A 69975-nucleotide genomic window follows, 5' to 3' on the forward strand; every position below is an offset into this window, starting at 1 on the left:
TTCTTAACCTTTCCGCGCCTCAGTTTCCCCATCTGTAAAATGGGACAGATGGCAGGTCTAGGGTGGCACCTGGGATTCTGCCTCTTTAGCAAGCTGCCAGGTGGGGCCAGTGCTCCTGGCCCAGGCACCTCACCTTGAATAATAGAGGCACGGATCCCCAAGGATAGGTAGGGGTGGGGTGCATCTCCCAGCTCTGCCTGCCTCTGGTCCCTTCGGGTATTTTGCATTTGATCTGACTCCTCTACCCCCCACCCTGCACCTCTAGCCACTTGGTTCCTGCAGGTGCAGCCCAGCTCCTGTTCTTCTCTATGCAGCTGAAACCAGGTGGGGCTTTTTGAAAGTGAAATTTACCAGGTTTTGTAGGGAAAACCAAACCAGCCTGAAAAACAGGCAGGTTTAGAAATGGAAAGGTTTCAGGCCACTATGTTTTTATTTTGAGGCCATCAAGGTCGGGCCCCAGGCCTCTGGTTGCACAGCTCATTACCCTGTGGACACCTTGCTCTGCCTCGAACATGCTGGGGAACCCCACCCAAAAGCCCCCCTTCCAGTCCCCGGGCTTCCCCCTCCCACTCTCCCCTCTCTGACGCCCCTTCTCTTCCAGGCCAGGGCCAGTTCCCCAGGGGCAGCAGGAACTGATGGGCCATCCAGGGTCTGGGCCCATGGCCAGCAGGGATCGGGGGTGCCCCAGTATCCAGGGGGTCAGCCTTCTTGGGGCTGTCTTATTGCTAAAGGGGAAGGGCCTGTGTGAATTGGCAATGGTGCTGGGCAACAGGGGGCCTGGGGCCAATGGGGAGATGGCAGAGGGGGAGTAAAGAGCAAGGCCAGAGGCGAGGGCCGGGCCAGGGGCATGGGACCGGGCCAGCTTCCGGGGACCACAGTGTTACACAGGTGAAGCTCAGGGCCCCAGAAGCCACCTCTCTCTAGTTTATGGGAAGGTGGGGTTGTCTCCCAAACTGGAGCACCAGCTCCCAGAGGGTATTCGGGGGCCAGGTCAGCTCTCTGACACACAGTTGGTGCTCGACGCCCTCGTGGAGTGGTCGGAGTGGTCGGGAATCAGCTGACCCCGAATCAGCTCCTGCCCGGCCACGAGATGCTACGCTGGGCAGGTCCTTCTCCTCTCTGAGATTAGTTTCCGGGGTAGTAGGGTCTCACAGGACTGTTGGCTTCAACAACTAATGTTGTTACTTCTACAACACGTGTGCACGGCCCTGGCCCCATTTTCTGGGCGCTTGTAAAGCCATGCATGACATCATAGGCAAAAAAAATTCCCCACTGTCTCTGCCAGAGAAGGCTGGCCACAGCGGCCTGGGGGCATCGCGGTGGATGGTGGGGGATGGCGCTCAGAAGTGCCCCCACCTGGACTCGGCCTCTGCCCCTTTCCCCACACCGCACACCCGAGCGAGGCCCCCAGGTCCTCTACTCTCCCAGGGTATCCTGGCTGAGGTCCCAGCGCCCCCTGGTGGCAGCCGTGGATTTACAAGGTTTACTGTGAAAATTCTTTCTTGAGCACCTATTATTGACAGGTGTGGTTTTGTACGGTTGCTTTATTTTTCTCTCTCCCTTCATGTATACATAAAGAATACAGAATCAAATATAAAGTCCATATTCAAATGTTACCAGCTATGTCAATATTCTCCTTTACAGCCCCACTCAGATTCAGAATCCAATCCAGACATCGCATTTAGCCACTATGTCTCATGAGTCTCCCTATTCTGGAACATTCCACAGCTCTTCTTTCTCTTTCATGCAGAGTCCAGACCAGTTGTTTTGTAGAAAGTCCCTCAGTTTGGGTTTATTCGACGTGTCCTCATGATTTGATTCAGATTATGGACTTTCAGTAGAAAGACCACAGATTCGTGATATGGTGTCCTTCTCAGCACAATAGGTTATTTCTATTTTACAGATGGGCAGCCTGTGGCCCAGAGAGGGGAAGAGAACTGGGGACACAGTGAAGCGCAAATATCCTCTCGGCACTTAGTTGCTGTGTGACCTCGGGTGGGTGACTGAACCTCTCTGAGCTGCAGTTTCCTCATCTGTAATATGGGGTAGTGATCTGGCCCCAGAGGGCTGGCAGTGACATAAAGGAGGAGATGTGTGACTGGGGTGGGTGGGGGGTGATACCCAGTACCATGGCTTCCCTATTCTTCTCTGCACCCCCCCTCACCCTCTCCTTTAGCACTAAGACCCATCTCCCAGCTCTGCCTGCCTCTGGTCCCTTCCGGTATTTTGCATTTGATCTGACTCCTCTACCCCCCACCCTGCACCTCTAGCCACTTGGTTCCTGCAGGTGCAGCCCAGCTCCTGTTCTTCTCTATGCAGCTGAAACCAGGTGGGGCTTTCTGAAAGTGAAATTTACCAGGTTTTGTAGGGAAAACCAAACCAGCCTGAAAAACAGGCAGGTTTAGAAATGGAAAGGTTTCGGGCTTTGACTGACTCAGGACGTGGTGGCAGGAAGTGAAGTGTGAGAATTCAGGCTCCCTTCAGCGGAGCCCGCCCCCAAGACCCTGGAGAGAGAGCAGGGCCTGGACATACAGCGCCCCCAGAGTCCATAATTATCAATGAGATGAGTGGGCAGTCAGAAGGGGAAAACCCAGGCTAGGGACCCAGAATTTCCCCCACACTTTGCAGGCCTGAACCTTCGCACCCCCACCCCGCTCCACCTGTAGGTGTCCAAGCACACTTGGTGAAATGCTGTGGGTCAGGCAGGTCCCTGTCCCTAGAGAGGCTCCCAGGAGCTCCCTGGTTTACGTGAAAAGAATGAGATCCTGCTGGAGGGAGGAGGCAGGGTGTGGGTGGGTGAAGAGGGTGTCCTCAAGGCCTGGGGCTCTGGATTAAGTGAGAAAGGCACATAAGTGCCATGGGACTGGTGGTGCAAATGTCAAGTTATGTTTATTTCTCATTTATATGGTGACATTTCAGACGTGCAAAAAAAGAAAAAAAAGAATGTAATCAAGACTCCATATATCCACCTCCCAGCCACACTGGCCTCCTTCTGCTCTCTGACCATAACAGAAGTATTCATTCATTAGTGTTCACTGTTCCCTTGGCTAGAGAGGAGAGGAGAGAAGCCCCTTAAACCAGCCAGGCCTCTCCCCTGTGGGGAAAGGGTGCGGAGATGGCTTCTGTTTTCTCCCCAAACCAAGAAAGCCCAGGGCAGGGATTTGGCTCCCTGGGTGCCTGGGTGGCTCAGTTAAGTGTCTGCCTTGTGCTTGGGTCATGATCCCAGGGTCCTGGGATCGAGTCCCATATTGGGCTCCCTGCTCAGTGGGGTGTCTGCTTCTCCCTCTCCCTCTGCCCGTCCCCCTTGCTCATGCTCTCTCTCTCAAATAAATAAATAAATAAATAAATAAATAATCTTAAAAAAAAAATTAATTAGGGCGCCTGGGTAGCTCAGTTGGTTAAGCAACTGCCTTCGGCTCAGGTCATGATCCTGGAGTCCCTGGATCAAGTCCAGCATCGGGCTCCCTGCTCGGCAGGGAGTCTGCTTCTCCCTCTGACCCTCCCCCTTCTCATGTGCTCTCTCTCTCAAATAAATAAATAAAATCTTAAAAAATAATAAATTAATTTTAAAAAATTTCCTTTAAGAGGGTGCCTGGGGTGGCTTAGTTGGTTGAGCATCTGACTCTTGGTTTTGGCTCAGGTCATGATCTCAGGGTCTTGGGATCAAGCCCCACAACAGGCTTCACACTGTGTGGAGTCTGCTTGGGATTCTCTCCTTCTCCTGCTCCCTCTGCCCCTCCCCCCACTTGCATGCTCTTTCTCTCACTCTCTAAAATAAAATAAATAAAGTCTTAAAAAAAAAAGGCTCCCTTTAGAAATTGAAAAGGCAAGCCATAGAAGGGGAGAAGATATTTGCAGTGCATTTATTCACCAAAGGGTTTGTATCCAGAATATATAAAGAGTTCCCACACATCAATAAGAAAAGTCAGACAATCCAATTTAAAAAAAAAAATACACAAAAGTCCTGACTGAGCATCTTATACAATATCCAAATGGCTAATAAACATGTGAAAAGATACCCAACATCATTACTCCCCAGAGAAATGCAAAATAAAGGATACAATGAAATACTACTGCACACGCAGCACCATGGCTGAAATTTTTAAAACTGACACTACCAAATGTTGACAAGGATGGGGAGCAACTGGAACATTTATACACTGCAGTAAAGGGTCAGTACAGTTTAGAAAACAATGGAGATTCTATCAAAGCTGAGCATGCACGTACTTTATGACCCAGCAATTCCACCTCTGTGTGGAGTCCAACAGAAATGTGTATATTTGTGCACCAAAATATATGTATAGGGCTGTTCCTAGTGGCATTATTCATAATGATCAGAAGTGGAAACAACCCTAAGGTCCATCAAGAGTAGAATAGATAAATCAATTGTGCATATTCACGTGATGCAGCATTACGCAGCAATGAACTTGAATGAATGGTTGCCATTTGCAACAATGTGGGTGATTCTCACAATATAATGTTGAGTTAAAGAAGAGAGTTGCAAGAGTATAGAGATGGTTCTACCTATGTAAAGCTCAAAAGCTGACAAGACAATTCTATGGTGGAGAAGTCGGGTTAGTGGGTGCCTTTTGTATGTAGAGCGTGAGAAGGCGCTGGCGGGGGGTGCTGGGTGCTGGCAATGTCTTGTTTCTTGATCTAGGTGCTGGCTGGGAGACATGTTCCCACTGGAAAAATTCAGTGGGTATGCACTTGTGATGTGTGCACTTTTCTATAGAGCATGTTAGACCACAACAAACAAATTTACTAGAAATTTGTATTGCTGGGTCCATGCCAGAGGCCAGGTAGGAGGCAACTGAATTAATTAATCCAGGGGAGAGAGGATGGGGACTGGGACCAGGTGGAGGAGGTGAGGGGGGCGGACATTGGTCCAAAGAGGCCAAGAGAGTTTGCTGATGGGTTGGATGAGAGTGTGAGGGGAGAGAGTCAGGGCAGAGCCCCGGTTTTGGGCTGAGTTATGGAAGGCTGGAGTTGCCATCACCCTCCCCCCGCAGGTGGAGCAGGTTTGAGGCAGGTGTGAAATCAGGTGTTTCTGTCCTGATTCTCTTCTAAAACTTGAGGCTCTGTCTCAAGCCTGATGCTGACAATGAGTGGAGACCAGGCCTCCTGAGACCCAAGGGGTAGGAGAGATGCGTGTCTGGGATCAGCCTGGTCTCACCAATTTATCCCACCCTTCAGGATGGAGTTCGGAGGGACACCTGCAAGGAAGGGCCCAACCACTCCTACAACAAGACTGCTGGGAGGTGCTGTTACCGCTGCCCCGTGGGTGAGTGCGGGTGCTGGGGAGGGACAAGGGGGGATTTTTGTCCTCAAATTATAAAACTCCGGGGTGATTGGTGAGTGGGCAAGATGGAAGCCCACATTGTCATCGTCATGTTGGCTATAGATTTCTGAAGGTTTTGGTTTTAGTTACTGGCTGGCCCCTTATGAACACTTACCATACATACACTGGTCTGAGACCTTCAGATACATTGCGTGAGCTCATCAGTATCCTTTATTAATCCTATTTTGTAGATGAGGCTGTCAGGGTGCTGTAAGGTTAGGTAACTGGCCCAAGGTCACAGGGCTGGGAAATGATGGAGCTGGCCAGGTCTGGAGTCCAGGGTCCTGTGATCCCAAAGCCTGGGCTCTCGACACCCCTGACTGCCCCTCGTTTCTGAGTCTGGAAGCCCTTTGCGGTCCTCATCTTTTCCAGCCCAGAACATGTGTTTATCTCTGGGCCACCTGAACTATAGATCTCTCTGGAACCAGGCTCCCTGCTCCAAGCCCATTCCTGGAAGGCTCACCCAGCCCCAGCACCATGATTGGCTCTGAGTAGATTATCAGCCTGCCCATCCTCACTTGGCCGGTGCTGCTCAGGCCCGAAGAACGGGGTGGTGGGGCACTGTCATCCTCGTGGTTGTTATCAGAATTTCCAAGGCACATCCAGGGCCCTTCTCTGGGTGGGGCACGAGATAGAGCTGGACTGTGGTCTCTGACCTCTGGCGCAGACTTGAGCAGGAAAGACGCTAATTCTGGCCGTGGAGGGTGTGAGGACTACCTCGTGCTTGGAGGCCACTGGAAGTGGGGGGGTGGTGACGTTCAGGATAGGTAGGGGGCCCACCTACCCATCCTCTCAGCCTCCAGCATTGCTCTCTGGAGGGTGGTGCCGGGACATGATGCGCAAAGTCACCAAGGGTAAGTGGCCGGAGCTGAGTGGGAGCCCCGGGCTGTCCCTAGACTTGCAGCCTTTCTGCTCTACCATGAGGGCAGACCGAGCCCAAGCTCAGGCCCCCAAGGACCCAGAACAACATTTTGGGGAAGAATTTGATATTTTCTATTTCCAAAAATGATTCAAAGTTGTCATGGTAGGGAAAAAAGTAGAACTTTATTGGATTTTCTCGCCTTTATTTTATGGTTTAGTGTGGGTTTTGCGTATCAGGTGGGTGTCTGTGCTTTCTTCAATGCCTGGGACTCCAGTGCCTGACTGGCCAGCACTGGGCGTGCGGTGCGGGGGGTTGGGGACACATCCACAACTGACATTTGTTTCCAGACCATTCTGGAGGCTAGAAAGTCCAAGATGAAGTTTCCAGCAGGGTTCGGTTTCTGGTGAGAAGTCTCCTCTTCTTGGCTTGCAGACAGCCCCTTGTCGTGGCTGAAGGAGAGAGAGGGGTGGGGGAGAAGGAAAGAGAGAGAGAGCAAGAAAAGAGATATATTTTTCTTTTTCTCTTCTAAGGGCCACCAGTCCTATCGGATCAGGGCTCCACCCTCATGACCTCATTTATGCTTAATTACCTCCTAAAGACCCTATCTCCAAATAAAGCCACATTGGGGGTGAGGGCTTCAGCATATGGATTTGAGGGGGACGCAGTTAGGCCACAGCACCGTCCCCCTCCCACCTGGCCCCATCCACCCACTGCTCCCAACCACCTATCCTGTGCTCTTCCACCCATCCATCCAACAACTGTTTATTGCTCCATCTTATCGTGAGGTCACTTGTCACCTTTCCCAGCCTTTTCCCCTTGGCCTTTCTTCCGTGCTTTCAAGTCTCTGGGCCTTTGACATGGCTGTCTGCCCTGGGATGCCCTCCCCCACCGCCACCACCTCCGGCAGTGCTGGTACCCCTTCCTCCAGGAAGCCTTCCCTCACCGGCCCAGTGCTGGGGGGCGGCTTGCACACCGCTTCTCCCCAGGACAACCGCAGTCAGGGCCCTGGAGTGGTGGGGCCCTCAGGGCTCTGTGACTTTCCATAGGACCCATAATCCCAGCTGCAGGAAGAAAGACAGCCACTTCCTTCCCCCGCCCTCCAACTCCTTCACCCCTGCCTGGCTGGGTCCCCACACAGTGAAGTGGGTGGACGCAGAGTGACGTGTGCGTCCCCAGCGCCCTCCACTTAGATGCTGTGACTTGGGAAGAGAAGGGCTGCCGTCCCCCCACCTTCTTGCTCCATGGCCCAGTGACTGGGGGTGGCTGAGCGCCTCTTGCTGGTGTGGTGGGTGGGGCATTTTGCTGGAGTTTTATTGACCCCGTGCTTCCGTGCTTCCGGCAAGCAAGAGGAAAAAAGAAAAACCCACAAAAACTCCTTTCTCGGTCTCTGGGGGAAATTTCTGACATTTTGCCCGCCCTCTGCAATCAGCGCTCAGCTCAGCTGTGTGGCAGTGTTGGCCCGGGGTGGGTTCCTAGAGGAAGGAAACTGGGAGACCTTTGAGATTGAGACGTTTAGACATCACTGAATCTCTCCTCTCACCCAGCCTGTAATGCCCTTGGTAACGTCCTTGACAGCTCCTCCCCAGCCCTCTGCTTACACACCCTCAGTGACAGGGAGCTCACTCACTGCTTCATAACAAGGACAACAATTATCGCTGATGGAGCATGCTCTATGTCAGCCACAGTGCTAACCCTTCACCTACATTATCTCATTGAACCCTGATAGGAAACCCAGAGAGGAAACTTGGAGTTGGCAAGGTTCAGAGATTTTCCCACGGTCACGTGCTAGTAAGTAGCCAGCAAGGGCCACACTGGAGCCCCCACTGGCTCACTCAGAACATCTGAGTCTGGCTAATTCAGAAACCTGAGCCCTTCCCCCTTACCTGGTGCTGATCCACAAGGCAGAGCATGTCAGTGAAGAGCCCATGTGGGGGCTACAGACCTTTTCCTATTCTGCCCCTTACTTCCTGGATCACCCTCCCCTTAGTGCCCAGACTCACTCCCCAGAGTGGGAGGAGGGGAGCCTGCAGATGTGTGAGGGCTGCCTTGGTGCGGGAGGACCCTGTGAAGCCAGGCCCCAGGTTAGGCAGAGAGCATGGCTTGCTTGGGGCCTGCTGAGTGGACCTCATCTTGTCCCAGGAGCTGAGGGATTCTCCACGGGCTATGAGCAGGAAGGAGGAGGAGGAGGAGGCTTCCTTGGCCCTCCGGCCCTTGGCCAAGCTTGGTGGGGGGCCCACAGTTCCTTTCCCAGTCTGTTCTCCCTTGGTCACCAAGAGGGACACATGGCCAACATTTTTCAGTTCTAATTCCAGAGCCTAAGAAGAAAGCATCCAATGGTGCAGAGGCCCAGATGTCCACCTCTGCTCTGGCTCCCCCCGGCCCTGGACCACTGCTGGAGGGAGGGGTGACTGAGGGAGCAATTCTCCAAGAAGGCCAGCCTGTGGGCTGGGAAGCCCTTCAAAAACGTGTCTGCTGCCCCAGGCTGTTCGAATTTGGGGTGGTGCTGCTGGGAGCCATGGGGACACACTCCAAGGGCACCTCACCTGACTGGAGCATGCAGGGGTCTTCCTTGACGAGATGGCATCTAAAGGAGTCCTGGGGATGAGCAGGAGTTGGCCAGGCCAAGGTGGGGAGGGGGCATGCTCTGAGCAGAGGCACAGAACGTGCATAGCCCTGGGGGGAGCAGGATGGGCCGCTGGAGAATCGGGTGGGTTCCATTTGGGAGAAGCCCAAGCCCAGGGTGTGCATGGGGAGCAGGGCAGAGCAGGCTGGAGGGGCTGGCGGCCCGACTAAGTGCAGAGCAGTTCTCAGCGTGGGAGTTTCTTTGGCCAAAGCAGCTGGGGCTGGGTTGCCTGACGCTGTGCCAGAGGTGAGAGGCGGCGCGGGAATGTTCGCACAAACTTTGAGAACATCTGGAGTCAGCAAAGCGCCCTGAGACTGAGGGGGTGGGGCCGGAGACAGAGCAGGGCAGAGGGCCCCATTCTAGCACCACTTCTGCAGACCCCGAGCCTTTCTCAACCATTTTTGTTTCTGATTTTGAAAGTGATTCCATGCAGAAGATCTGCGTGGAAAATGGACAAAGAAGAAAACAGGAATGAATCAACGCTCATAACTCTTTGGCTCTGTCTGCTTCCAGCCCCCGTGGCCTTTCTGTTCTTGGCACAAGCCACATTTGTTCTGCCCTCAGGGCCTTTGCACAGGAGGTTCCCTCTGCCTGGAGTGCTCGTCCCACAGCCCTCTGCGCAGCTGCCACCTTCGGGCCTCGGGGACTCGGCCTCCCCGATCCCCCTCCCTGGAGCTCTCCCTCCTCCCCCTCTGCCTTCTCTCTTGGCTCCTGCTTTATTTTCTTCAAAGTTTGTATGCACACTGGAAACCGGCTTGCTCATTTCTTTCTTGTACTTGCTTGCCTCTCTTCCCCCAGGCCCGAGGATCAGCTCCTCCGGAGCAGGGACCTCACCCTCTCCAATCTCTAAGTCAGAGCCTGGCACAAAAGTGGTGGTCAATAAATGTGAGTTGAGTGAAAATATAATCCCACCACCAAATGAGTCACTTGAGTCCTTGAATGGATTTCCTGCATCATGGGCTTTCTAGAGTTCACCCCAAACAGCCCCTGGTGCTGAGAGGTGATTTTAAAGGGATCCAGAGAGGGGAACTGGATGGGGTCAGAAGATCAGGAAAATTCCACCAGTGGATGGGATTTCAGCCTGACCTGGTTGGATACAGAGGGTTCCCAGTGGGTAAAAAGGGAGATGGATAGGGAACACAGCCTGGGCGAAGAACATTTGTATTCATTCCCTAGAGCTGCCATCAATGAAGTACCACAAACTGAGCGGCGGACACAACAGAAATGGGTTGTCTCATAGTTCTGGAGGCTGGAAGTCCAAGACCAATGTGCTGGCACGGCCATGCTCCCTCAGAAGGCTCTGGGGAAGGTTCTCACCTGTATCCCAGCTTCTGGTAGTTCCTTGGCTGGTGGCAGCATGACTCCAGTCTTTACCTGGCTGTGTTCCTGGATACACGTGTGGCTCGTATCCAAATGTCCCCTTTTTATAAGGACGTCGGTCATCTTGGATTAGGGCCCACCCCAATGACTGCATTTTAATTTAATTACCTCTGTAAGGATCGTGTCTTCAAATAAGATCACATTCTGAGATACCGGGGGTTAGGGTTTCAGCATGTCTCTTTTGGGGGACAAAATTCAACCCATTACAACCTTCCAGGACATAGGAGGGGTGTCAGAGTAAAGACCAAGGTACTCAGTGGTGGCTGCAGCATAGAGCCCACGAAATGAGCCATGTACTGTAAGGCCAGAACAGGAGTCGGAGCCAGAGGGAGGCCTGGGAATGCGAGGCTGGGTCCATACTGATTGGGTGGTCAGAGCACGTATTGATCAGATATATGTGTCAGGCCCTGTGTGAGGGGAATCATTGGTGAGCAGAAAAGAAAAGATTCAGCCTTGAGGAGCTGACAGTCATGGGAGGAATTCAGATACTAAGACAATTTATCCCACAAATAAGTGTGATTACACATCTAGATTAAATAGATTACAGCAGAGTTAGGTATAGGAGGGCGAGGCACATGATCTCTGATGGTTTGTAACAGGGGTCCTGACCAAGTTGCTGACAAAATGACACCTTGACAATGATGTGAAGGCTGAGCAAGAGTTTATGAGGGGAAAGGCGAGAGGCGCATTCCTGGCAAAGGGCCAGCTTGTGCAAAGGGCCTGGGGCCAGAAGGGAGCACAGCCTCTTTGGGGGACATGGAGATTCCACACCAGAATTAGACAGTAAGGAGGCTGTAGGTAGGCAGAACCTCCTTAACCATGGTAAGGACCTAGGGCTCTATTGCGGGAGCCATGAGATGCCTTTGAAAATTTTAGGCAAGGGCTAATGGGGTCACATTTACCTCTCTGAAAGACCACTGGGGAGCTACCAAAATTTTCTGAGTTAGAGGATGCCAGCCATCAAGCTAGTATTTCTGAGAGGTTCTTACATGTTTTTCTAGAGCAGGAGCTTATCTTGGGGTCCACGGACTCCCAAGTGTCCATGGGTAGATTTCAGGGGGCCTAAACCTGAATGAGTTCACTCCTTTTCATCAGCCTCTAACTAAAATGCCCTGTATGAATTCCTTCCATTATGAATTAAGACAACAAAGCAATGATATCGTAGTGTCTGCAGCTTTTCCAACAGTAGAAATCAGATATTCTCAGGATATCACGAAATACTGTTTATGCTCATCAGTACTTTGAAACTATGATATTCATTAGATTTTATTTAATGAGTTTACAAAGAATCACATATATTGCTATCTCATAGATTATTTTAATGCTTTGATAACCGTGCTCTCACATAGCTAGGTTCCTTGGTAACCCGATGTATTTTATTTTATGCACTTAGAAACATGATTCCAAGCGGTGTCCCATGTTTCCCCAGAATGACTAGGCGGCACAAAGAATGTTGAGGACCCATGGTTTAGCCTAACTTATTTATGTCCAAAGTTAGGGTAGAGAAATAACTGGCTCGATAACAAAGAAGACGGTGGCGCCATAAATTCAGTTTGGACGTCCTCAGGAGTTCTTTTCTCTCTGTCCTGGACTCTACTTGTGTCTGAATCGCCTCCTTCTCAGGCACGCCGTGGCCACGCTGCACCTGCCACGATCCCACAGCCTTGGGTTTAAACTGCCCTTTACACCAGGAATCCGACAACAAAGACAGGGGGCCTTAACTGGTAGATTTTGTGAAACTCTCAGAGATGGGGCTCATTGGCTGGCACGGGTCATGTGTCTCTGAACCAATCGTCGTGGTGAGGAAGATGTGCTCTGATTGGCTTATTTGGGGCACGTGTCCATCCGGAAGGACGAGGTATTCTGATTGGCCTATCTGGGTCATGTGCTCATCCTGAAGGCTGAAGGATGAGGTATTCTGATTGGCTTATCTGGCTCACGTGCCCATCCGGGCCTCAAGCAGTGCGTGGTAGGCATCCCGGCTAGAATCGTCACTGACGCGAGAGCTGGGCGGGCAGGCGAAGGTGCTCTACCTCTTTGCCCCACAGTTTGGTGTCAACGCCGTGCATCTCCCATCCTTGTGTAATGGGAGTCAGGGACTGCAGTCAGGCTGGCTGAGGCTCCTCAGGGTCTAGGGCCTTAGGGCTCCCCCGTTCCTGCAGGGAAACAGGACTCCTGCCCGAATGACAGCAGCCGGTGCTCCTCCAGCGCTTTTGCTAAGCACACCTGTTTATTTTCACAATCCGTTTACCTGGCTCAACAACCCGAACAGGGGGATCCTGTTAACGTCATGGTGCCCATGAGTCATGGAACTTGCCCAAGCCACGCAGTTGGAACCCCCAGGCCCAGGTCTTCCACCCAATCTGTGCTGCTGCTCCCGCCTGCCCGCTGACCTTAGTTAGGCAAGGTCTGCTCTGTCCCCGGCAACGCCTCCATGTAGAACCCGATAGCTGGACTACCACGTTTGGAGGGCGTAGGGGTGGAGCTGGGAAGGGCTTTAGGGATGAGAGGTCAAGTCTGGGGAGGTGAGGTCTTCGCCAAGGCGGCTTGGCCTGGAGCTTCTCTGCTTCCTTCCCCAGGGCTGACCTCGCAGCAGCCGTGCGCACAGGGGTCATCTGACTGCAGGAAGCAGTGTGATCCCGACTACTACCTGGACAGGGACGGCCGCTGCAAGGCCTGTGTGACCTGTTCTGGAGGTAAGGGCCTTGTTCTCCCCTCCAGGGGCAGCTTCGGGGGAGGGGAGGCCTTTTGGGGGGGGAGTAGGCAGAGAAGGTGGGGAGCATCAGGATTTGGTGCCTGGACTCTGAGTTGGCCCCCTGGTGCCTCAGTTTACCCCTCTGAATTTGTGAATTGATATCAGCCATGAAGTTTTGCATCCGTTTTTAGAGAGACTTCCTTAACATGTTTCTTCAAGGGAGGAACTCACATTTATTGAGTTTAATCTTCACAAAACCCCTCTGAGATTTTTTTTTTCTTTTTTTAAAGTAATCTCTCTGCCCAACTTGGGGCTCAAACCCATGTCCCTGAGATGAAGAGTCGCATGCTCTACAGACTGAGCCAGCCAGGGCGGGGGGTGGGGGAGGAAAGTCTTTTCTTATCCCTGCTTTACAGTGAGGAAACCCAGACTTAGGCAGGTGAAGGGCCTTGCCAAAGTTACAAAAGCCTGGTAAGTGGCAGATCTGGAGTTTGAGCTGTCTGTCTGACACCAAGAGCTGTGTTCTTTACTTAAGACCACAAGTGCTTCCAGGAGGAGGCTTCCCATAGCACTTTCACTGTCAATTTCTTATTATAGTTTTTGAATGTGGTTTGTGTGCTCTCTGGTGTTTGTTTTGTCTTGTGTGGGTTTTTTGTGGGGTGGGGTTGGGAAATTTGTTGAGATTTCTTGCACCCTAATGTTCATATTTTTAAACCATGTTTAGTGTGTTTGGGGGAAAAAATGTGTGTTCTGTTTGTTAGGTACAAAATTCTCTATATACCTATCAGATCAAGCTTGTTAATTGTGTTATTTTAATAATATGCATTCTTTCAAAATGATTTTTTAAGTTTATTAAGGAATCTCCGCACCCAACGTGGGGCTCGAACTCACGACCCCAAGATTAAGAATCACATGCTCTATCGACTGAGCCAGCTAAGTCCCCCGAAATAATATGCATTCTTTATTTTTGCATTCTTATTTTTGTCACCTTCCCAAAGGTTGACGTCTAAGATAGATGTGTAAAATCTATCTCCCCTGTGCTTGTTTTTCATCAGATTTTCATTGTGTTCTGTTTATTTTTCCTCTCTATATGTCAAAGCTGTTATTAGGTACAATGTTCATGAATACTGTGTTTTCTTGGTGTGTTGGACCTTTCACCAGCATGAAATATACCTCTTTGCTCCTTACGGTGTATTTGCCTTAATTCCATTTTGTTTGATATTAATATTGCCATTCTTCTTTGTCTATGTTAGCATTTCTTTGGTATATCTTTAAGTTTTTAAAATTAGTGACTGCATTGTATTAAATGAAAGTTATAGGCATTCATTATAAAACATTCAAGCAATACATAAGTGTGAGGAAGAAAGCCAGCTCTGCCCCCTTCCCCCTCGTTGGATGTCTGACTGACACTTCTCTGTATCTCTGTATAGAGGGAAGAATGGGAATGTTCGCAGCCAGACAGACTATACACACATAGAGAAAAGGGATTTTTTTTAAAGATTTTCTTTATTTGAGAGAGCGAGAGAGCACGAGTGTGTGCGCGCGTGCGCACACACACACACGAGAGGGAGGGGCAGAGGGAGAGGGAGAAGCAGACTCCTCGCTGAGCAGGGAGCCCAAGGTGGGCCTCGATCCCAGGACCTGAGACCTGTACTGAAGGCAGCCGCTCAACCAACCAGGCACCCAGGCACCCTGAGAAAAGGGATTTTTAAGAGGATGGGATCATACTGTTTATGACGTTCAAGTGATTACATTTAATTTTATTCAAATGTATCAGAGAAGGAAGAAACTAAAGTGAAAATAAAACAATCACAAGAGAGCAGTTTGTAAAAATAAAACCCTCTAAAATTAAGAAGAGGCTATGAAAATCAAGAAGCAGTTGGAAATCATTAAAGGAATAACTATCTCTTGTGGTAAAATCATGTTCTGCTTGTTTCAGTTTTTGGATGGGATAGAGTAGATTGGCTTCCTGTAATGAAAAATGAAGTAATTAGCTTGCTGCCTCCTTATCCTCTTCCTGACTTTTATTACTTACTTACATTTTTTTTTTTACTTTGTTATTGCCTGTGGTGTTTATATTCTTTTCTGTAACCTTCAGTCCCTTGGCCTGTTAGCTTTACTTTGCTATTTAAACTTACTCATTGTGCACTATGAGCACATTGAACACAGCTTCTCTGTTCCTGAATTTTTAACTTGGTTTATTGCTTGATTGGTTAGATTTCACTGACCTGTACCTGTACCTTTTTTTTTTTTTTTAAAGATTTTATTTATTTATTTGTCAGAGAGAGAGTGCACAAGCAGGGGGAGTGGCAGGCAGAGGGGGAAGAAGGCTCCCCGTTGAGCAAGGAGCCCAATGTGGGACTCATTCCCAGGACCCTGGGATCATGACCTGAGCTGAAGGCAGGTGCTTAACCGACTGAGCCACCCAGGCGTCCCACTGAATTTATATTCTTATTAACTTCTTTTATAGTGTGAAGCACTCTTGGGATTGCTTCTGTTTTAGAGTGGGTTCTTTATCTTTCCAAAATGTATTTCTGGCTCTTTTAGATCTTTCTCTTTCTTTTTCTGTCTTCCCTTCTCCCTCCCTTCCTTCTTTACTGCTATAGTGTGTTTGCACTTCTCTATTTTTGCTTAAGCTTAGCAGGGGCAGCAGCTCTGTTACTGCCTTCTTTCTGCCCTGATACAGTGTGACTTCTCCTTTACACCCGCCCCACCTCACTGGGCTCTGGTTTGTCTTTTCTGCTCAGAGCTTCAGCTGGGGGCTGAGCGTTCCTTTTAAAAAGTACTGTGGTAAAATGTACATAACATAAAATTGATCATTGTAACCATTTTTTAAAAAGATTTTATTTATAAAAGAGAGAGAGAGGGAGAAGCAGGCTTCCCGTGGAGCAGGGAGTCCAACATGGACTCCATCCCAGGACCCCGGGATCATGACCTAAACTGAAGGCAGATGCTTAACCGACTGAGCCACCCAGGTGCCCGATCACTGTAACCATTTTAAGTGTACTGTTCAGCGGCATCAAGTGCATTCACATTTTTGGCAACACTCTCACCATTTCCCAGCTCCAGAACTTGTTCATTTGCCCCAGCTATAACTCTGGCCTGTTGAACAGTAGCTCCCTAGCACGGTGCCCCCAGCCTTTGGCAGTTACCATTCTACTCTGTGAATTTGACTACTCTAGGAAGTTCATATAAGTAGAATCCTAAAATATTTATCTTTTGTGACTGCCTTATTTCCCTGAGCATCATGTCTTCAAGACATTGTAGCAGGCCTCAGGCTAATACACCATTGGATGGATCGACGACATTTGGTTTATCCATTCCTGCTGATGAACACTGTAGTGCTTCTCCCTTTTAGCTGTTGTGAATAGTGCTGCCGTATACGTACGTCGGCCAATAATCTGTTCAGGTCCCTGCTTTCAGTTCTTTTGGGGTATATACTTAGCAGTGGAATTGTTGGGTCATGTGGTCATCCTGTTTAATTTTTTGAGGAATCCCGAATATTACTTTTGAAACTGATTTTAGGAGCCGGAGGGCCTGGGTGGGAGGCAGAGTGCAGCCAGAGATGGGCGTCGTCCTTGCTGGGGAAGGGATCTGTCTTCCCTTCCATCAGAGGCATTACCAGAGCTCCTGCTACCCGAAAAGAGGTGTACCCCACTCCCGGGGCCTCTGCTCATTTCCACTGGGCCTGCCTTCCTGAAAGCAAGTCCAGCAGCCTTTCCCACCTTTGCCCAGGCCTGAGATACTATGTTTGGGCTGCTACTCTAAGGGCTTTTTCCTTGAATTTTCTAGGGATGTCTACTGTTTGCCCTCAGTCTGCCTCTCCCTTAGATTTTCTAGAATTCTCAGGACTTTATTCTCTGCTCAGTACTGCTCCTGGGGTGCAGGCGAGAGTTAGGGGCTACTCCTGGGCCACTACAGCTAGGAAGAGAGAGATGAGAGAGCCTCTTGAGATGGTTTTAGGGGCCAGGCCTGGGAGAAACGCCTATCATTTTTGTCCACATCTCATTGGCTAGAATCCTGTCACATGATCCAAACCCAACTGCAAGGGAGGCTGGGAAATGTAGTCTTTCTGTGGGCCAACATGAAATGAATGGGTAAATACAGCACTGTGCTCCAGCGGATTCTTTTTTTATGGCTTCAATTTCCTTTCTCTCCTTCCTTGAGCTCCAGGGGATTCCGTTTTATAGCTGCAAGTTTCTGAGACTATTAATTGTACTGATTCTAACGGCTTGTTCTGTGGTTTTTGTTCTTGTTTTTGTTTTCTTTTTCTTTTTTTTAATCTGCTCTTTTGAGAGTTAGTTCTCTTTGAGTTTGGAGGTCTTTTTTCTGGTGCTGGTTTTCTCTCGTGTTTGGTGACGCTTCTGCACACATTGTATCTGATCACTGGGGTAGGGGAATGTATTCTTTAGTGGCGGATCTTCTGGGTCTGCAGGGTCCCTTCCTCCCACATAGGACCAGCCCTGGGGCACTGTCTCGTTTACCTCACCCAAGAGTCTCCTGGGGGAGATGCTTGGCTTCTGGATCTGTGGCATAAGTGGATGAGAAGCGTGGGGAGACTGACCCAGCTGGGTGCTCCTGCTGCAATTCCTATCGGCTTCCCTGGGGCCTGCCCCTGCCCTGTACCCGCTGGGAGACTGGAGTAACCCCACCCCCCACCCCCCACCGAGCCTCTCCCAGAAGAACCCTCTTGGGTATATTTTGGGCTGAAGGCTTTGGTCTTCTTCTTCCATGCAACCCCACCTGCCTTCTGTGTTTCAGGAAGCCTTCGCCATTTCTGGTTGACCAAGGATGCCTTATGTAGCTTTCCACGAATGTTTGCATTTGCCGATTACTACCAGTGATTTTTTTTTTTCTCTTGAGATAAAATACACCATTTTATTTATTTTTAAAAATTAAGTTACTTATTTATTCTTGCAAGTAAGCTCTACGCCCAACATGGGCTTTGAACTCACGACCCTGAGATCGAGAGTGGTGAGCTCTACCGACTCAGCCAGCCAGGCGCCCCTAAAATTCACCATTTTAAAGTGTGCAATACAGTGGCTTTGTTGTATTCACAATATGCAGCCACCACCACTATCTGACTTCAGAAAATTTCCACCTCCCCCAAAAGAAATCCCTACCCTCCCAATTCTCCTCTCATTCCACTCCCTTCCAGTCGCGACTCTACATTCTATCTGTGTGGATTTGCCTACTTTGGACCTTTCAGAGCCATTAATATATGGCTTTTAGTGACTGGCTTCTTTCACTTTGCAGTGTTTTCAAGGTTCATCCATGTTGTAACACGGGTTCTTTCTTTTTGTGGCTGAATAATATCGCATTGTATGGATAGACCACATTTTGTTTATCCGTTCATCGGTTGATGGACATTTGGGTCGTTTCTACTTTTTGGCTATTACGAGCAATACTGACATGAATATTAGGTTTAGGATCCTCCTCCCAAACCCCTGGCAGCCTCTGATCTTTCTAATGTCTCTATAGTCTGGTCTTTTCCAGAATGTCACAGAGTTGGAATCACAAGGCATGTAGCCTCTTCAGACTGGCTTCTTTCATGTAGCAATATGCATTTAAGTGTTCCCCATGTCTTTTTTTTTTTTTTTGGCCCATTTTAAAATGGGGGCATTAATTTCTTTTTAATATGATTGTACTGACGTCTGGGGATCTGGATGGGGAAGTGGAGGCTGCCTCATTGGCCCCGCCTGGCTTCTTGCCACCATTGCAGGAACACTCTGGAAAGAAGGGCTGAGCATGCCAGCTCCCTGCCCAATGGGAGGCCAAGGCGGCATCTTCTGTCACGTGCCAAACTGGCTCTGAGGGTTCTCTAGCTCCCTTCCCCGTCCTCCCCCTGTGCCCTGTGACCCTTCTTTGTGTCCCTTAGATGATCTTGTGGAGAAGGTGCCGTGCTCAGGGAATTCCTCCCGCGTCTGTGAGTGCCGGCCTGGCATGTTCTGTGCCACATCAGCCGTCAACACCTGTGCCCGCTGCATCCCCCACTCCGTCTGCCCCACAGGGATGGTCGTCAGGTTCCGGGGTAAGTATCCCCACCCTCAGCCCAGCACCAAGATCTGGGCCCAACTGCACCCCTCCCCCGCCACTGCCCCAGATCTCCAAATGACCTCCGACCTCCCACTTCCTCCTTCCTGTTGGACAGACTGCTGTCTCCTTTCGAGATCCTGTAGGTGCACCAGCCACTGCAGAGCCCCCTTCCCTGCACTTTGTGTCCCTGGCTCAGGAGACCCTGATGGCCGGAGGCACAGGCCTGCCTGGATGAGGTCTTGGATTGGTTTGAGGCTCGGGGCAGAAGTTCTCTGATGCCTGGTAAACAAGAAGCAAACCTCAAGTCTCTGTCCTGGGAGTTCCCCAGAGGATTAGGGCCAGTTTCCCCAACTCACTATTGAGGCATTGCGAGTTAGAGTTGCTGAGACACTTGGGTTTCTTTTCCAACTTGCTGGGTGAGCCCAGGCAAATTCCTTACCCTCTCTGGGCTTCTAATTTTCTGACAATACAAGGAGGCTTGTGGCCAGAAAGAAGGTAAGGGGCACGGATGCTGTGTGGGTGGTATTGAGGGCACCTTTCAGAAGGGAGGCATGGGGGTGGGTGGGCTTCGGACCATGGCCCATAGCGGTGCCACGGCCACACAGGCCGGGGAGGGGGCAAGATGGAATCAGAGGGAGCCACGCCCACTGGGGAGAAGAGTGCCAGTACCCAGCCCATGACACTCCCACTTCTAACCCGGTCCTTTTCCAAAGCCCCATCCTTACCACCCTCTCTCCCACTGTCCTTCCTTCCTTTCCTTCCCTCACGCCCGACAGCCAGCGCATCTCCCAGTCCCATGGCATTTGCTCCCCTAATTCTGTCTCCCATTCCTCACCCCCAGTTCCTCCTGTCATTCCTTGCCAATGGCAGACAGGCAGGGCCACCCTTGCAAAACCAAATCTGATTCTCTCTCTTTCTCTCTGTCACACAAACACACATGCACACACACACACACACACACACATGCTAAAAAAAACACTTTAGTATCTTCTCATTACTCCAACGATAATGACATGATTCTTTGGCAGAAGAGAACAGGTTTTTGGAGGCACTTCTTTTTTTAAAGTCTGTGCTGTTTGGCATGTCTGGGCTGCTGGCTTATGTGGCTCCATGTCTCGGATAGATGAACAAAGAGAAAACCCAAGGGACTCACCACTGTGTCATTCCTTGGGTTCCAAGGCCTTCTCCTCTCCACTGTTCAGAGTCTTCTTTGTTTAGACACATGCGCATGGCGTTTAGCTGTCTTTAGTGGGAGGACTAGGGGAAAGGGCACCCACTCCATCTTCCCAAGGCAGTCTCCAGGATGTGATCCTGTACGTGGTCCTGCGCCATGCATGTTGTCCTTCCTCCAGCCTCAGACTCAGTGCCTCCTTTCCTGGCCCCACTTGGTCTGCTCTCTTTTGATTCTGTGGGTGCGCGGTGCTTCTCCCTCTTACCAGGCCTTTGTGCATGCGGTTCCCTCTGCCTGGGACACGCTTCCCTCCTGTTCACTCAGTCAGCTTCTCAGCCTTGAGCTCTCTGTCCAGACATCACTTCCTCAAGAGGGCTCCTGCGACTTGTCACAGGTCACGTCTGCATTGTGATCTCTTATCACACAGTGTTTTTCGCAAATATGGATATGAACATTTGTGTCTCTCTTGGTTTGATCAGTGCTGGCCTCCCTCCCTGGGCCGTAGCTTCGTGAGGGCCAAGACCATGCCTATGGTGCTCCTGGTCATCTAGGGCCACAAGCAGGGCCAGGGGGTGGAGTGGAAAATGCTCTGGGCTGAGCATCAGACACCTGGGGTACTGTTAGCTTTGCATGTGTGGGGCGTGTTCCCACCCCATCCTGGGCTTCAGTCTCCCACCGGTAAAATGTGACGTTGTCACTAGAAGGCCTTGGGGGACTTTCCAGCTCAGAAACTCTTGCATCTCTGGGAAAAGTAGTGGAGGTCTGTTGTTCCAGCCAGTGAGGCCCTTTCCGTGGTGTTCCTGCGACTGCCACGTGGTGGCGCCAGAGGCCTCTCTCTGCTGCCCCTGGACCCGTGCTGCCCCTAGCGGTCCCCACTGGCCACATGCGGCCAGAGAGCATTTAAAATGTGGCTCCTTGTGTTGAGATACACTGTCAGTGTAGAATATTCACTGGATTTCAAACACTTAGTAGACAAAAGTATAAAACAGCTCATTAACTCTTTTTTATATTGAATATCTACCGACCTATTTTAGGTCTATTGGGTTAAATAAATTAACTTCACGTGTTTCTTTTTACTTTTTAAAATGTGGTTACTAGGCAATTTCAAATGACATGTGTGATTCCCATCATATTTCTATGGGACAGCGCCACTGGCTAACTCCTGGACTCCCCTGTGGATGCTCCCACAGGGCAACTCTCCAGCCGTAAAATGGAAAGTAGTTTCTGCTTAGGAGTCAGCCCATAGCTAAGCTGCAGGTGTTCTCTCCTGAAGGGCTCAGAACTCCATCAAGCAGGCTGAATTAGCCGTCTTTTACAGCTGAGGAAACTGAGGTCCAGAGATGGGTAAATTGCTCCAGACTACAGAGCAGGGAATATCTGAGCCAGTCCTCATCACCCCACTGCACTCAGAAGCACAAGACACACCCGCATTGCTCATGTCACCTCCACATCCCACATGTGGGACACTTTCTAAGCAATGGACAGGAGTCCAGATGGGGAAGAGGACATGCTGTTTATTAGACATTTACTATATATCACACAGTGTGATGGGTACAGCGAGGACCTGATAGAGTATCAGGCGAACTCAGATCTGCTTATAGAAAGTGCTGTGTGTTTTCCTCTTTACTCCGCTTGCACCCAGTATTCTTTAGGAATCTTTGAGTTGCTGGTAACAAAATCTCAAAATTTTTTGGTTCATGTAACTGCAAAGTCTGGGGCTCGCTCTGGGTGGTGTCAGGCATGGCTGGATCCAGGAGCTCTGTCTTTTGCTATTTCTCATCTCTCCTCCCCTATGTGTAGGTATCTGTAAGACACCTACCAGCAGCTCCCGGCTTGCTTCCCACCCAACCCCGGAGGAAAGACGGCTCCTCCTTCCTACATTTTCAAGAACCAAAACCAAAACCTTGGTATTGTACCTCATGGGCATGCCTTGGGTCATGTGCCCGTCCCTGAACCAGTTCATCAGGGTCAGAGGAATCAAATGGATTGATGGGTCCAGCCTGCTCTGTGTTTGCTCCTGGAAGGGAGGGATGTGAGTCAGTCTCAGCCCCTGAACACACATACTGAGATTGGAGAGTATTCCCCAGGGGAAATCGGGATGCTTTACCGCAACAGGGACTGGACACTGGGCAGGCACAAACATCAGATGGCCGCTACGTTTCCAAGCACCTCATTCCGGACTCTGGGTTGTGGTGGTAAAACATCTATGCCTAGAGTCTTTAGGCTCCTCCACGATGTCTCCTCAGTGTGTCTCAGTGAATCTCCTGACTCCTCCGTGACGTCTGTCACTCCTGCATTGCTGTCCCCCCCCCCTCCGGCAGGTACAGCAGAGAGGGACACCATCTGTGAGGAACCCTCCCCAGTGACCAGCCCTGACTGCAGCACCAGCCCCGAAGCCAGCCAGGCGCCCGCCAGGTGACTCCCTCTCCCCATCCAGCTGAACTTGGCTGTCCCGGCCCACAGGATGCCCGGAGCCCAGCTGGCTGTGGTGTGGGTGGGGTTCAGCCCACAGTGTCAGGATTTCAGGGTGCCTCTCTGTCAAGCCCACAAGCCATTTGAGGCCCCACCATGTGCTCAGTCTTCCCTAAGCACGTGAGAGAAGAGCCTAGAAATCACAGTCCTTGCTCCCAGGAGCTGACAGTGGGGCTGCCAGAGGCTGTGGGCAGGGGGTCTGGGGGCCCCCTTCTCTGCGGAGATGGTTGCCCTTGAGAACAGACCTCCGTTTGCCCCCTCAGGAGAATTGGCAGTGCCATTTCTGGCTTCTCTCTCGGCAGCAGGCCCCCCCAGGCCAGGCCCCTGGGGACTTCCTCGGCAAGCTCCAAGGCCAGGACCACGCTTCCTGGAGGGGGTGCTTCCCTCACCCCGGAAAATGATTCCAAAATGACCAGGGCCCCCAGCTCTGCCTCCTCGGTGCGGAAGCCCAGTCCCGATCCGGGTGAGTTCTCCAGAGAAGCTGTGGGGTGGTTCCCAGGGCAACAGCGTGTCGTTGGCGGGCGACCCCTGTGGGGTGGTCCAGGCCGGGGGCCGGTGGTGGGGGGACCCTGGGCTGCAGTCTTTCCCGGTCCGGGGAGAAGAGGGTCTCCGGGTCTCTGGAGGCTGAAGGCGTCGAGGGCCAGAGCAGATCATGGAAGCAGTCATCTGTTTGACAGCTTGAGTGCCTCCTAAGTGCGACACGGAGGTGCTTGCCAGGGAGCAGGTGTTGATCTGATGCCCTCCTGGTTCCCACGGCAACGGACAGGGCCCTCAGTTCGCTCCTGCTTATGACTGACTAGCCTTTCATGGTGGCTCACGTTTATCCAGTAGTCTTTGGATATTTGGGTTGTTTCCTCTTTTTGGCTGTAATGAAAAACAAGTCTTTGTGTGAATGTATGTTTTCATTTCTCTGGGGTTTGTTTGTCTTTTTAGTTGACTTCTTAATAGGACTTCTTACAATTCTGGGTTTGAGCCCTTCATCCCATGTGGTGTGCAGAAGACCTCCTCCCACCCGGTGGCTTGCCTTCTCATTCTCTTTATGGTGTCTTTGCTAAAGAGATGTTGTTTTTTAATTTTATTTTTAAAGATTTATTTATTAGAGTGCGTGTGCAGGTGCATGTGTGCACATGTGTGAGCAAGGGGAGAGTGAGAGAATCCTCAAGCAGACTCCCCATGGAGTGCAGAGCCTGATGTGGGGCTTCATCCCAGGACCCTGAGATCATGATCTGAGCTGAAATCAGGAGTCCGACACTCAGCTGACTGAGCCACCCAGGCGCCCCTAGAGAGATGTTTCTAAATTTTAATGTAGTCATGGGTGCCTGGGTGGCTCAGTCAGTTAAGCATCTGCCTTCAGGTCAGGTCATGATCCTGGGGTCCTGGGATCGAGTCCCTCATTGGGCTCCTTGCTCAGCGGGGAGCCTGCTTCTCCCTCTGCCTGCCGCTCCCCCTGTTGTGCTCTGTCTCTCTCTCTGAAAAAGGAATAAATAAAATCTAAAAAAAAAAAAAAAGATTGCAGTTTAGAAATAGCCAGATACATTTCTTCCCTTTCTGGGCTTCAGGACTCCCTCTGAAAGATTGATCTGACACATGTGGAGTTTGGGAGCTGGCCATGGAGCTGGAGGTGGCGATTGGGTGCGGAGGTGGGGGCCTCTGCCAAGGTGGCCCGGCCTGGAGCTTCTCTGCTTCCTTCCCCAGGGCTGACCTCGCAGCAGCTGTGCACACAGGGGTCATCGGACTGTGGGAAGCAGTGTGACCCCGACTACTACCTGGACAAGGACGGCCGCTGCAAGGCCTGTGTGACCTGTTCTGGAGGTAAGGGCCTCATCGTCCCCTTCAGGGGCTCCTTCCTGGGAGCAGGGGGTCTTAGCCGAGAATCTGGGGCTGGGGGACCCTGAGTTCATTCTGGGACTGCTCAGCCTTCGGGAGCCTAGCTCACCTCGCTGGTGTCTCTGAGCAGTTGGCCTTTACTGAGTCCCATTCTTGATTGCGGGGTGTTGATGGGGGTGACCCCTTCTCAGAGAGCTTCCATTTGCTCACACTTGCAAGGAAACATTCGTTATTATCTACCTGTTCCAAGCTCGTCTCGTTATTTTCGGTAGCTGTCTTCTGGTGTGTGGATTATGATTGTCCCCATTGTACAGAGAACACTGAGGCCTTACAAAGGCCACAGGCCCTCAAGAGCAGCAGGGCCAGAGTTTACACTTGGAGGCTCTGGGCTCTGGTCAGTCACTGCACTGTCCTTAGAGCATGCTCAGGACGGGCACTCACTGGATGACTGCTGTGTACATGACCCGCTCAGCACAGCCTCCCAGCACCACCAGCTGTCCCCCCGGTGTCCATGAGAGCCGCGCAGGGCAGGGGAAGCTGCCCAGGCCCCGGACTGCCGTGGCTGTGTGCGGCCCCAGCACCCTCACAGAGGGGCCGGGTGTGTGCGATTATGTCTCCTTGTCCAAGGTTTCTTTCACACCCTGGCTGAAGTCAAGGGAGGCCAAAAGAGGAAAGAACACCGTTCCAGTTACTAAGGCCACATAGCAAGTTTTCTCAAAATGTGGTGGCAAAAAACAAAGCACTCATTGTACTCATGAATTCCGTGGGTCAGAATTCAGACAGGACACTGAGGGGACGGCTGGTCTCTGCTCCACGATGTCTGCGGTTTCAGCTGGAAAATGTGAAGGCTGGAGGCGGGAATCATCTGAAAGCATTTTCATTCATGGGTCTGGGGTTGGTGCCAACTGCTGGCTGGGGCCTCGGTTGCCTTCCGCGTTGGCCTCTGGGTGGCTAACTTGGGGGCTTCCTCAAGGCCTGGTGGCCGGATTCCAAGGATGGGGCAGGGGTGGGGACAAGTCCTATCCCTTCTTCTGACCTTTCCTTGGATGTCACATGGCGTAACTTCCACCAGTTTCTACCTCTTGAGGCAGTCACAGATCCCAATAGAGTCAACGGTAGGAGAAGAAAGTGAACTTCTCGACGGGTAAGTGGCAGAGGCCTGGAAGAGCAGACGGGGCCAGAAATACTGCTCTGGCCATTTTTGGAAAAAATATAATCTGTCATAGCCACCATGACAGAGAGAGAAACAAGAGGTGGCTCTGCGTCTGAGAATTCCTTCAGCTCTAAGGATAAAAGCCCTGCGAAGCAGTGGGGTGGAAAACAGGGGCCAAGAGCACAGACTCTGGAACCCAAGAGCCTGGGTTTGAACCTTGGCTCTACCAGTTTGCAGCTTATAAACACAAGCAAGTTTCTTACCGTCTCTGTGCCTCAGTTTCCTCATCTGCAATGGGCATAATAATAGTACTCTCTCAGAGAGCTGTTGCAGGAATTAAATGGGTTAAACTAGGTTAATCTGGGCAGAATGCTGAGAATAGGACCCCCACACACTCGATGGTATTACTGCTGCCTTGCTTGCACTCAATGATATTTTTTAAAAAAGATTTTATTTATTTATTTTGAGAGAGAGAGTTTGCACGTGGGGGTGAGGGGGGGGAGAAGGAGAGGGAGGGAATTTCAAGCAGACTCCTCACTGAGTGCAGATTCCCCACGCGGGGCTCGATCTCACAACCCTGAGATCGTGACCAAGAGTCAGATGCTTAACTGACTGAGCCACCCAGGGCCCCCCCCCCCCACTCAATGATATTAATACTGCCTAGCACACAATCAATGATATTAAAAGCTATAATTGTGATAATAGCTGTCACTGTCCCAAGTCATCTCTCTCACTGCTGAGCTCACTCTTGCCATCCACACAAATTCTCCAAATCCTCCCCAATGCCCACTCTGTCTAGAGGTTTCAGGAAGAGACTGTGAGGTTCTTTATCATTTGAGGTCTCTTAAGTATCCTGTTGATTGAGAAAAGTCCTCATGAGCAAGTCACATTTATCTAATCTACTAAGGCGGTCATTCTATTTTCACCCATTTAGAGCACATAAAGTGTTCCCAAGCATATGTAAATGCATTATCACATGCTTGCTTTTACAAAACCTCTAACGTTTTATTTTTTTATTTTGGAAAAAAAAAACCCTTTTTATCATTGAAAATTTCTTTGTTTTTAAGATTTTATTCATTTATTTGAGAGAGAGAGCACGAGTGGGGGGGGATGAGCAGAGGGAGAAGCAGACTCGCTGCTGAGCATGGAGCCTGACCCAGGGCTCCATCCCAGGATCCCAAGATCATGACCTGAGCTGAAGGCAGACACTTAACCCACTGAGGCGCTCCATCACTGAAAATTTCAAACATATTCAGAAGTAGAGTCAGGAATGGTTATGGACTTCACCCAGTTTTAAAGAATGATCAAGTCACGGCCAGTGTGGGTTCATCTATACCCAGGCCTGCTTACCCTGTTCTCTAGATTGTTTTCTTTTTAACAGCTTTATTGCGATAGGATTGGCATGCAGTGCAACACACGTGTTCAAAATATGCCATTTGATACATTTTGACATAGTGTGAGGCTGTGAAACCGTCCCCGCAATCAAGGAAAATGATTTCCCCAGAAAGTGTCCTCGTGTTCTTTATCCTCCCTCCCACCATTGCTCACCCTGCTTGCATTCCCAGGCCATCATTCTGCTTTCTGTCACTGCGGAAGATTTTGCGTTTTCTAGCATTTTCTGTGAACATAATCATATAGTACATATTCTTTTTTTTTTTTTTTCCTACTTTCCTCCACTCAGCCTATTCTGAGTGTGCCAAAAGATCTGCTCAACAGAATAGTCACATGAGTGTTTGCTTCCAGGCAGATGCTTCTCTGCTCTCCTGGGGGGGTCTCTGGACCCCCTGCCCTTGCCATCCCAGATCCTTCCTCATGACCCTTCTCTGTGTCCCTTTGAAGACCTGATGGAGAAGGCGCCGTGCACGTGGAACTCCTCTCGAGTCTGCGAATGTCGATCTGGCATGTCCTGTGCCACATCAGCCACCAACTCCTGTGCCCGCTGTATCCCCCACTCCGTCTGCCCACCAGGGATGGTCACCAAACCCCAGGGTAAGCTGTCTGCACCCCCAACCAAGGGGCTGAAATCTGTGCCTCTGCAGCTGAACTTCTCTCCACCCCCAACTGGGCAAATGACCTTCAACCTTAACTGTTAACTAGGTCAGGTTTGGGCTTTGGTTTTGTTTAGATAGTTAGATCTGGTAAGTGGAATAAAATCTAGATCTGGGGGTGCCTGGCTGGCTCAGTTGGAAGAGCATGTGACTCTTGATTGTGAGTTCGAGCCCCACGTTGAGATTACAAAAAAAAAAAAAAAAACTTGAAAAAAAACTAGATTTGGCATTTTCGTAAGACTTTTTTTTTTTTTTTTAAAGATTTTATTTATTTGTTTGACAGAGAGAGAGACAGCGAGAGAGGGAACACAAGTAGGGGGAGAGGGAGAGGGAGAAGCAGGCTTCCCACTGAGCAGGGAGCCTGATGTGGGGCTCGATCCCAGGACTCTGGGATCATGATCCGAGCGGAAGGCAGACGCTTAACGACTGAGCCACCCAGGCGCCCCAGACTTTTTTTTTTTTTTTTTTTTAATTTTTTTTTTTTAATTTTTTATTTATTTATCTGAGAGAGAGAATGGGAGACAGAGAGCATGAGAGGGGGAAGATCAGAGGGAGAAGCAGACTCCCCGCCGAGCAGGGAGTCCGATGCGGGACTCGATCCCGGGACTCCAGGATCATGACCTGAGCCGAAGGCAGTCGCCTAACCAACTGAGCCACCCAGGCGCCCCTGGACTTTTTTTTTTTTAAGATTTTATTTATTTGGCAGAGAGAGAGAAGGAGAGAGAGAGTACAAGCAGGTGGAGTGGCAGGCAGAAGGAGAGGGAGAAGGAGGCTCCCCGCTGAGTGGAGAGCCGGATGCGGGGCTCAATCCCGGGACCCTGGGATCATGACCTGAGCCACCCAGGTGCCCCTTGGTAAGAGATTCTGATGATTTAAAAAAAATTCTTCCTTCTGGAATTGTTGGGCTGGTAAAATCTTCACTTATTTGAAAGGCTGTTTCATTGAGTCAAGTAGAGCAATATGAGATTTTTGAAGACGGTTCCAACTCAAGATGGTAGACATTTGGGGCACCTGGCTGACTCAGTCAGTAGAGTGTGCACCTCGTGATCTTAGGGTGGTGAATTTGAACCCCATGTTGGGCATAGAGTTTACTTAAATAAAACAACAACAAGCGAAAACAAAGAAAAAAAAAGAAGATGGTAGACATTTGCCAGAGGGCAGAAAAATATGAACTCTTGATGGTGGGGGGAAGAAAGGTTAATCCACAGACAAGAGATTTCAACAAATTTCTAGAAGGTAGAAAACAGATGGGAGGGTGGTGACAAATGAAACAAGGGGGAGGAAAGCTCGCCCCAGAATTCACTCCATGAGTGCTGCAGGAAGAGTGAGAGGTACCTTGCTTGTAAGATCCCCATGGAGGCTCTGGGCTCAGAGCAGGCAAGTAAAAGGAAAGATGGGAGTGAAGTGGTGATGGATGGAACAGTGCAGTGGCGTGCGACTTCCTCTTGAAACTAAAAATTAGAAACTTGAGACTCTGGTACACCATGGACACTGAGCAGGTGGAACAGATGGAGCTTGAGTTTTCATCCTCTGGTGAAAATCATCAACTTTTTGGCTGAAGACACTGAAGGAGCATTTGGGGAAACAGGGCTGCTGGGGTGGTATTACCACCCTGTGTAAAGCCCTCTTCGGCTGTGTGTTTCTGAGTGTAGCCTGTTGATAGGCTACCCCTGCTAACTCACCCTGAAGTGAAGACTGCCGGCCCCCACTCCCCACTGTGGGCCCAGAGTTCCCAGACGGCCCTCCTCCTCAGGGAAGAGACCTGCTGTGGAAAGGCCATGCTAGCCCCACAGCAGAAGAACCCCCCCCGCCCCCCCCAGCTACTGGAATATTCAGCAGAGTCCTTTTAAATAATGAGTGAGCAGTAAAGCTATTCAGACTGTTAAGGAAAACCAGCTGCATGATGGAGAATAACAAGATACATTAACAGAAAACTAACTGTGGGTGAAGCAATAGAAATGGCTTCAGGAAGAGGAATAGACGTTTAAAATTTTAAATTAGCGTCCACAGAAGAATTCAAGAAGTTGTCACATCCATAAAGAGAGAACAGAATGCCGTGAAAAAGAAACAGTAAGAGAGAAGAGGACCAAAAAAGGCTTTTGGAAAGTGTGCTTGTTACCAAGTATTGCCTCTCAACTCTCAATTCACCTTCAGTACCTGCTGTGCAGTGAAGTATGGGACTCTTCACGCATTTCTCCTAGTGAACATGATAAGCTGTGCCAGAGGGCACTGGGGAGCCATTGTAGGAAGAAGGAGGCTTCTCTTGGCTGCATCTGCTTCTTGTTCTTGCTGTGTCCTCTGTCAGCAGAGCACATGGGTGGGGACATCTGGTCGTGCCCTGCCCCAGTCATGCTCCCAGAGTAGACAGTCCCTGGGCAGCCTCACAGCCCCAGCCTGGGTCTGGTGACCACCTTGGTGTGACCCTCCCAACGGGACTCTGGTGTACTCCAGGCCTCATGTCAGCAGAAGTGCCGTAATTCCCTCTGTGCACACCTACCCCAAGCCTTGGGTCTTCTGCATTCCCATCGCTTACGGCCCTCTTGACCTGGTCCCTGAGTGCTCCGGGCCTTGTACCCACAGTGATGCCCCAACTCTCCTTGCATACTTGACCTGAAAAATATGAGACTTCAGATGGACCTACCAAGAGCAAGCAGGATGAATAAGATTACTCATACCTAGACACAATAGATGTATTTATTTACCCATTCACTAGTTGGCAGACATTTGGGTTATTTCCAGTTTGGAGCAGTTATGAATAAAGCAGTTACAAACATTCTTGTACAACTCTGTGTAAACATATATTTTCGTCTCTCACGAGTAAATACCTAGGAGATGGATGACTAGATCACTGTGCTCGCCACACAGAATGTCTTTGAGGGCCAATTCAAAGCCTGTCACCACCCGTGATCTGATCTTACCCACCTAGTTTTATGGATGGAGAGGACCAGAGCTAGAACTGGAACACAAGGATCCTGAGTTCCAGCCTGGAGTACTCTCTACCAACCACATCAGCTCCTCCTTAGTTCTGAACCTAGAATTTTCTATTTGGTTAAGATACAATTAAGTTTGAAAGCAGGAAAAAAAAAAAAAAAAACCATTTTCAGACATAAAAGGGCAGAAAGATTTTCCCTCATGTGTCCTCTCTTAGAAAGTTACTTGAAGATGTTATTTGGCTAAATGAGGGGCTCAAAACAAAACAAAACAAAAGCCATGACTCTAGAAAACAGTGATTCTATCCCAGGAGAGCAGGGAAGTCCCAGTATGACAGCTGTATTGCAGACCAGTTGAGCCAGATAAGAACAGAAAAATGAAGGAGGGCTCCAGTGAATTGTCTTGTCTGCAGGAATGAAAGAAAGAATTTCAGTAAACTTCATGAGTAGTATGTTTGAAAAACTTGATGATATGGTAAAGGCACATTATTTTTTTCTCAACAAGAAAATGAAAGGCAGTTAAGAATTCTAGGGAAAATAAAAAGCTGACAAGAAATTTACACTCCAGATACGAAGATGAAATGTCATCTGATTTTAAGCACTTGTTGGATGCACTAAAAGAGAATCCATTTGACCTTGATGCTAAGATCATTCTCCTTCAAATGGCCCGAGGATCAGGTGTTTGGATTTAAAGAGAAATATTTCAGTCCGGTAAATAATATCCTTTTTAGTTCTAAATTGGGAGTAAGAATGGGTAGTTTCTTTTTTTTTTTTTTTTTCCCCTCTTTCAGTGGGCCCTTACCAGAGAACACAGGCAGACTAAGTAGGGGCTAAACAATACCTTCTGCTCACCTCCAGATTTAAAGGAGGAGGAAAAGGGGAGGGTCACTAAACCAGGGAGGAAGGAGGAAGGCTACAGGTAAGGTATGATACACATGGAGAGGTTGAGAGGCACCCAGGGAGCACTGGGTCCATCTTCTCCACTTAGAGAAGGACAGCAGTACTTTTTTTTTTTTTTAAGGTTTTATTTATTTGAGAAAGAGAGATAGTGAAAGAAAGCATGAGTGGGGATTGGAGGGACAGAGGGAGAGGGACAAGCAGACTCCCCACTAAGCAGGGAGCCCGACGTGGGGCTCGATCCAGGACCCCAGGATCATGAGCTGAGCCGAAGGCAGAGGCTTAACCAACTGAGCCACCCAGGCGCCCCAGGACAGCAGTTCTGTTGCTGGATTCCAGCAGGTGTTTCAGTGGGAGCTCAGACTGAGGCTGCCTTAGAGAGAGGCCAGAGGGCTTTCCCCTCATGGTGCTACGTGGGGGTAGCCACGGTGATATATTTCAACACAGGAACTCCTCCAGTCCTCTCAAAGTCAACTCTTGTTGAAACCAATGACATTTTAAACTTAATCAAATACTGATTTGCAAATAAATAGAAATTATCATAGCAAATTGTATCATCTTCCTCATAGCTTAAAGCCTGCAGGCTTCAACTAATTCAGGTAATAGTCTGGTGACCCTGAGGAAAGACATAGCATCTATTTGGAGACCGCCCCCCCCCCCAAAGGGGAGAGTTCCTCAGGACACTACTAATCCAAGAAGAAAATTAATCCTTGCTTCACTTTCTCTTCAAAGTGTTTCAGGAAGAATCTGAGAAGCACCATAAAAGCTTTTCAGAAGGGAAAGGAGTGTGGGTGGGGGATCTGCTTTGCACCACATCAGAGGAGGGGTGCCGCCACCAGGGACATGGGGGTAGAGAGGGATCGTGGCTGGGCATGACCTACTTCAAATGTGGGCCAGTTTTCTTAACCCTAGAAAAGCAGTTAATTGTAAACTTGTAAGACTGTGCTCAGTCCCCGGGCAGGAGGTGGCGTGGTCCAATGGAGTGTGCTGTGGGCTGGAACCCAGGAGTCCTGCCTTCTGGCTCTAGGTCTGGCGCTGTGGTTCTCTCCCATCTGTAAAAAGAGTGGCTGGGTCAGATCAGAGGAGACCATCTTTGAATGGGTCCTCAGAGGCATTCTGTCTGGTCAGCACAGGCTTCCCCCTCCGAAGTGTCAAGAGGAATGAAATTATATGTCCTCACAAAGACTTGTACAAGCACATTCAGAGCTGCCGTATTTATAATAGCTTCAAACTGGAAACAACCCTGATGTCCCTCAACTGGTGAATGGATAAATAAATGGTGGTACATCTCTACAATGGAAGACTACTCCATGCAACATAAGTGAATTTCAGAAATACTATGCTGAGAGAAAGAAGCCAGACCCCAGAAAGTACTTACTGCCTGAATCTGTCTAATGAAATTCTAGAACAGGCCCACTAATCTATAGTGACATAAAGTAGACCAGTGGTTGCCTGAATGTGGGAGGAGGATTTACGGCAGAAGGTTACGAGGGAACTTTCTGGGATGGTGGGAATGTTCTAGATCTTGAATGAAGGTACAGTTACATGGAACGATACATTCTTCAAAACCCATCAAACAGTATAACTGAGGGGACATTTTCTTCTATATAAATTATGCCTTAATAAAGTTGATTTCAAAAGAAAGGAACTTTCAAAAAATTGAGGCTGTGTTTAAATATCAGGAGATAGTATTTACATTTATTTATTTATATGTATTTATTAGGTTTCTCTTTTACATAAAATCAGAAAGGCTAGAGCCACCAAGCCACCTTCCTGTGAGATCACAGTTGGCTGGAGATGAGGAGCAGCTTTTCCACTTTGATCTTTCGAGACACAGGCCTGACCGTCTCAGCCAGCTCTAGCTGCAGGCATAACACGTGGAAAACAACGCTGACATGTCAGGGCTCAGCTCTCCTCCCCTGGTCAGCTGGGCCTTTGCTGTCTTGTCTGGGCTCACAGGTTTGGTTTGGGTTTGTTTCGAGTGTTTCTCATACTTCTGGGACCAGCAGGGACCACCACCTGGCAGAGCATCCTCTCCTTACAGCCGTGGTGGAAGTGCAGAAAGGCCCAGGCTGGGAACAGGCACACTGTTCCTTCCATCCTGCTCCACTGACCATCCGAGTCACAGGGCCTTGGTGAGGCGGGGACACAGACACCTCCCCGCCTGAGGAGGGGGGCCGGGGGTGTAACCTACCGCACCGATCCCATTCCCTTGCTAATTAAATCCTGGCTTTGGGGAGCAAGACCTAATTTTTAAGAACAGCTTTGTTGCAGTATGCTTGACATACCCCAGAACCTACTAGCTTTAAGTGTGTAATTCAGTGATTGTAAAGACATTTACAAAGTTGTAAAACCATCACCATGATCTAAGAAACCTCATGCCTTTAGTAGTCAACCCCCGTATCCGTCCCCAGCTCGTACAAGCACTGATCCTACTCTCTGTCCCTCTAGATGGACCTTTTCTGGACATTTCCAGAATATGGGCTCTGTGTCAGGTTTCTCTCACTGCACACGATACGTTTGAAGTTCATGCATGCTGTAGCGTGTATAAGTGCATTGTTCCCTTTTATTGCCACACAATATTCAGGTACAGGTATACTATGTTTTATTTATCCATTTACCAGTTGATGGACATTTGGGTTGTTTCCACTTTTTTGGCTACTATGAAGAATGCCGCTATGAACAATTGTGTACAACGGACCATCGTGCACACGTTTTAACATGGCTGCTCACCAGCCTCTCCCATGTGCTCGCGCTCCTCCCTCCCCCACCTAGGGACCACCCTGCCTTCGATTTCCTCTGCTTAGATAGCTCCCCCTCAAGACACCGCAGCAATGGCCCCTGACAGGGATCTTGTCTCTTTTGCTCACTGCTATGTCCCAGCTCCCAGGACAGTCCCTGATACATAGTAGGTGCTCAATAAAGAGTTGTTGCGTGGAGGGAAGGAAAGAGGGAGAGAAGGAAAGAGGGTCAGGACACCAGCCTGAGTCTACCTGGCTGCCATGTCCTTCTGGCCTCACCATGCCACCTCCCCTGGAAGTTACCAGTCCTGCTGGGTGGGTATGGCTCCTTGACACCAACTCCCTGCAGGTGCAGCTGAGAGGGATGCCACAGATGAGCTCCCTCCCTCCGAGGCCCGCCCTGAGTGCAGCACCAACCCAGAGGACAGCAAGACACCCACCAGGTGACTCCCTGGCCCCTTTTGGGGGCAGCTGGGCTGGGGCTGGAGGTGGGGCCTGGGCTGGGTCTCTGTGCCAAGGTCGCAAGTAATTTCGGAGGATGTGTGCCCGGCTCTGGGCTGGAACCACTGGGAATGGTTCCTGAGCACACGCTTCCCTTTCTCCATCTCCACCGTCAGTCTTACTTCTGGCTTCTCTCCTGGTAGTGCCCCTGCCCCTCTGGTGTCCTCGGCAGACCCCCAGATCAGTCAGGAGCATGGAGGGGGCATCACCCACGCCTGGGGAGACACCCCCATATCAGCGAGCACACCCATCTCTTTCTCCTCCACGGCAAAGCCCATTCTGGTTTCAGGTAACTATTAGAGAGGAGCGTCTGCCTCCCAGAGGGCCGGGAGGAGGGAGGCTTCTCCCTGGGCAGCAGCCTCCACTGGGTGGGGGAGACCGGAGCTGACCCCAGGTTTCTGGCTTCGTGAGCTGGGGATGTGCCTCTGTCACTTGCTAGTGATTGTTCCTCGATTCCGGGCAGGGATTTTATTCACAGCTTCATCCCCGTGGCCCATAATTGCTACTCAGAAAATACTTGGAGAACGAAGACATGACCTTGACTAGTTGCTTAATTCCTTTGAGCCTCAGTTTTGTCGCACGGACCACGCAGGGCAGTAAGCAGTGGGGTATACGTAGCTAGCACCTTACGGGGCTCCTTGGAGGCATTCTAAGGTAGGCTTCGGTTTGGGGCTTGCAGTTCTAGTGTCAAACACGAGGTGGCGGCAGTCCTCCAGCCAGCCGACCTCAAAGCGCAGCCCTGGACTTGCAGCATCAGCAACTTGTTAGAAGAGCAAATTCAGGGCTGCACCCCAGCCCCACTGAACCACAGTCTGTATTGGAACATGGTCCCGGGAGATCTGCATGCATGTTAAAGTTTGAGAAGCACATACATGGCACCTACACTTTTTAACACCTGAACGTGGACTTAACAGTGATTGGATACACCATCTTCATAAGGGACAAAGGAAGAAAAAGAACAAGTTAAGTCCTGAGTTAAGTTGTAAAAGAATATACCCACATAGCGGTTAAGTGTGTGGGCGCTGGAGCCGCCCGGCCCGGCCCGGCCTGGCCTGGCCCAAGCCGTGATTCTTGCGGTTTACCCCTTGCCATTTTAGTGAGTTACTTAATCTTTGCCAGCCTCAGTTTCCCTCGTTTGTAAAAGGAGATGGTAATGGTGCCTACGTGATATTCAGGGAACAGGTGCTGAGTGGGTGTATGTGCAGAGAAGACCCCGTGCCTGCCCATCTGGAGGGGAGCTGGGAATCCTATCAGACTCCCCACTTCACCCTCCTCGCTGCTCCACCCGCCCCCCCCCCCCCCCCCCGCCCCGACTCCAGCCACACTGAACGTGCTGCCGGCTGCCCCGGGGCTGCACTTGGCATAGGCCCTCCCCCACGGCCCCCAGACCATGTTCTTTTGGATCTCAGTTCCTTCCTCTGACTCCTCGACTCCTCAATTTCTCACAATCTAGAAATGGTTTGTTTCTGTGAACCGTTTAGCTGCCCTGATGGGCCCCCTCGAGCCAGGGGAGGGAGGGCAGGTGGATAAGGGCTGCACCAGGGAGGCAGAGGGTCTGGGTCTCAGTTCCTGCTTGGGGAAGGACCGGGTCCTGCCAGTCCCGATGGTGTCTGTGTCCCAGGAGAAGGAGATCATAGTCTGGGGTGAGGACCATGTGGGGAGGTTGCAGCGGAGGCCCCTGGCCCACTGCCGTGGTGTAGACTTCAGAGCCCCTGAGCGTCAGGGCAGAGGGTGCAGGGCTGCCTCTGTGTTCCAGGGCCGGTGCTCTTCTGGACGGTCCTGCTGCTGGTGGTGGTCCTGGGCTCCGTGTCCTTCCTCCTGTGCCACCGGAGGGCCTGCAGGAAGTGGATTCAGCAGAGTGAGTGGATGTGTCCCTGGGGCCTGGGGGAGGGCAGGTGCCCCGCGCTGGGCTGGCCGGGTCTCTGCGCTGCCCTCGGAGGCCCTCGGAGGCTCTCCAGCTAACTCCTCTGTCGTTCCAGAGCTCCACCTCTGCTACCCTGTCCAGACCTTCCGGCCCAAGCTGGAGCCCATGGGTAAGTGTCCACATGTCCAGAGGGGGCTACTCGGGCCCCGTGGACACAGCAGCTCGAGGCCCTGGGTCTGGGGCTCCCTCTGTGCACAGGCTCATCTGTAACGGGAATGCAGCGCGGGTGGGACCCGTCCTCCACGGTCCTCTGCAGCGTTCAGATGGCGGGCTGGCAGGAAGGTTTAAGATCCATCTTGTCTCTCATTCTTTCCTCCACAGTGCCCACCCCCTGGAGAGGCATTCCTGAATGCCTTCCCTTCCTTCCTGGCCTCCCTACCCCTTCCTTCCTCCCCATTGCTCTGCGCCCCTTCTGCTGGCAGCGAGGGGCATAGGGGTCTGTAGGGCAGGCTGATAGGGCCGGAATCCTGGTTCTGCTACTTACGAGCTGTATGGCCCCAGTGAGTTTCTTTGTTCCTCTGTGCCTCAGTTTCCTCACTGTAAAAGGGGACGGTGGGGCCCACTTCAGACGGTGTGTGGTGCAGGAGGTGGTTGCTGTCGCCCGATGGGCCGGCCTGTGTTGGGGGCCTTTTTCCTCACCAGGAATCTCAGGACCTTCTGATATCTACGCTGTTCTGAAGCGCTCCCTGGCCCTGGCTCTCTGATCCCGGCCCAGCTTCCAGGCCAACTTTTGCAGACCACCTGTCAGAGCCCCTGACCTACTTCCAGCCCTCACCTGGTTGTGTGTGTGTGTGTGTGTGTGCACGTGTGTGCGTGCGTGCGTGTGCGGCTTTTCTCCCCTATGCAGCCATTTGCAGGCAGGGCAAGGTCTTCGTCAGCACTCCATAAGCACTGATTGAGCACCTACTGTGTGCTGGGCCCTGACCACAGGGGAAGGAGTGAACGCGAATTTCTGAGCTTCCCTTTCTGGTTTCAAGGCAGGCTCCCATAGAGGTTCTCACCGACCTGGGAACCCCAAGGGAGGTGGGTGATGATCTGTCTCCATTCCATAAGGAGTCAAGGCTCAGAAAGGTGGATAGCTGGCCAGGGCCACACAACCGATGAGACTCAAGTCTCAGGCGCTGGTCCTTGAGGTTGCGGGCTTTGTTTGTGGAGGGCTCAGACCTGTCCCCTCCGCCTCCCTCCCCTCAAGCTTTGTCCACCTCCAGTGTCCACCCACGAGCCCAGGGGGCAGTCTTGGGCCAGGTCACAGCCCTCTTGCCCCCACCCCCCCGCCGTCTCTCCAGGACCCTCGGAGACCGTCACTGCAGCCCGCCTTTGGACTTGGGCACAAAACCTGTCCACTGAGGCCTGTTTTGAATTTGATGAGTTTCACAGCAGGTGCTTGTGCGCTCTTAGCAAGGGGGGTTTTTGTGTTTTGATAGTTTCAAGCCTGTTTCCATGAGCTGTCAGCTTTAATGTCTCATTGAAACCCATGTTTGCTTTCTTGACATTTTTCTAGTATTAGAATTTCCATTGCTGTCAGTTTATTTTTTTCTTCAAACCTTCGTGATGGCAGTTTTGCCACAGAGAAAAAGAGAGAGAGAGAGAAAAAGAAAAAAAAAGCACCTTCCCTTAAGAAGGCAGACCTACGAGAAACCAAGCCCTGAGACTCAGTGGCGGCCATCCTGTTTGGGGCTGTTTCTGGCCCTCTGGCTTCTGGCGGGTCCCTGGAGGGTCTGGGTTCCCAGGCCCGAGCTGGAGGGAAGGTGAGGCCAGGATAAGCATCCAGGGGCTCAGGATGAGAACGGATGGAGCGAGGTGGATGCCCTATTCCCTCTGGAGCAGTGGGTGCTGAAGGGGCAAAGGAGCTTTCATTCACGTGCTTGCTCATTCAAGTGTTCAGATCATCGTCCAAGTGGCTCTCTGCTGGATGCAGAAACGGGTCCTCGCTCTCCCGAGCGTTCAGACCAGCATCAGTTGCTTCAAGGGACTAACGGCTGGCAGGGTGGGGATGCATGCCCCAGCCCTCCCTGTCCCGGAGCAACAACGCTTACCAGCCATCTCTTGAGTCGATTTGCCTTTATGGCCCGTGTCCTTGGTGGCAAGCTTTTGCAGAGGGCAGACGCACAGTGGACCGGGGAGGCACCTGCTGCTTTCATCCCCATTTCGCAGATGAGCAATCAGGAAGGTGGAGGAACTTGTTTAAGGCCACTTGGTTAATAACAACCTGGGGGTGGGAATCGTGCCTGGTTAAGAAACACTGACTAAAATTCTTCATTCTAATGGACACTAAAGTCCTTATCTGTTACTTCAGGCAGGTTTAAGTCGAAAAAAAATTTTTTTTGTTGTTTTGAAACAATTTCAAGCTTACAGGAGAGTCACAAGGACAGTACAAAGAACTTATTTTTCTGAACTTTTTGAGATGAGTTAGTGACTCAATGCCTTATCATCTCCACATACTTTAGTGCGTGGTCATACAAACAGGGGTGTATTTTTATATGATGTATAAAAATACGTGTCACTACACCATCAAAATCAGAATTCACACTGATGCGTTACCGCCGGTGAATTCTCAGACCTCATTTAAGATCCTTTGTCCCAACCATGTCCTCTGCAGCAGAAGAATCCAGTTCAGGATTTCGTGTTGCATCTGGTTGTCACGTCTCTTGTCAGCCTGGCTCCGTTCCTGTCTTTTCTGTCACGTTTGTGCTCTTGCCACTTTTGAGCATTCCACCACCGACTTGGTGGGCATCCCTCCCCTTGGGTTTGCCTGGTGCGTCCTCATGGAGACCGGAGTCAGGTCGTGCTTCTTTGGTGGCGGGAAGATGCCAGGAGTGACGCTGAGCTTCTCTGGTGGCAGCCGTCCCGCCAGGTTCCAGCCGGTCGGTCCCTTTCCTGGCGTGGCCGGCTTGGAACACTTGGCGTGAGCGCTCCCTGCCAGGCCGCTCCTGCACGAGGCTGTTCTTTTCTCCTTGGCAAGCAGTAAGCACTTTCGGGGGAGGTACTGCGAAGCTCTGTGAATAACCAGTTCCTCATCACACTTTCTTCTTCCTCTCTATTTATATCTGCATGGACTGGTGGCTTTCTATTTGATTCTCTTGCCATCGTTATTCTGATGTTCAGATTCAGTCCTTGAAGCTGGCCCCAGCGTCCTTCTGTCCCATCCTTCCCTGTTCTGAGCACTTCTTTAAGACGATCCCAACTTACCTGGTGCTTCCGTGGCCTCACCCTGGAATCAGCGGCATCTCCCAGGAGCCGAGATCTGAATTAGGGGTGCCCGTTGCCAAAGCCTGGCTGAGCCTCTGTGCCAGACTCCTTCCTCAGGTCTGTTCGCTTCCCATGGCAGCCAGGCCCCCAGGCCAGATGGGGGCCGGGACTGAAAGGGGAGAGTGACTGGGAAGGACAGGACCGCAGGATTGGTGTCAGAACTCACGGGCTCGGCTGGAGTGGCCCTCACGGCAGCCCCTGGGAGAACATGTCCTTGTCCCGGGGGCGCCACCGATGCCTCATGTGTCCCTGGACTTATGTCCTTGGGTGCCGGACACGTTTATGAGAAGATCTCGCAGTTACTCCCCAAAGCGAGGAAACCAGTAAATGAAGACAGTGGACTGAAGCCACATTTTTAGGGGAAGCACACTTAGGAAATCTGATCTCTGTACTCAGCACGATTTGTTCTGGGTCGTTAGCAAAGTACACATGTGGGTTGTGAGGCAGCTGCAGGCAGACATTGGTGCCTCTGGATTCTGCCTTTTCGCCTTTATGTTGTTTTATGCTCGTTGCCAAGAGTCGGTATCAAATGCTGGTCTTCTCTTTGGTGCGATGAGCGCAGCGCCATGTTAATGTCCTGGGACCCCCCGCATGCTAGGCAGCCTCCTGGGCACTGTCCCTTTTTCACATTTAAATTTTAAAAAAATTTTCGACAGACTTCAATTTTTAGAACCATTTTAGATTTGTAGAATATTTGAAAAGATAGTTCAGAGAGTTCCCGTGTACCTCACATCCAGTTTCCTCCATTGTTAACAGCTTACGTTGGTGAATTTGTCATGATGAATGAGGCAATATTGACACATTACCATTAACTAAAGCCCATACTCTGTTTAGATTTACTTAGGTGTTTGGGTTTTTTTTTAATAAGAGACTCTTTTTTTAAAATTTTATTTATTAGAGAGAGAGTGAAAGAAAGCTCCAGTGGGGGTTGGGGGAGGGGCAGCGAGAGAGGGACAAGCAGATTCCCCACTGAGCCAGGAGCCCAACGTGGGGCTCTCTCCAAGGACCCTGGGATCATGACCTGAGCCGAAGGCAGATGCTTAACCGACTGAGCCACCCAGGCGCCCCTGGGTTTACTGGGTTTTAGCCAATGTATTTTCTTACTGTTCCAGGCTTCCGCCCAGGATACCATGTTACATTGAGTTGTCATGTCTGCTTGGGCTCCTCTGGACTTTTCTGACTTTCCTCTTTTTGATGACCTTGGCAGTGCCGGCCAGTTTTGTGCAGGATGCCCCTCTATTGGAATTTGGCTAATATTTTCCTCCTAGTGAAAGTGGGGTTGCAGGTTTTGGGGGAGGAAGACCACATGGGTGCAGGCTTGTTCTCATCACATCATATCAAGGCACGTGCTCTCAGCATGACTGATCACTGGGTACCTTCACGTTTCGGGTCTCATTTAGTCTTCATAAAAACCCTCCAAATTTGGCATGCTGTGTCCCATTTTCCAGATATGAGGACTAAGGCTGGGAAGGTGGAGTGATGTTGTGTTGGGGGTTCCCTGCCAGGAAGCCCTCTGCTTCAAGACTGCTAAGCTGCCTCATTGTTTGGCATCTGGCTTGTTTTCAGTTTTTTGGTTATTGCACACAACCTTGTTGTATTCTCTTGGGTTATTTCCTGAGGGTGTGTCCGTAAAGAGGGATTACTGGGTCAAAGGGTGTGAGGTTTTCACTGCCAGATGGCTCTTGAGAAACATGGAACCAGTTCACAGGGCATGAGCCGCTGTGTTCCTTTTTACCCACATCCTCTCCAAGACTGAGTTTTATCACTTTTATTTTATTTTATTTTATCTTGTTACTTTGTTGTACTCTTGTCCCCCCCCCTGCCACCCAAACCACAGCTGGCTGTTCGCAAAAGTCAACATTACTCTCAAAGGACAAAAATCAGGCTTCACTGACATCATTTAAAAGAATGTGCCTCAGGCCAGAGAGCATTTCCCCAAGCGGTAGCTTGGGTAACAGACAGTGGCCACCCAGCGGGAATGAGCTGTGGCCTTCCAAGGTGACCACTCTGCTGGGAAGAGCAGTTACCAGACGAAGGAAACTAACATTTGTTAAATCAAGACTCCAGATGGGGCGCCTGGGGGCTCTGTTGGTCAAGCATCCGACTCTTGATTTCAGCTCAGGTCATGATCTCAGGGTGTGAGATCGAGCCCCGTGTCAGACTCTGTGCTGGGCGTGGAGCCTGCTTGAGACTCTCTCTCCCCCTCATCCCCAGCCCCAGCCCCTGTGCTCACTCACTCTCTCTCTCTCTCTAAAAAAATAAAAATAAAAAAAGAAGAGGAAAGAATCCAGAATTGTGTCATTTTATACGTGTTCTCTTTTTGACCGTCAATCTGGTTCATTTCCTCTTTAGACACTTTTTGCACGCTGATAGTTACTTAGGAGGCACGTGTAAGTGTTTCCCTGAACTGACCTAGTGTCTACACAGCACGTTCCAACCACCTGTCTTGTTTGTAGTATCACAGTTGGTTGGCCTCCAGTGAATGTTTCAGCTAGGATTCAGGGCTGGTGGTTCCCAGAGCTGCTGATGTCAGAATGTTCTGGAGATGACTTAGCTCGCTGGCATTTTCAGAGCAGATTTCTCTGGTCAGGTACGCACACCTAACAGCAGCATATTCCAAGTCTCTGAGCGGGCCTCCTCAGGACTCCTCAAGGGCTGTGTGTCCCCAGACGACGGTCGATGCTGGGAGTTGATTTGCCCAGTGTAGACCAGATGCCTGGGTGCCATCTCTGACTTTCTCAGATGGCCAGTGGGCCATGGTTAAATGTCACCATATGCTTGGCCATGACCTGGCCCCGTATTTGATATGAGAGAAGTGCTGGTGTGGAGGGTGGGGGTTTGGGATGAGAAGATAAAGTTGCGCCCTAAGAATCAGGCAGCACCTCCTGAGTCCCGCAGAGGGAGATGGCAGGTGGTAGGATGATGATGAGCAGCTGTCCTCCTCATGGGTGGTCACACAGGCTCTTTCAGGCGTGTCTAGTAGAAAACCGAACTCCCACCAAAGGCCTCCAGGGTTGATTGGCTCTGGGTGTGTCCAGCGCAGGGTTCAGCAGAGGTCCTCAGGATCGGTCACCTGCTCTCACCCAGCCTTGAGGTCCTCCGTGTGAGCTTTGCATGGTGCTCCGGGGAGTTCTGGGCTCTCTAGACCCTGGGCTACAAAGCCACAGACCAGCTTCTGAGCCCGCAGAAGCCTCTGCCTGGGCGCCAGCCGGGGCGTGTGCCAGTCAGGTGTCTGGGCCCCCTCCCCGGTAACTGTAGGTTCAGGGTAATGTTTGCAAAGCCCCTGGCCCAGCACCTGCACACAGCAAGCTCTTTGTAAAAGACAGGTGAAGAGATCCTTCCAGCTCAGGGCAAGCTGACTGGCTTAGCGGTTGGGGGAGAGGTCGTTCCCGGTTCTCCTGCAGCCGCTGCCCAGGCGAGGGCTGGCGAGTGAGCCTCTGTGTCCGGGTGTGGGCGTGGGTTCTGAAACCATCCACTCTTGTCCAGCCTGAGGGCCGGACAAGTGTCAGCTGCCACCCATACGTCGATTGGGGCAGGACCAGGCAGCTGCCAGGTTCTCCTTGGTGAAGTCACTACTCTTTTTCTTTCTGCAGATTCCAGGCCCTGGAGGAACCCGACAGTAAGTAGCCCTTCCTTGCCCCACCTCCCCGGCTTTGTGCCCCTAAAATCGGACTCTTTTGCTAACAGAGCCGCTGGTTCTGAGAACTGCTGGTGGGTCATTCCCCTCCCCCAGTGACCGGGGTGCGGGCTCCCCCTGCAAGTTCAGGCTGCGTCTGCCCCATGTGGGGTGCTCTGAGCACAGTGGGGCCTCTGCCAGGCCCTGGCCGGCGATGGGGAGCTGCAACCCCTCAGCAGTCTCTGGCTCCTGGCTCATCCTGCCGGGGACTTCCAGAAGGGCCTGGCAGACCGTGGATTTGGTTTTGGCTACTTCGGGTGCCAGGTGGGGTCATTTCCCTTTTCTCCTTCACTCCGCTGTGGTTCTCATTCTCACAGCCGGGATGACAAATTCATAGCACGACTCTTTGAAAACTTAGCCATCACGGGGCGAGAGGGGGGGGCGGGGGGGAGGCGCCTGGGTGGCTCAGTAGGTGAAGTGTCCGACTCTTGATTTCAGCTCATGTCATGATCTCAGGGTCATGAGATCAATCCCCACCTCGGGCTCTGCGCTGAGCGTGGAGCCTGCTCCAGATTCTTTCTCTGTCTCTCCCTCTGTCCCTCCCCTCCTGCTCACGCTCACTCTCTCTTTCTAAAAAAAAAAAAGTGAAAACTTAGCCATCCCGTATGGAGCACTTACCATGAGCCAGGCACCTTGCTTTGTGCTTCTCAGAGTTATCGTGGGTAGTCCTGACAGCACTCAGAGGTTGGTACTGTCATCCATTTTACAAAAGAAGAAACCCAGGCACAGACAGGAGAGGTGGGTCCACAATTGGAAAGTAGATCAGCGAACCTTGGTTTGACTTGAACCCTGGTTTCTGTGGCTTCAAAGCTGGTACCCTGAACTCTTGCCCTGAGCTGGAAGGATCTCTTCACCTGTCTTTTACAAAGAGCTTGCTGTGTGCAGGTGCTGGGCCAGGGGCTTTGCAAACATTACCCTGAACCTACAGTTACCGGGGAGGGGGCCCAGACACCTGGCCCTCACCAGGCTGGGCCTGGCACCCTGCTCTGTGCCCAGCCTCCAGGAGCAGCCTCGGGGGCGGGGGGGCGGGGGGGCGGGGGTGAGAGAAGGGACGTTGCCCTCTGGGGCTGAGGGACGGGGCAGGACAAAGCACTCCATATGGCTGCGTCTCAGCTATGTATGGTTCACCCAATTTTTTTTTTTCCATTTATCAATTTTTCCGTGACTTTCTTTTAACTCAAAATATTCATAGATGGAGAAAGGTTTCCATCCTTTAATTTTTTAATATAACAGACAGAACCACAATATGAGTTCAGTTTCGAATTATGGGAGGTCACATTCAAATATGCTTGGGTCAGATAAGTGGCTGTTACAATACCAGGAAATTTCATGAAAAAGGCATTTAATGATTTGTGAGATAATCAAACATTTTTTGGCCGTGGGAATCAGTGTTTTCACTGTAACTTGTTTAAAATGCCGTCTTTTGGACTTCAGATGATTATAAAAGGATAATCAGGATTGTGTAGATACACTTTGTGAATCACTCGAACTGATTCCATTTTGAAGGCTGGAGGTACATAGCATGTGTTAGAACATTTCATGAGACTTTTTTTTTTAAAGATTTTTTTAATTTATTTGTTTGACAGAGAGAGAGAAAGTAAGAGAGGGAACACAAGCAGGGGGAGTGGGAGAGGGAGAAGCAGGCTTCCCGCAGAGCAGGGAGCCCGACACGGGGCTCGATCCCAGGACCCCGGGATCATGACCTGAGCCGAAGGCAGACACTCAATGGACTGAGCCACCCAGGCGCCCCTTCATGAGACCTTTATACTTACCTATAAAAGTCAAAAACGAAACCACCATTTTCCTGAAGATATAGCTATTTTTAGAATACGTTAGTGTCGTCATACCCGATAGCTGTCCCGGGAGGTCAGGGCTGCGGAGTTGGGGTGGGTCTGGAGTGCACACTTACCCACAGGGGCTTATAAGCATGGATTCCAAAGCGAGGTGCCAGGGTTCAAGTGCTGGCCCACACACTTACTTGAGCAAGTTACTTGACTTCTCTGTGTCTCAGTTTCCTGGTCTGTGAAATGGGGAGGGTGCTAATATTAGCCACCTTAGAGGGTGGTTGTGCGGATTCTCAAGCACTGTATGGGATTCTGGCTCCTGTCGTTATTTGGTACAAGTTAAAAGCAACAGGACTTCTGAAACTCAACACAGGGCATCAGGCTCTCAAAGCCGAGAAGCCGTGGGTGGTGTGTGGCAGCTTTAAGGCAGAGAGGGAGACTCACTGGAGTCTACAGAGGTGAAGAAACAGGGGCTTCCCAGGGCGACTGGGGGCACCCTGCATCAACTCCACACCCTCTGTGCCCACAGCAGCTGAAGAGTGTATCGGTGGTGGAGTCAGGCATGGAAGAGCTGAGGTTAATGAGCCCCCTGCCTGTGGAGACCTCCCCCAATGGGGCAGCCTGCCTAGAGAGCATGCGGCTGCTGGAAGCCAGCCCACCCGCCGCCGGGAGCCCCTCATCCCCCAGGGACCTTCCTGAGCCCCGGGTGACCTCAGAGCATACCAACAACAGGATCGGTGAGTCTGCCGATTTGGAGGGTCCTGGTGTGGTCAGGGCTGAGGGGGCAGGGGGAGCTGGGCACTGGACCCTGGGCCCCCGACGGGAGCCAGAGACCCTGGGGCAGGAAGGCCCAGCGAGGAAGAGGCGTGGGTTCTCCTGCTGGCCCTTGTAAGTAGGAGCAGCTTTTTGTGGGAGAGTTAAAGCTTGTTCCGTCTCGGTAGCCCAATTTAAATTTCTGGAAAATCGGAGTAATAGTGATTCGGCCCTCACAGGGCCATTGCAAGCATTTGTGAAGTTGTCTGGGTGAGTGGGGGTGAAGGTTGGGGAGAGAGGCTCCCCCTTCCCCCGGGCCTGCCAACGTTGAAGTGGGACGTGAACGCTGCCCCCACCCCCAGCAAAGAGCCCCTTGCTGGGACAGGAGGAGACATGCCAGTGACAATAAGACCAGCCACTTGTCTGGGCGGAAGTCTTCTCTTGTCACGTGGCCTTCTGAGGACAGTGTCTGCCTCCCCTTTTCACACCCGGGGCAATGGCACTGTGAGGTAGGTGCGGGGAGATGTTCCCTGTCACATAGCTGCGGGGTGACAGAGCAGGGACTCGGCCTCACCCCGTGCCCGCGGGGCTCTGAACCCCTTGGCTTGCCCTCACCGGCGCGGGCCTCAGCAGACGCATTGAGGCCAGCCCTTCCCGAACTGCCGCCGCCCTCTGCCTCAGGCAGACCTTCCGCTTTGGCCTCCCAAGGGTCTCCCTGCCTTCTCTCCCGCTTCTCTCCACCCTTGCACACCAGAGTGTCTCCACCAATATACAAGCCTTTCCCATCTGCACCCCTACTTCAACCCTCCTGGGGGTGGGGGGTGGGGGTCCCTGTCACTGTCAGGATGAATACCAGGATTCTTATTCTGGAGTTCAGACTGGTCACTGGTCACGAGCTGCCTCCTCCCCCCAGACTCACCTGCCTCCTGACCCCTCTGGCCTACTTCACCCACCCACTGGCAGTTTCCAGAGTTGACAGAGCCCTCCCTCCCTTTGGAGCTTCTCTGTGGGAGCTGCTTCCTCACCTGGGACAGCCAACTCCCCCTTTGAATCTAGTCAATTCCTGATGTCCTGAGGCCACTGCTTATTTGCCTCCTCCTCCAGGAAGTCTTCCTAGCCCTCTCCACTCTCCTGTCTGGACCAAATGCCCCTCTGCTATGCTCCCTCAGACGCCGGGCCTCCATACCCAGTATCCTCAGCCCCCAGCAGTATGACTGTATTTGCGGCCTCCCCACCTCCTCACCCCCACCTGGCTGTGAGCTCCCTGAGGGCAAGGCCTTAGTGAGCTCCATCTCTGTCTTCTCTGGAGGGTTAACTATTGCTGGGTTAATACCAGAGAGGCATTTGTAATTGTCCTACACATTTCTATAACAGGCATTGGTGGATAGAACTCTTTGGGGCAGGGTCTTTAATATGAAACCAAAACTTTTGGCATTGTAGCTTTCAGCACGTTTTATTTAAAAAGAGTGTTATTTGGGGCAGTACCACCAAAGCATCTCCTTTAAATTTCCTAAGAAGTCCTAACTTGAACGTTTGGGTCTGTGCTGAGTGCAGTGCCCGGAACTGCGGGGGCAGGTGGAGGGAGGTACTGGGCTCCCAGGATGGCTGGGGTGCGGCCTCTTAGCCTCGCTGGGAAGCAGGGTGGTTGGGAGAGGGCCTTGGAGGTTCGCTCAGGAGCCTTTTGTCCTTCTGACACCATCCCAGGGGGCACCCCCTGCCCCACTGAACCTGTGTGGTACCCCAGGGGGACCAAACTGCAGCCTGAGCTCTATCCCTCTGTCCCTGGGCACCAGGCAGGGGGAGCCCTTTCACCTCCCACCCCACCAAGATAACTTCCCTGGATTCTAGAGCTCTGGGTGGGTAGAAGGTTCAAGCAGCTCCTGAAAGACCCTCCTTTCCCCTCCCAGCTTGTGGCGGGGGTGGGGGAGGGGAAGGGCAGCCCTGTGATGAGGGATAGAGTCAGAGCAATCAGGACCCTCGGAGGTGAGGGAGGGATAGCCTGGCCCCTGGCTTTGGCTTCTTCAGACAAACCCACCTCCACTTCTCTCCCACCCTGCTCCATATGCCTCAGCTTCTCCTCTAGTCCTGTCTGGCTGCTCTGTGCCCTGTCTCACTCCCCAGGGTCCCCTCTCTTTCACCACCTCTGGCTCCCACCTCTTCCTAGCCCATCTGCTCAGGCTCCCAGGGCAAAGGGCCTGCAGGCCTTGGTGGAGGGTGTGTGGCTGGGGCCTGGGGCCCTGCTTTCTCTTTTGGGGTGTGTGAGGGGCTTGCCACACTTGTAGCTTTCCTCTAGTCCTCGCTGCTATTTTGAACACTTCCCTTTTTCCTGGAGGTGTTAAAAATCAAAACAGAAGAGCCAGCATTATGCAATTGGGTGGCGGGTGCAGGGCCCCCAAAGATCTTTTGGGTGTTCCTAAATCAGAGGGGTATAACTGGGTGACCCAGAGAGGTAGGGGTCCCCAGCGCCCTGCTTCACCCTAGCTTTCAAGTTCCCTCTTGAGCGTCCTCATTCAGACTCCAGAGAGAGTCCCAGGGCCAAGCTGCTGGGAGCTTGGGACCCTGCCCCGAGCTCAAGGCCATCAGAAGCTGGGCTGAGTGAAGGCCAGGCTCCTCACTTCCCAGCTTCTTGGGCAGCTTACTTAACTCCCCTGAGCCTCTGAAGTGCCCCCTCCCACCCCCGTCCCCACAGTGGATGGTGGTGAGGACTGCAGGGGGTCCTGCCTCTAAGGGGCTGCGCTGCCAATTCATCCAAGCAACACACAAGCAGTCCTACTATGCGCAGGTCACGGCCCAGCCGTGAAGGCCTCAGGCGGGAGATCGGCCATAAGTAACAAACACTGAAATATGGCCCTGAGCGAAGAATCACAGGCTGGTGTTCGTTATTAACAGGGCTGGGGTTCTTAGACTGTGATCAACTGTCTGGATTTACCTGAACTGAAAAGGTCCACAGGCCACAGGACCTTCACTACAACAACCAGGAGCAGCCCAGGCGAGCCGGAACACGTTGGTCACCCCAGGTTTCTGATGTAGGCACGCGGACAGGAGTGGAAAGGGCAGCTAGTCGGGTGGGAGTTTCTGCCGAGATTTCTACTAACTGCCTGGCGACTTTGGGCCGGTAATTTAACCTTTCAGGGCTTTAGGTTCTTTGTATCTGTCCACGGGGACAAGAGTAGACTGTCTACCGTGCGGCAGTGGTGTGAGGACTCAGGGGTTGTGTGGAAGGTTCTGGACGGTGGCCAGCACGTCCGCTGCTCACTGGGGCCGCAGTCCCTCCCTTCTCTGCCCCAGGCTCGCTTTCTCTCCCAACGCTGTGCTCTCCTTCCCTACCCCATCCCCACCTAAATGCTGAGAAGATCATGAGCCTCTCCCACAAGGGAGCCAGTCTTAGCATACAGTTTCTAGCTGTTTTATGTCCTTTGAGCCTCAGGACACCTGTGAGGTTGATGGGGCTGGCGGTGTGTCAGAGAGATTGTGTCATCTGCCTGAAGCCACACAGTAGGAGAGACAGAGTTGGAGCTTGGACCCTCCTCTGCCTCCTCACCCTGTCCAGCTAGGGCTCCGGTCCCCTCACTTTACCCATCCTTTTGCCTTGCAGAGAAGATCTACATCATGAAGGCTGACACAGTGATTGTGGGGACCGTGAGGACCGAGGTGCCTGAGGGCCGGGGCCTGGTGGGGCCGGCGGGTCCTGAGTTCGAGGAGGATCTGGAAGTGGACCATGCTCCCCACTTCCCAGAGCAGGAGACAGAGCCTCCTCTGGGCAGCTGCGGGGATGTCATGTTCTCAGTAGAAGAGGAAGGAAAGGAGGCCCCCTTGCCCATGACCGTCTCCGAGAAATGAAGCCTGGCCTGGGTTGGGGCTGAGAGGGCAGTGGGGTGCCCCCCCGGGAGGCCAGGGTGGCCCTGGTGGCCCTGGTGGCACCAGGCTGGTGGCCGAGGCCCCGTGTGGCCTGGACTGAGGTTCCACACCCAGGGGTAGAGCAGCCTGGAGCAAGGGGGTTCTGGTCGTCTCTAGTTGCATCCCCCCCGACCACTGCCCCCCAGCTCAGACCCTCGGGGAGCCTGGGCTTGTGCAGGAGAGACAACCTAGGGGCTGGATCTGAATGGCAGTGTTTGTTGGAACAGCGGACAGACAGCAGAGACTGGGCACCTTGTCTCCTGCCAGTGCTGGGAAGATGCCCCCAGGGCCCTGAGCATCACACCGCTGGGGCCGGGGCTCACCTGCGGCGGAGGCATCCCCCTGTGCCTTCTACTCTCACATGGACCTTGCCGCCATGCCAGCAGCCCCCAGTTACTGTAACGTGGCCCCCTGTGGGCACTGAGCCAGCGCCTGCCATGGTCGCTCCTGAGTCAAAAGGGACGTCAAGGGGTGGGGCGTCGTCGGCTGGCCCCATCTTGGCAACAGCCAGCGCACGGTGCTCTGTGCCCTGTGTCCAGGTGAGTGCCCAGCCTGGCCCCCAGCCCTGCCAGGGCTCGAGTGAGACCCTCCTGGTGCTGCCAGCCCTCCCCTATTCTGTAGCCCTCACGGTGGGCTGGAGGCCTGGGGTCCCTGACTGGTCTCACAAGGTCCCCACCAGTCCCCTCCGTGGGAGGCATCTTAGGACCCAGAGGTCTGCAGACGCTCAGCAGCTGTAGCACCCTGCCCCTGCAGGAGACCCTCCCCAGCCAGCTGCCGCCTGGAGAAGGGCCTGCTGAAGGGGAGCCCTGGGCCCTTCCTGGGTCCTTGCCTGCTCCGTGGGCACCTCTGCTCTGTCCCGGGGACATGCGCCTTCCCCACACCTGCCACGCCCTCGGAGCCCAGTGGCCCCCACCCTGCCCTCGCGCTCCAGCCCCCAGCACCCATGGCTGGGATACAGATGTCGGAAAGCAACACCATTTCGCCCAGACATCCTGCCTTATTCCGGATTCTCAGAAAAGCAAGTAGTCCAGTCTGGACTTGAGGACTTTTGCATTTCACGCTAAGGAGTAAAGCTGTCCCGACTTGGGTCTGCGGGCCGGCTCTCCCCAGGGCTTTCAGACTCATGTAAGCAAACCAGGGGCCTTGGAGAGGGACGTGTGGGCAGATGACAGGGCTGCCCGCAGCTCAGGCCGTTCAGTCTCGGCTGCCTGGAGGCCCCTGGAATTACCCACTGGAGGCCAGGCCTAGGAAAGCTGCTATTTACCCGCCAGCCTGCTCACTCTCTGAAGGAAGTTGGGGCTGGGTCAGGAATCACAAGGTAGTTTCTGAAATTACTTAGATGTTTGGGGGAAAGGTGGAGAGGCTAGGACACCGAGAGGGACTCACACCGGAACCTGAAGACGTTGCCATGTGGTGGACAGTATTTGCCCAGATGTCTCCTATGGGGACAGCGCGGGCGCACCATGCCTGGAACTCCGGCTGGAAGGGACCCGAAGACGTCCCACCCTGCTGAGCAGGGCACTGGCAGTCTTGGCTTGAAGATATGGACCGCATGTTGGAGGAAATGAAGCACTCCCTTGCCCAAAGTCCCTTCACAAAACCTCTGATCCGCTGAAACCTTTGATCCTCAGAAAATTTGTAAGGTCGCTTAAAAATAACCAATCGTAAGTTTCAGGAAACGATCTTTGAGATTGAGTATTTGAGAATGTCTGAGCAGGAATGGTCTGGGCAATCTCTCTCCCCCCAGAATAGCAGGTTCCTCTTCATCCCCCTACCGAGGCGGCCAGCTTCTATGCTCTGTGTGCTGTGTCGAAGTGAGTGCCCAGCCTGGCCCCCAGCCCTGCCGGGGCTCGAGTGAGACCCTTCTGGTGCTGCCAGCCCTCCCCTATTCTGTAGCCCCCACAGTGGGCCTCGGGTCAACTGACTTGTCTCACAAGGTCCCCACCAGTCCCCTCTGTGGGAAGCATCTTGGGACCCAGAGGTCTGCAGATGCTCTGTGCAGGGAGCCAGCTACCTGCTGGGGCAACCATTCCCACTGCTGGAAGTTTTTCTTTATCCTCAGAGGCAAACCCTTCCTTCATGTAATTCCCACTCCCTGGTCTAAGACTTGTCCTCTGAGGATATTTAAAAGAAAACCTATCTTGCCATAAGTCTCCCTTTGGGTATTTGTAGAAAGAGATCCTGAGCCTCCCCGTGGCCCTCCCTCTGGACGGGGCTGAGCTGCCCCGCAGCTTGGGGAAAGGGAGTTCCAAAGTAGCAGCATGAATGCCCAGCTTTGGGGGCAAGGAGAGGACTGAGGGGTAAATGGAAGCCTTGGACTTGGGGCCTGAGCTGGAAAGGGCCCAGCCTGCAGCCCTGATCACAACTCAGGGCCAGTGGGGGGCCTGCTCTCCACCGCAGGCAGCTGGCCCGGAGCTCCCCTCTTGACTGTGGCACACCTGTGGGGTGGACGAAAGAGACAGAGGGCTGTGGTCAGACCTCACCCACCCCATCCCCAAGACTCCAGGTCATGCCCAGACCTCACAATCAAACCCAGCCATTTACCCAGTGTTTCCCTGCCACGTGGTTGGTCCGAGAGCCGGGGCAAATTTCCCTGCCCTGACCAGTGATCAGGGACCATTTCTTAACCTCTGTCCGTTCTGACGTCCAGGTGGGCAGAGGACTCAGGGTAGCGGACGGCAGGCCGTAAGGGAGCCTCCCATGCATGAGTGACATCCATCTTCCTGAACACTTGTATTCAGGGAGTGACGGTAAGTGATGTGTCCTAAGGAAGCTAGGCAGGCTGGTAGGTTGTAAGCTGTTTTCGGTTTATAGAATCTCTCAGGCCAGGGCCATTCCCTGAAATGGAACAAGAGGCTGAATCTCCAGGGCCTCTGTGTCCTCTCACTGCTCCCCAGGGCTGAGATCTTGAAGAGCAGTCACCGGGGACTGGCTTGTTGGGCTAAACAGAAATGAAAATCTGTGCAGGGACAAGGCAGCTCTCTCGCTGCAGGTTCTTGGGTGCCTTCTGTCCCACCCACACTCTTGACCCTGTCCTCTAAGAGAGAACAGTGGGGGAGGTATGGGGTGGGAGGGGCAGGGCCTGAGACGGAGATGAACTCAGGGCAGAAGGCTTGAGTGGAGGTCACAATGAGAATATTAAAAGTTTCGAGGTCGGCTCTGTGGGCCTCATGAGGAGCTGGCAGAGCCCACCTGGGGCTCCTGCACCCTCCCACATATCCTTTACCCTGGCCCGGCACCCGTGATGGGCACACACCCCGAGGCCATGTCCAGGGACTTGCTGTGAGCAAGGTGCAGGCAGAGAGGCCTGCCCACCACTCTCTGGAGCGTAGACACAGAACAGCAGTGATGTGCAGGTGGGGATGGCTACTGAGGTCAGACTTGGGTTCAAATCCCGGCTCTGCCGCTTACCAGCTGGGAGATCTTGGTTATGGGAGGCCCAGGGGGTAACATGGGTCTGGCTGTTTCCTGGTCTGCGAGGTGAGGGTATCAGCCCCTATCTGGTAGGGTTGTGGGGTTCTGTTAGAGGCCACCTGGTCCGTGGCTCGTGCTTGCTGCTGGCCACCTGTGTCCTGGGTGCAGCATGGCCCCACCTGCCATGAGCGAGTCCTTCCTAGGCTGGCAGAATTCAGCTCCAGGTAACCTTTGAAAGCGTGTTGTAATTGGTGGTTGGTTCCAGTAAGCCTGTGTTGGCTCGGGTAAGGTTCACCAGGGCTTTCAGGCTCTCCTGGGACCTGGCCTCCCTTGCCGCCAGATTGCAGTGGGAAACCCCACAGTGAGTAGACCCCTTCTTACTCTGTGGGGTGCCCTAGAGAACCTCTGAAGTCAAAGTCCTAGGACTGGGCTGCTTTTTAGATGTCTGAAACTCGGGGTGTTTGCGATGTGCTGTGGGTCCCTCTGCAGGGGACGTCCTGCTCATGGTTCTAGTGCATTCCAGTGCATTGCTGCTTAAGATCTTTCTTGAGTGGCCTCCCTCGCCCCCTTCTACCCTGTCTCCCATCCTTTTAAAAACACCTAAGATGAGCCAGGCCCAAGTCTAGCTGCAGAGGATATACTGCACTCAGACAGACTTGCTGACGTGGGTCCTGTGTCTGGTAGATGGAGACTGATGACAGTGCCTAACTGATCAGTGAACAAGGTGATTCCAGAATTCATCATGCTGTGTGCTATGAGAAGCCCCCATTAGGGGTCTGTGGCAGAGTGTCTGTAGCGGAGGACCAGCTCCAGCCAGGTGGCCGGGGAAGGCTTCTCAGCGGAGATGTCCCCTGAGCTCAACCTGAGTGACATGACAAGCTGGGGGGGGGGGGGGGGGGGGGGGGGGACCTGGGGGCAGAAGATTCCGGGAAGTTAGGGAAACAGCAGCTGCAAAGGCCCTGAGGTGGGAATGCTTCTGGCCTTGAGATTCAGGAAGCACAGCCCAGCGGTAGAAGCAGGGTGGAGAGAAAAAGGAGGTGAGCTGGGAAGCCGGCCAGCCGGATCACTTAGATTTTATCATAAAAACATCGGTCCACAGTTATGTCTCTTTTTCTCTATTAGAACAATAAACATCCTGGTATTATCTCAGGACTAGGCCTCAAAGGCCCAAGCAGAGGCACCAAAGGTTATTTTAACCTATTTCTGAGGGAAGTCTAGGAAGGAGGCAGCGGCGGCTGGGTGCCAGGAGGCAGTTGGCCGAGCTTTCTCAGAAAAGGCAGAGAGTTCAGACTGCATTCCTGGCTGATGGCAGTGCAGGGTCCATGGCTGATGTCACTGCGGGGGGCTGGGAGCCGGGGAGTCTAGGTTCCCTTTTCTTCGGGTGTCTTCCAGGAGAGTAAAAACCACACCAAAAATTCCTGGGGGAGGCTGGAGCCTTTGTGTTTGGGTGCGGGGGTGTGGGGCCTCTTCGGACCCCGGCCTGCACGCACCCCCTTCCATTCATCAGCCCGACTTCTCCTGCCCAGGAAGGGTGCGGCTCCATCAGGGTTCACTTCCCGCTCGAGCAGTTCCAGCCACATAGCCCCCAGCTTCGGTTTCCTAGATCTGCAACACGGACGTAATAACCCCCTTACGAGATGGTGAGGCACCGAGATAACCCGGGTCAAGTGCTTGGCCTGGCTCTAGGCACCTTTCCTGTTCGGTACGGGGCGGCCCATGTAGGCATTTCAGGAGCTTTTGAGTTGGCTCCCGCCTTTCTGCATTCTTTCTGTGTTCGGGCTTCATTCATAATAGCTGAAAGGCTGAATATCAGCACTCTGTTTAACAGACTAGGGCTCAGAGAGGCGCACCGACTGACCCACTGTCACACAGCCAGGAAGGCGCCCTCCCGTCCACGTGGCTGGGCTGCCCCTGTGGTTGGGGCCACGTTTATATCAAGGTTATCATCGGGCCCTGTGCCCTCTGGACAAGCAGAGATGGTCGCAGGAGGCTGGGTAACCTGCCCGAGGTCAAGCGGCAGGCCAGGTGTGGCTTTCTGAGTCCCCCTGGCAGGGCAGGAAGGACACGGAGCTGGCCCAGGCAGAGCCTCTGTCTTCGGAGCTGCGCTCCCTGAAGGTGGCCTGATTCAGGGGAGACTCGGGGCTGGGAGTACAGGCAGTGCAGGGGGCCTCCTGATGATGGTATCGCTTTGTGCGTTCTCAGCCGCTCCTCGTACCCCACTCTGCCCCACGCCCCCGCGGAGCCCTGGAAGGAAGATGAGTCAGGGGCAAACCTCCCCACATCACAGATGGGAAAACTGAGCTCCATGGAGGTTAAAGGGGTTTGGGCTAAGGTCCCAGCTCAGTGCTGCCTGCTGGAGACACGGCTGGGGGGAAATCACCGTTCAGTCCAGGTGAAGGGTAAAGATGACTTGCTGCTTTTTATTCTTCCTTTTATTTATTGACTTTTTAAATTTGGCATTAAAACAAAAGTGCGGTGAGTTGGGTTCTTATTGATAGGGCAGCTTTGCAGGCGTCGAGGCGGTCCCATAATCAGATGGGAACATCACACGAGCAGTCTGCAGCCTCACGGGCACGCGGCTTGTTCAGTCCAACAGGGCTGTTGCTTTGGAGGGCCAGCGCTGGGTTTAATGCTCTGCTGTGCTGTCCGAAAAACTGTGCATTTTTGAACAAGGGGCCCTCTGTTTTCCTTTTTCCCTGGGTCTCCCAAATTAGGTGGCTGCTCTGCATCAGGGGCAGCAGCATTGTCTGTCCGGATTGTGCTCGATGCAGAGGCACTTTCCACACTTGACTGCTTACGATCACAGTGACCATGATTACAGATGAGCTCGCTCAGCCCCATTGTTCAATAAAGTGGAGTGGCTACTAACTGACCTCAGCCATCCCGGTTATCTCTTGCTATGTCATAAACCACCTCAAAACTTAGCGGCTTGCAACAACATCCGTCACTGATTTTGCACACAGATCTGTAGTTTGGCCGGGGCTTGGCGGGAAAGCTCACCTCTGTTCACTGCTGGGCTGGGGGATCGCACTTCTGACAGAGCAGGCAAGTTGGTGCGGGCTGTGGGTTTCTCTCCACAGGCCTTTCTCGGGGAGGCTAAGGCTTCCTCACAGCATGGCGGCTGCGTTCCCAGAACAAACAATCCCAGCGTAGGAAGTGGGACGCTCCAGGTTCTTAAGATCAGGGCCCAGCACCGGGCCCAGCATCACTCTGGCCGCACGCTATTGGTCAAGCAGCCCCAGAGCCCAGGTTCAAGGGGAGGGGCTGCAGACCCCCCCAGCCCGTGAAGAATTTTGAGATCTTACTATGTGACAGGCACTGTGCTTAACGCTTTGCATCCTGCCTCGTTTCATTCTCCCAGTAATTGGACTCTTCTTGCTCCCAAAGTTGCCTCAAGGAAGCTAGATCACGTGTCCAAGGTCACCTGGATGGAATTGGAATTGAAGTTGGTCTGTGTCCAGAGTGTGAGCTCTGACCTCGGGGACACCCTGTGCATTCAGGAACCCCCACAGGCAGAATGTGGCAGGGCCAGAAATCAAGCCTACCTGTTTGATTCGAGAACGTTTGAGGCTTTCAAAATAATCAGCCCCAACACCCCAGTTTCCACACGGAGAAACTGAGGCTGCCAGAGCTCTTGCTGGGTGTCTTCTGGGAAGGGGGGCAGGGTCTGGCACCTTCCGGGGCCGGATGGGGGGCCCCCCTGTCGGGGCTGCACCCAGCCTGGCCAGGAAGTCACAGAGAGCTGTGGGCAGATTATGCAAGAGGCTGTCATAGGGACATTGTTTTTCGTTGTGATTACACTTCACTCAGGAAATACCCACAGCCTTGGTGTGGAGGGAGGAAGGTGTCGTGGCAGGTGTCAAGGGAGGTCTCCTCACTGCAGGCAGAAGACCCCTCGTGAACCCTGGGGCACACTCGAGATGGACCAATGTGCCCTGGGACAGGTCCAGGCACACAGGAAGTTCTCGGAGAGCCTCCCTGTGCCCCTGTGAGCTGGGCTCTGACAAAGGGGTAGATAGAGCTCCATCCCTACCATCCAGGAAGTCATATAGTCGTTAGAAAGACAGTTAAGAACTCTGGCTTATCGAGGCTTGCTGTGTTCTCCTTGCAACCCCGAGGCAGTGATTACTATCGTTATCCCTATGTTCCGGTGCTAGGAAACAGAGGCACAGAGTAGTTCGGTCACTTGCCTGAGGTCACACAGCTGCTAAGTGGGGCAGCCAGCATTCAAACCCAGGCCACCTGGCTGGAGTCCAGGTTCCCAACCACGGGACCATGCTTGTTCCATTGGAGCTGAGGCTGGGGTCACCATTGTACTGCGGCCCCAACCCTGAGTCCCAGGCCCTGCAGAACGCCGCCGGGGCATCCGCCGGGCTCAGTAAACGTACAGCGAATGGAGTTTGCCTCCCAGCCTCCAGCCGCCTTGTCCTTTCCGAAGCCCGGCTCTGACCGGGCTGTTCTCACTTAGAACCTTCGATGATTCCCCGGTACCTGTAGGCCGAAGTTGGCCGGTCAAGCCCTCACAGGCAGGTCCGGCTACCTCCCGTGGCTCCTGTTCCAAACCACTCTGAAACACGGCCGTGCCCCGCCCCCTCCATCACCAAATACCGGGGGCACGTCTCACCATGAAATCTCAGCCCAGTGCCCCAGTTCCCAAGCCTCCATCCTCAACTTTCTCCTCTTCCTCCAGGAAGCCTTCCAGGACCACCCAGGGCCAGGACCTCTTTGTCCTCTGAGTTCCCACAGCACTGGCTGTGAAAAGGGTTGGAGGCCTAATTCCAGCAGGTTCCCAAGAAATACCTCTGGGTGAAAAGATGAATCTGTCCATTCATTTAGCTGCTCACTGAGTCATCTGAGCAGCAACCCGTACCGAGCACCTACTGTGTGTCAGGAACTGTGCGGGGAAACACAGTGGGGCTGGGAGGAGACGGGGATATATGGAAGAGCCTGACTGGGGAGGCCTCCCTGGTGTCCGGCAGTGGCTGAGGGCGTGATCATTGCTGGGGCTCTAGCGTGTGGCGCCTGGCCTGGACAGTGGGCCTCTACCTCTTCCTCTGTAAAATGGATGTATAAGAGGACCTGTCCCAAAGAGAGACGACAAGGATGAAGCTCATTCATTGATTTGTGAATTACTGAGCTCAAACTCTATGTGCTGCTAGGTGCTGGGGACACAGCCCTGCCCTTGTGGAGGGACAAGAAAGAGAGCATGAGATAACACCAGCCAGCGGGAACTGCTCTAAAGACAAAAAAAATGCAGTGGTGTGTAGGGCCCCTAGTTGTGGGTCAGGGGTTGCAGCCAGGACTTGAGGATTCAGCACATGGTGTACAAAGGTCCAGGGTAGGGGGTGAGGAATTCGGGATATGCAGTGAGCAGCTGTGATGGGAGTGTCAGCGACGAGAGTGTTTGCAGGTCTGGGGAGGAGAGTGCCGCTCTCCTGCCTTCCCACGTTGAGGTCTCTAAGGAGAGAGGGGCGAGATGGTGGAGGAAGGGCCTTAGGGGCCCGTCCTTGTGCAGGAGTTGGGAGGGAGACTGGAAGGGCTGGGCTGGCTGTTGGTGGGAAGTTGCAACAGCCTCCCGATGGTGGGGGAACTGCAGGGGAACAGGCCTGGGGGGAGTTTCCTTTGAGTGTGGAGGGGAAGAGGGAGGCTGAGCACTTCGGGAACTTCACAGGGAAAACTTCTCCTGCACACTGGGGGACCCAGGGCTCCCATTCTGGGGAGGCAGAATGTATGGCCACCATCAAGTTCTGAGTTCCCTTTTATTGAGCACCTACTATGTGCCAGGTGCTGTGGACTCCCAAACTCTGATTTTTTCCAGCATCTCTGCAAAGGGGACTTACTTATCCCCATCCTAGAGATGAGGAAATGGAGGCTCAAGGAGATGAAGTGATTTGTCCAAGGTCAAGGTCACATGCCAGTAAATGGCCTGAGCTAGGACTTGAACCCAGGTCTAGGTAGTGGCAAAGTTGATGCCTCTTTGGTGCTTGAAATTCCGCCGTCATTGCTAGGAGCTCCATGTTCCTGGGGTCCTCATTTGGGCACATGGCTGGAGCAGGGTCTCCATGAACCGTGGGTGAAGGGGCACGAGAACTCTGCCTGGCACACAGTAGGTGCTCAGTAAGTATGTGTGGCATCTGCAGGGAAGGTGGGACAGGCCTGGAGGGATGAGGAGTGAGGTCCTGTAGACAGATACCACCTGCCTGCTGAACTAGGGGTGGCCAAGTCACTGTCATCTAATTCAAGTCCTCAGGATCCTGAGCCAGATCCCTCTGTCTCTCCCCCAAGCTCTCAGCCTCCCAAGCTTCTGCAGGGGGTGTGCCTACACTGAGTCATCCCTGTCCGGCCCTGCCCAGCTCAGCTCTGGCCAGTAGACATGTACTCATAAACATCTAAATGAGTGAAGATTGGGAAATTGTACCAGGGGGAAAATTATTTATTTCTTCCTCCTTTTGAATCAGGGAAGGGAAAACTTGCTGGGAAGATGAGGTCAGTGACTTCAGTATTGTGTGCTCCTTGCTGATGAGCAAGGAGATGTCTCGTGTGCTGGGTACTGCGTCAGGGAGATGGGCACAGAGCCACGCGGTGTCCAGCATGGGAGGGCACTGCCCCCTCCCAGCCCTGTCACCTCCAGATCGCTCCCTGGCTGCTTCAGCTCTGAGCCACGGTCTCGCTAATGAGAAAAACATGTGCGAGGTCACCTGGCCACGAGCAGGTCATCTGAACTGGTGGGTCACCAAAGTGAGGTGGCGCCCTGATGTGACCTGAGGCAAATGGGGTGTACAGGGCAGGGCTGATGTGCAGGAGGAGTCAGGACCCCCAGGCCTCAGAGCCCCATGAAGCCCCTCCCTCTCAGAGTACAGATGGGAAAACTGAGGCCTGGAGATGAGAGACATATGTCCAAGGTTAGCAGCCTCAGAACTAGAACCCAGGTTGCTGGTGCTTTAAATATTAAAACAGGGGCATCTGAGTGGCTCAGTTGGTTGAGCGTCTGACTTCAGCTCAGGTCATGATCTCAGCGTTCTGGGATCAAGCCCTGTGTGGAGCTCCACACTCAGCAACGAGTCTGCTTGTCCCTTTCCCTCTGCTCCGCCGCCCACTCTCTCTCTCTTTCTCTCAAATAAATACTTAAAAAATATATATTAAAACAAAACCCCAAATCCTTACAAATAAGGAAGTAAATATAATGGGGGGCGAGAATAAAATGAATAAACGCAGCAAAAGTATAAGGAAAATAATAAAAATTATGCATGATCCCATGCCCTTTATAACCACTTCAAACATTTTGGTTTCCTTCCCTTCTTCTAAATAATTTTTAAAAATTATCTTCGGTGATTTATTACCAAAATAAAACTTCCCAGCCTATGGTTATAACTCTTATGGGTCTTTGTTCATAGCTCTCCTCACACGGTTTAAAACCATTTCCATCCCACAATTATAATTCTAGCAATTCATGACTTGGGCTGTCCGCATGAACCTCACCTCAGCAGAGCCCCCACTGAAGGATTTGTTTCTAGTGATTCTAAGTGGAACTTCTAGAGGGTTCCTGCTTTTAGTTCTTATTCTTTTTTTTTTTTTTTTTAAGATTTTAAGTCATCTCTATACCCAACGTGGGATCGAACTCACACCCGAGATCAAGAGTTGCATGTTCTCCTGACTGAGCCAGGCTCTTGTTCGTTTATTTTACATAACAGACCTGCTCCTTCTCAAACACCGTGCTGTATTAGGGAATCACTTTGCCTATTTCAATTTTAAATCATGCACATTATTCTGCATAGTCTGGATCATGGATCCAGACCGTGGGATTTAAGGGTTCTGGGGATGTAACTGAGGAGTGAGCCAAGTTAGTGGGGAGCAGGCCTTTCTAAGCCCCCTTCAGATGAAGTAGCAACCCTTGGGTCTGTCTTCCCAACTAGGTTTCCGTCCTAATTGTCATCATTACTGATTGCCCACTACGTGCCAGGTGCTTTTCATGTATCATCACGATTACTCCAAAGCAACCTTTGGAGGCAGGTGTTATTACTGCCACTCTACAGATCAAGAAACTGAGGCTAAGAGAGGTGTAGTGACTCTTCTAAGGTCACACAGCCAATGAGTGGCAGAATTGGGATCCATACCCCGGCAATCTGAGAAAACTGAGTTATCTCTCCATCTAAGAGTCCACTGGAACAAAGAGTTTTATGGCCAAATATACATATATTTGCAAGTCTCTGGTTTAGCTCATTTTCTTTTTCTCCAATGGCAGGCTTCCTGTAGAGAGGGCAAGAGACGCCTGTGGTCTGGAGACATCTTGGAGGGGTTCAAGAAGGAGGTGGGGTTGGAGCAAAGCCAGGAAGGATGGTTTTGCATCAGAGGAGGAAGGCATCGCATTTCAATGTGAGAGCGGGTATGCCCAAACTGCCTGGGGGGTCCAGGTGAAGCCCTCTGGGAAGTTACTTTGGAGGAAGCCTTTGGGGAAAGTGAGGTAAGGATAGGTTTAAGAAAGCTATTTTCTCTAGGAAAGGCCAAAGAAGATGTGACAGGTATGGTCTTTGCCTCCTGGCCAGGCTTGTCTGAAGAGCTCGGGCCACCAAGTAGGTATAAGCTACTGATGATGGGGGAGATGGGCCTGGTAATTCCACCCCTTCCTAGGGGCCAGCCTGGAGAAAGCCTTGTGTTCGGAGCACAAGAAGAACCCCAGGTTCTCCATCTATGAAGTGGATGGAGCCTCTTTAGAATGAGTGGTATAACTGAACATAAATAGGCCCTGCCTTGGGGTCCGGCAAATCCCTTATGAAATAGAATTTTTCAGATTTTAATGATATTCGTCATAATACCGATTTGTTTTATGTTATGGGTTCACACTCTGCTGGCTGTGTGGACGTGGATGAGCCATGTAAGATCATCTCTTAGATCATCTCATAGGACTACTAGGCTCCACCATTCAGCTCACCTGGAAACATGGCAGAGATCAGGGGGGAGTCAGGGGGGTAGAGTGGTGGGTTAGGGAGGGGTACTGACACCTTTCACCCAGCCACACCCGGACATCCAGAGAAAATTCAAAAATATTAAAAGACATGGAAGATGCTCTGAACAGATGAAGGATACACCATGGTGATAGGTGGGATATGTCGAGGCTGCCATGAAGTCAATTGTCTTCCACATTCACCTATTAATTCTGTGCAAATCATAGCTGGAGCTCACAGAACATACAAGTGTATTTCAAAATGCATATGGAAGAATAAAGAACCTTACATAATTCAGTAGGTTTCGCAAAAGAAGAGCAAGGGGGACTCACTCTAGCAGATACTAAACATTCTGCAAAGCCCTCCTAATAAAAACCATGTGGAACTATCCCAGGAGCAAGAAGACCTATGGAGGAGGAGATAGTCCAGTCCTAGACCCATGTAATTATGATCAGGGATTACAGGATGGGCTCTGGCCTGTGGGACAGGAGAGACCAGCTCACTCTGTAGAAAAATGAAGTCAGCTCTCTAGATTTTACACACCACATACAATCTGATTGTAATAAAGACCTTGATGGGAGATGTAAAAGTGAATGAGAAGAATTATGGAAAATACCTCTTCATCCTACTGGGAAGGACCTTTCGACAAAGATCCAAATGGGAAAAAGATTGATGGATTTGATTCCATTAAAATGAAGGATATATATATTTTTTAACAACCCTAAGGAAGGACACCAGACCGAGGACAGAATGAGAGAAGTGTTTGTAATGTCTAAAAATGACAAGGGATTAATATCTAGAATATACAAGGAATTATTGTAAAGCTACAAGAAAAAGACAGGAAATAATAGAAATACGGTCAAAGGATGTGAATAGGCAGTTCACAGAAGGGGAAACCCAAATGACTAACAAGTAATGAAGAGGTGCTCAAACCCACGAATATTCAGAGAAATGCAAATGCAACCGGAGTGGGTTCCACTTTACACCCATCCAATTGGCCAAAATCAGAATGCTGGCTGATGGGTGAGTTTGGGGGAGAGTGTGAGGAAGTGGGACCCTCTCACCCCATTGATGTGGCCATCCTGGGGCGACTTCCGACAGTGTCAGGGAAATAGGTACATGGTTACCCCCAGACCCAGCAGTCCCAATGCAGAGAAATCCAAACCCCCCCACAGATGCCACAGGACACCTGGATTGAGCTCAGGGTGGGCGGGGAACGGGAGCAGGGATTGGGGAAAAAAGGAAGCAAGCACAGAGCTTTACGTAGAGGAGTATGATTGACTAAACCTGTTCTATGTGAGGTCCAACAAACAGCAAGAGAGAAGTTAGGCAAAAAAAAAGAAAAAAGAGTCCAGGGCACCTGGGTGGCTCAGCTTGGTAAGCGTCTGCCTTCGGCTCAGGTCATGCTCCTGGAATCATGGGATCGAGTCCCACTTTGGGCTCCCTGCTCGGCCGGGAGTCTGCTTCTCCCTCTGACCCTACCCACTCTTGTTCTCTCTCTCTCTCTTTCAAAAAAAAGAGTCCATTCATACCAGCTAGCAGATTATAAAATACTTGGGAATTATTTACAAAACAACGGAGGGGGAGTAGGGGCCTGTTGAGGGGAGCCCCTCCTGCCCAGGCCAGAGCGGCCCAGTTTGTCATGGGGTGGAGAACTCAGAGGGGACCCAGGAGAGGCAGGGAAACTGAGGCAGGGTAAGGTGTGTCTGGGGAGAGCAGGGCAGAGGGCAGCCATTGTCTTTGTGTCTTTAACTAGAAAGTGGGTACCAGCTGCTTCCCAGCTCCCCCGGGGCCTGAAGGGGAGACAGTGAAATAGGGTGAGGAGGGGGGTTTGGAGAGTGGGGTGGCGGGGGGGTGGTGGCAGGTTGGGAGGTTGGGGGTCGGGAGACTTTGAGGCACTCATCCCTCAAGTGAGAAGAATGCTCGCAGGGCCAGGGTGAGGCTGAAAGCAGGGAGGAGAATTGAAAGCCGTCTGAAAATATGAAGGGCTATAAAAGGAAACCCACTGCCAAGATCAAAGGTCCTAGCGCATGTGGGCCCCCGGGAGTCCCACAGGCCGCTGGTGGGAGTGTAACCGGGTACAGCCCCTTGGGAGAGGGATTTGGCAGGACCTAGTGAAAATGAAAATGTGCAAACCCCACCGCCTGGCAGTTCCACTTTCTAGGTTTATGACCTAGGAGTCTAGGAGGCGCTCCATCTGGTGCTTCGGGGAGGCGGGGAGTCCCAGAGCAGGGAGCAGGGAGCAAAGGGTGGGGCAGGCATGCGGGCCAGCTGCACAGTAGGTACAAAGAATGAGCCAGGTCTGAGCTCATCAACACGGAAAGTTCTCAGAAACACAGCCAGGGGGAGGGGAAGCAATCAAGGGCCAGAACAGCGAGCCCAGTTTTCTACCATTGGTATAGATGCAGAGGCACGAATATAGAATGATGCTCTGTGTTGTTTGTTTCAGCCAGAAGGCGGAGAACAGACTCGAGAGAAATAGGGCACAGAGGAACAGTTGCCTTTGGGGAGAAGGAGAAGAGATGAGAACAGGGGGGTCAAGAAGGGCTTCGATTTTAATGATAAAATAATTTGAAGCAAAATTAATTCAACAAATACTGAGAACCTACTATTTTATTTATTTATTTATTTATTAAAGATTTTATTTATTTATTTGAGAGAGAGAGAATGAGAGACAGAGAGCATGAGAGGGAGGAGGGTCAGAGGGAGAAGCAGACTCCCTGCCGAGCAGGGAGCCCGATGCGCGACTCGATCCCGGGACTCCAGGATCATGACCTGAGCCGAAGGCAGTCGCTTAACCGACTGAGCCACCCAGGCGCCCAAGAACCTACTATTTTAAATTTATATATATATTTTATATTTAAATATATTTATATTGTATTTATAAATATAAATATATATTATATTTAAATTTATATATATTGTTTTATATTTATATATTTATATAAAATCGGTGTCTGTGCTGCTTTTCTAGGTGCTGGGGACCCAGGAGAGAGCAAAACAGTCAAGGTTCCTGCCATCGAGGGAGAGACAGACAGTACACAAACAGAAATTATATAAGTGCTAAGAAGAAAAGTAAAGCAGATGTTTTAGTTAGGGGGGTCAGAGAAGCCTGTCTGAGGAGGTGACATTTGAGCAGAAGCTGGACGGAAGCAAGGAAGTGAGTCATGCAGGTGTCTGGAGGAAGGGTGATCCAGGCAGAGGGAACTGCAGGTGCAGAGGTCTGGTGGTGGGAACGTGCGTTGCGTTGCGTGTTTAGGACCAGCCGGGAGGGCAGAGGGGTGAGGGGTTATGATATGAGGTCAGAGAGGAATGAGGACAGCCTCGGATGTTAACATTGGTCAGTTCCGGGTGGTGGGAATATGGGTGTTTCTGATCGTATGCTTTGAATTTTTTTTTTAATTAAAAAAAAACCTAAACAAGGACAACGTGAGGTTAAAAGACAGATGGGTGTCAAATACAGCAGCCCGGGTCAGGCAGTGGGGTGAGAGGGGGGTCTCATCAGGTGAGGTCCTGGAAGGGATCAAGGGCCAGGCATTCCTGCAGGACAGGCACACCCTCTTTGTACTGTTAAAGGCGGGGATTTCGAATCCGGCTCAGCCCTGTTCCATCCCCACCTCCTCACGTCTCTGGAGAATCCGAATCCCCAAAGGTCAGGACAGGAGAGGCACTGGGTCCTGGTCCCCAGATGGCAGAGAACGAGATGATCATTCTGTGGTGGCCTCTTCCCGGCCCAGCGCGCACCTGGCTCCTCGGCTGGGCATCCGGGCATCCTTCCCTACAGAGCCCACGTGCAGGCTCACAACCTTTCTGAACACCGAGCCCTACCTAGGCAGCCACCATGGAGTGGATTTGGCGTTGGGGATGAAATCAGCCTCTCTCACCCATCTAGTTCAGCTCCCTCCTGTGATAGATGAGGAATGTTGGCTCAGGGTCACACAGGGAGGGGCTAGAATGGGAATTCCCTGGACTCTTAGCTGGCCCCACTTGCGGGGCTTAGAAACGGAGGGTCTTCGGAAGGTTTGGGGCTGGTTTTGGGGGTTGGTTCTTGAGAAGAGGCAACTTAGAACAGGGAGGTTTGGGTGGAGGAGGACTGGAGGCTCTCTGGATTCCCTTCCCCAAATGGCCTGGGGTCCTCTCTGAGGGTTGGGGGAAGGGAGAGCTGCACTCCTTGGCCCTCCTCTCCTTTGGAAGGAAATGGGGCCAGGAGCTGGCCGCTTGATATGGCCAGCTTTGCCCAAGATGTGGCCCTGGGCTGGCAGGAGGGCAAGGGGGAGGCCAGATGAAGGAGGCAGCTTCAGGGCTGTGGCTAACACCAAGTGTTACTTCCTGTTCGTGATTTTAGGACATGAGTCATAAGGGGCTGGCCCAGAGCATTTAGGGCGCTGAGATAAGCAGGACAGTGGGAGGAGAGAAGGTTGCTTGCCCTGGCTGCAGGCCAAGCTGGGTGGGGAAGGGGAGGGGCTCAGGCCGCCCAAGCAGCCCCTGCAAGACAGGATCCCACGGCGGGGGGGTGCTGGCTTCGAGGCCAGTTCTGAGACCTCCCCAGAGTGTGAGCTGCCACTCCCCACCCAGCCACAGCTCTGCCTTCCAAACCGCCCTTGACCACAGCCCCTGCTGCATGCAGCAAAATCCTCTGTGTTTCCCAAAAGATAGCCATTAGTCACCTGAGGGCGCGTTAAAAAGCCAGATCAGCAGGCCCTCAACAGCACAAGGGGTGAGGGGGCATGGGGCCAAGGAATTTGCATGTTTAACAAGACTTCCAGCTAACTCTGATGCTTTCTGAGGCCCTAGAGCCGTTCCTCCAAACACCTGGCACACAGTAGGTGTTCAGTAAATTTTGACGGACAGACGGGCTGTTCTTGGGCCCGACGCCTTCCACGGCCACCTGCCTGCAAAACAGAGTCCTCAACTCGGTGGGGTGAGATGGTGGGGGGCTCTCTGAGGGGAGGGCCATGGGCTGCACTGGGAAGGGAGGAAGGCTCCAGGGAGCCCCGGGCCAAGGGTATATCCTGTGCATGCAGCCCCTGCACTGGGGACCAGAGGGCCACAGTCCTGTCTGCTGGAACCTGCTTATTCCCCATTGCCAAGGAGCAAAAACAGTGGGCTTTTTCTGCACCATGGGGCTTTGCTGTGTGAGACATGCATGGCCTGGGACACCAAGTTGAGTGGGTAGGGCCTGGGAGTGATGGGGGATCACTAGGGCCTTGACCCTGATGTCCCCTCACTTGCTCACTTCTGCACCCCTTTATTGCCTCCTGCATACGCTAGTCCCATTGTGCAGTCCAGCTTTACCGAGCCCCTTCCTCTGTGTATCACCGGGTCCCTGGGGACCAAGTCCCTTTGCCCTCAAATCCAGTGGCATGAGAAGCAGCCGGCGGAGCAGAGTTCCTTGGCCATGGGGGACAAACTCAGCTGGAAGGCACTGTTCCCTTTACTAGCTGTCTAAGCTTGATCCAAAGCTTGGCCCCTCTACTGCAAGACAATGTCTGTAAGTCATCTGGCCCAGAGGAGATTTCCAGTGCCTGCTAGTATCGCAATTACTAAGAGAGGAGAGGGACATGTAAGCAACTAACCATACGGAGGTAAGTGTTTTGCTAAAGGTCTGTAGCAGTACCAGCCCCTGCCTGGGTTGCTGGGATGTGATTAAGGGCAAGTTTCACAAGAGGGAGTTGGGCTTCAAGTGCAAGGAACAAGTAGGTGATCACCAAGCAGATGGAAAGGGGAGGACATCCCAGACAGAGGAACCTTCGCGGACAAAGGCACGAAGGTGGGGACTCAAGGTTATTCAGGGAGTTCGGGGTGGTTAGAGTATGGGGCGGGGGGAGATCTGCCTGGCAGACAGTCTGGGCCAGGATGTGAAGCCTCCAGCGTCTCCCCGAGGAGACTAAGCTCAGTTCTGAAGGCTGCAGGGAGCTACAGGCTAGGGCGTGGAGGACCCCAGGGGTTCTCAGTGTTGGCACTAGGCACATTTTGGGCTGGGGGCTGTTCTGTGTGTCATAGGGTATTTAGCAGCATCCTGGCTTCTACCCACAAGATGCCAGCAGCACCACTCTGCCCCCCTGCAATCGTGACAATCCCAAATGTTCTCCAGACATTGACAGATGTCCCTTGCGGGGCAGGGGGCAAAAATCGCCCCTTGAGTTCAGAACTACTGGATCAGGGGGGAAATGACATGCCTGCCTTATGCTTTTGAGAGCTGGCCCTGACTACATCACGGAGAACAGCGTAGAGGGACAGAGCCTGCAGGCCAGAGGACCAGTTGGGAGGCCACTGGAGCATCACAAGTGAGAAATGGCCAAGGCCAAAGCCTGAGCCGGTCTGTGGGGCAGGAGGAAAGGGGCCAGGTGATCCAGACTGAGGCAGGGTGTAAAGGGGACTCGCTGTGCTGTCGCTGAGTTTTACCAGATTCCCCGATGGCAGGTACAATCTGGTGGGTGCCAAGATCAAACCCCATCTTGAAGAGAGAGCTCCGGGCCACCTGTGCAGGTGTGGTGAGAGACTGAATGTCACTTGGTTCACCCAGAATCTGCCATTGCCCAACCCCAGCCCAAAGAAGACGTTGGGGTTGGAGAAGTCGAGAGAAGGGATTTGGGGAAGGGTGTGGCCATTGTGCTGAGCGCCCCCTGCTGCCTCTTGGGGGAGGGGGGTGCTTCCCTTTATCTTGGGCGAAGCAGGGGGCGCTACAAAGGACCACTCTGAGACCTTGATACCCAGGGAGTTTAGGGCCCACAAGCCTGATAGGAGATTCTTGCCTGCTTTGTGCCCTCCTGAGTGCCCAGCACCCCAGGGCTGGCAGAGCACCCCAGGTGCTCGATAGAGGTGTGTGACATGGGTTAGAGCCTGAGGCTAGATGGGCCCGAGGTGGCCGACCCGGAGCGAGACGGGGTGCATGAGGTGTGAGCCGGGCTGCTACAGGTGAAGGGCAGAGGGCAACTGCGGACTCCAGGGAAGAAGCCGGCTTTGGGCCATCTCTAACCCAAAGTGCTTCCTCTGGGGGAGCAGCCCTCAGCAGAAGCCTGGAGGACCACCATTTATGTTGCAGGCAAGGGGATGTAGGCAGTTGTGGCCAGCAGGAGGCTCGGGCAGCTCCAGTGTGGGGGAGCTGTGATCAGAGGAATTGCCAAGAAAGCCTTCAAGATGCCTACAAAAGTGCCTCCAGAGAATGAGCCAGAAACTGCTTCCAAAAGGCCCCAATGTGAGTGTGGTGACACCTACAGTTCCCATAGAACAGAGGGTTGGGGAAGGTTTGGGGGAGCTTCTCCCCAACCACACCTGGCAGCGTCAAGAGAGAAGTCACCAGATCCTCCCCCTCCGACGCAGTTTCCAAGCCTGGCTTCAGCAGGGGAAGGCGAGAAGCTCCCCCCCAGTCAGAGACTGGAGCTCTGATGAGTTCCCAGGACAGGACTGAGGGTTGTTTCTTGCCTGAGACGCCTGGAAAAGCTACAGGACCTGCCCAGGATTTCATGCAGAGGCTAGGAATAGGCAGACCCTCACAGCAAGTTTAACGGGGGCTGCGCCTTCTTCCTTGGACCAGTGCCAGCTGGTGGGCTGTGCTCAGCAACAGGTCCTGCCATGCCCCTGCTCTGCTCTCCACGGCGGTGGGCTGACCCCACAAACTACATTTCCCAAGTTCCTTTGTCAAATGTTTTCCATCTT

At 52.3% G+C, this 69975-nt stretch overlaps 1 protein-coding gene and 1 long non-coding RNA gene across 2 annotated transcripts; one reads left to right on the top strand and one right to left on the bottom strand.

Moving 5' to 3' along the window:
• Positions 1-6366: 6366 nt before the first annotated feature.
• On the bottom strand, positions 6367-8983 carry LOC110574677. The gene is made up of 2 exons (XR_002479976.1): positions 8747-8983; positions 6367-6652 (listed from the first exon to the last, which is right to left on the bottom strand). It is a non-coding gene; the product is annotated as an uncharacterized LOC110574677 (long non-coding RNA).
• Positions 8984-18829: 9846 nt separating this feature from the next.
• Positions 18830-49928, top strand: TNFRSF8 (TNF receptor superfamily member 8). The gene is made up of 12 exons (XM_021684372.1): positions 18830-18932; positions 22430-22523; positions 22844-23043; positions 24276-24392; positions 27400-27549; positions 34526-34619; positions 34821-34966; positions 36434-36535; positions 36657-36710; positions 43444-43469; positions 45840-46047; positions 49659-49928. The coding sequence occupies exons 1-12, from the start codon at positions 18845-18847 to the stop codon at positions 49901-49903; spliced, it is 1524 nt and encodes a 507-aa protein (XP_021540047.1). The 5' UTR covers positions 18830-18844; the 3' UTR covers positions 49904-49928.
• The last annotated feature ends 20047 nt before the right edge of the window (positions 49929-69975 follow it).

The sequence above is a fragment of the Neomonachus schauinslandi genome, chromosome 4 (genome assembly GCF_002201575.2).
Source record: "Neomonachus schauinslandi chromosome 4, ASM220157v2, whole genome shotgun sequence".
Lineage (NCBI taxonomy): Eukaryota > Metazoa > Chordata > Mammalia > Carnivora > Phocidae > Neomonachus > Neomonachus schauinslandi.

Bases quoted from the DNA above. Each gene is read 5' to 3' on its own strand.
- TNFRSF8 (XM_021684372.1), top strand. From the start codon at position 18,845: ATGTTCTGTGCCACATCAGCCGTCAACACCTGTGCCCGCTGCATCCCC. The intron at 34,620-34,820 runs GTGACTCCCTGG...CTCTCCTGGTAG, and splicing joins GACAGCAAGACACCCACCAG to TGCCCCTGCCCCTCTGGTGT. The intron at 36,536-36,656 runs GTGAGTGGATGT...CTGTCGTTCCAG, and splicing joins CAGGAAGTGGATTCAGCAGA to AGCTCCACCTCTGCTACCCT.